Below are 60,237 nucleotides of genomic sequence, written 5' to 3'. Positions count from 1 at the left end.
TACCACTTTGACTGGGACAGGTAGGACTTTTTACTCACTGAGTCAACAGCACTTTGCCGTCTCCTCCCTCATCTCTCTTTTGTGCCTTACTTTGACTTGTGAGTGTAACTTCGTACTGAAACTGTGGTAATCACACAAGTTCTGTCACTTAATTATAGAGAATTAAATGAGACTTAGGAGGTAAAGTACTAATATTTTGTGTCCGGTCCTGTCTTACTTAAATCCACTTCTTGTCTCGACTTTTGCCGTGTTCAGAAATCTCTTCTCCGTTTCAAATTCATGTTTTCTAAGTTTTTTAAAGCTAGTATCAACCTTTCAAAAAAAAAAGTACACCTTAACATACATGAGTATTTTAAAAGGTGAACATTGGCATTCTTTTTTTTTTGTTAAACAAGGAAATCCTTTTCTCACATGTCTGTAAACATGACAAAGCTCTGTCGGGAACAAATTGCTCAACATGCTGAATATCTCCACCTCCCGTGCTCTGTCGGATAGGTGAATTTTGCAACAGTTTTGATTTTTGTAACAACTGCTTACAGTAAAATCATGCGTGCGGAAGTCTTCAGTTCCTGTATGTTCTGAACTTGGCAGTCTATCTGCAGAGTTGAAACAGGGCTCCTTCTTGCCCTGCTGCAGATGTGGTTTCAGAAGACTGGGCTGAAGGAAATCCCCCGCAGAAATGACTTTGTTCACTTGTGTGTTTATCCATCTCAATGATATAACATAACAGTGATGTAAAGATGTAACGAGAGGTGTTGATTTACAGTGTTATGCCAAGATGAAGCTGAGTATGAAGATCCAAACCCAGATGCTGGGGACAAAGGTGAGACATGAGTAATAAGATAAATTCCAGATATAATAATGAACAATGTGGCCAAAAGTAGTGGACAAAATGTTTCAATTAATTTAACTAAGTGAAATTCCTATTGAGATTTAAAATTGTTTTTAGGAGAGAAGCATAAAAAAAACCCCACACATAATACAATACAAAGATCACATATTGTACAAACTGTACAGCACTGCACACTAAAAATGTAGGCACTAAAAGTGAAGTGAGGACAATCATCTATCTAATTAATCTAATGAATAGTTTACGGTAAAATATAGAGTTCTTTGTTCTTCTTGTCGCTGAATATTGTTCTTTTTGACTCTGACTGTATGTTTGGGGTTTGGGTTTGGGGTTATGCTGCCAGACGGTGTAATGGATAAGAACCTAAATTTCGGAAGTGCCTAAAACCTTTGCACAGTGCAGTATGATTGCTGTTTGAATGAATTTCTCACACTTACGAATTTACCTCATGGCCGTTTTTAGAGCTTTTACTGAACATGTAGTGTCATTCACTCAGCAATCTTCAAATCAGCAATCACATTCAATTGGAAAATGTCTGATTTTCAATTAGAGACTCACATCCTTCTCTCAATTAGACCTGTTTTAAATCATTAGGTCTTTTTCCTACCTGATCTTTTTGTGTTTTGTTTTGTGGCCTTGTGGATGGTTTCATAAGTTTAGCGCTGTGCTCCTTAACTTTTTATAGAGACTGTAAACACTGTAAATCTACAAGTGCTGTCCTTTGAGGACTGTTCAACCTACTAAAAAATACAGAGGTCAGTTTACTATAATCAGTATCAGTTTAGCCAGGGACCGGCACAGGTCCATGGACCAGGGATTGAGAAACACCGGTCCAGGAAATACCCTGTGAAGGAGCTATAGTCATTTACCTGAGTAGTGGTGGTGGTGGGGTGAGATTCTTTTATTTATTGAATCCTTTATTTAACAGGTAGTCTTACTCAGACTTGTGTACTGGAATAAACACACTCTAAACATAGACAGGCACACAGATAATTCAGATTAGACATTATTTTGACATTAAGAAAAGTAATTATAAGTGGGACTGCAGATACATAAGTAAAGCCTTTTAAAATCTATAAGAGAAATTAAAGAGAGTAACCTCAGTTTTTTAAATTTTTGTTTATTTATTTGAACCCACTTCTTCTAAGTTTGGTGTGAACAAGATGTAAAGCTAATGATTTTTGTACTTCTGTTTCTCTAAAGGACACTGTTGCATCTTCATCCTGGTTTAAAAGTGTTGTTCTGGTTCACAAATTGAGCCTAAAGAGAGTTAACAACAAGTTTATACATTATGGGAACACTTCCAATGAGAGTGAAAGCTGTCGTAGTCACATATTGCTGCAATGCCTGCCACCACTTGCTGTATTTTTATTTATTTTTATTTAGCCTTTATTTAACCAGGTTAGTCCCATTAAGATCACAGATCTCTTTTACAGGGGAAACCTAGCCAAGATAGCAGCAATAAAGTTACAGTATAAAAAATAACATTTAAAATATTTAAAAATCAGACAACAAATAATTGGCCAAATAAAAACATACTTATATAAAACACTTGCATACATAGAGCCTGGGCTCCAGATTTTTCACCAGATCTTTAAAATCAGTCAAGGGTACTAGGTTTTGAAGGTGAAGTTCAGTTTGAAGATTGTTCCAACCAACAGGTGCTGAAAACCTAAATGCTTTCTTTCCTAATTCTGTTTTTACTTTTGGAACAACCAGTATGCTGTTTGCTGTATGCTGTAATGCTCGGATGAGTACATACTTCTGTTCTGGCCACGTATTGCACAAGTCATTGTACTTGTTCCTCACTGAATATGTTTGCAACATTATAACCTGCTACTTTGTGGGTTTCCAGAGGAACTCCCACCTGAATCTGAAGCCCCTCCGATATCAACCCCCTCTCCCACAGCCAGCAGTGACGGCCAAGGTACAGTGTTTTCCACATCGTTTTTTTTCTTTTTTTCTTCTACCCTCGAGAAGAGACTTTTTTTAATGTTCAGTTGTTGAGCATTTAATATCTTAATACTATTTGATGTCACTTCTTGGCTTCATACAGTGAAAAGAAGAAACAGAAGTAGTACAGTAGAGAATACTCACTGAAGCCTTTCTGTTAAAGTCATATCCTGTTTTTTTTCTTGGTGTTTCCAGTTGAAGACGACGCAGAAGGCTCTACAGGGGATCTCAGCCTTACCGACCCAGGTATATCAGATGTAATACTGCCTAACACAACAGGACATGATTTGTTTCTGGATTACGGTAAATTTAACAATTATCACTATAAAACTTGTAATGACCATTAGGCGTAATGAAAGCTAATGGCAACAAAACCCTGAACTGTAATCGGCTTAATTCAAACAGAAGCATTTTTGTATTTTCATAAATTTGCAGAAATGCAGCAGGACACATTTATCATAAAAATAACTAAATCATTAAACTGTTGACATTTCAGCGACGGGTACAGTGGATCCCAGCATCACCAGTACGGTACCTGTGGATGAATGTTTGAGTCCCATCATCATCCTGGTCCCTGTGGTGCTGGTGGTGGTTATCATTGGCATCATAGTTTGCTGTATTTTCCTCAAGCGAAGGTGGAAACAAAAAGCGGAGAGTCAAGGTGCGTCCAACACAGCAGGAAATAAAAGATCACTTCAGTCACAAAAAAAGAAAAGAAAAGAAAAACATATTATCCTACTCACGCTTGCTGGCTAATGCTGATGGTTTTGGTTTTATTTACAAAGGTTTACAAATGTGGGGTGAATGTAATTTTCTTTTTTGGTTCTTAAGGCATTGAACAATATTAGATTTGAAAACTTAATACTAGATATAATAGCATCTATCCACAGTGAGATCTGGGGATTATTTTATCAAATTACTGTATTATCTGACAGATAATACCTAATAACTAGGTACCAATATGGTGGGAAATATATATATATATTTTTACTTCAGGAAGCTCATTGGAAAGTCTAACTTAATTTTTGTATCATATTCAATTGATATTTAAAAAGTGATTAGTTGATTTAATAACTATATAACTCCAAGGTGAAAGATGAATGCTATTAATTTGTAGTATTTGGCATTTTATCATAATAAAGATGATTAAATCATGTTTTCTTTTCATAGATCTAAGAAAAGAAGATCCATATTTGGATGGGCCCGACACAGAGAAGGTGCCAATGTAAGTATTGTAAATAAATTATTTTGCAATTTATAACTTAACCTTTGGCAAACATAAAAAGTTGAAAGACATTTCACTAAGTGCTTAGTAAGATTTTACCCTCAAATTTTACCCTTGTTTCCTTTTTCAAAACCAAGTCCATGTAGGAAGAAAGTTTGAGTTACATAGCTATGCCTCAGAGTTAAATGTTGTATCACAAGTCATCTTGTGGTATTCTTTCGTTTATCTTGACATCAGCTGCATGACAACCATCAGTAAGTCTCGTAAGTCCTTTCACGTGATCAAACCGCTTTTGTACTCATCTGCACTTGCTGCACATGGAGTTGCACAGTTATGCAAAGACCTAAGTATATTTTCAATAACGGTTTGACAGCTGTTGGCCTTTAAAGTCTTAACTGCAAGCAATTGAGGAACTGTGACAGCAGCTTTTTATTACCTGAAACAGTACTAATTCACATAATAAGATCGGTCCATCATTTTTCTACCGTTTACTCTATGGAAGGGTCAAAAAGGAGCTGGAGCCAATCTCAGCTGACAATGGGCGAGAGGTGGGGTACACCGTGGACAGGTTCAATCACAAGGCTAACACATAGTGTAGACAAAGACAACCATCCCCCCCCCCCCCCCCCCACAGCATTTTATGGTCACCCCTTAACCTAACCTGCATATTTTTGGTCTGTGGGAGGAAGCCAAAATATCCGGAGAGAACCCACGCAGCCATGGTGGGGGAACTCCACATGAAAACAGAAACTAATTCAAAGATGGGAATTAAAAGATGAGACACGATTTTAAAAAAAAAAAGAGCTAGACTGAGAGTCTAGTCAAAAAATGAATAAGCACAGTAAACAGGAAACCGATTCATGAAAATGTCAAATTAGTCTAAGCTGCCCTTCATGATAAGAAGTAGTAAAAAACAGTAATTTATTCATTAAATAAAAGGCTAAAAGCAAAAAAAGTAAAATACATTACATAAAAAGTAGCCCAACAGTAAATTAACTTGTGATTCATTAGCAACATAAGTTACAGCTTACTTATGCTCATGGCTGGTTTGGTTAGCTGTAGCCTAAACTTGCAGAAAAATGTAATTAAAAAAAGCTCAAATAAACAGTCACACAACAGCTGTATTAAAAAACAGTATGCCACAACCATTTGTGAAGCAGATGAAATGTGCTTGTCAATATTTGTTTGAACACAAATGAGACAAAATGGCCAGCGATGGTTGCCAGAAGAACATAATGTCTGATGTTTTGGGGGTTTTTTTTAAATCTGGTTCTTGAATGTTATTTGTTTTCTTCAAACATTTTATGTCCTTTTAGGCCCATGTTTGAAGAGGATGTGCCCTCTGTAATGGAGTTAGAGATGGAAGAGTTGGACCAATGGATGAAAAAAGACGGTATAGTTCTGTAGAATAAAAGGCAAACAACATATGAAATCTGTCAAGAAGAATTTTAAAAGACTGAGTGTATAGGATTTAGTGACATCTAGTGGTGAAGTTGCAGATTGCAACCAAATAAATAGCCCTCCCCTCTCCCTCTTCTTCAAAGCATGTAGGAGAATCTTCTGTGGCCATGAAACTCACAAAAAACACAAAAGGTCCTCTCTAGAGTCAGTTTTTGGTTTGTCCTTTCTGAGCTGCTGTAGAAACATGACAATACAACATGGCGGGCTCCATGGAAACAAGCCCTCAGGAGGGCTTGTTTCCATATATATATATATATATATATATATATATATATATATATATATATATATATATATATATATATATATATATATACATATATATATTTATTTTTTTAGCATCACAACCCCTGTAAAATGACTTGTTTTACTCTCAGTTTGATCTATTTGGTCTGCACGATTCAATTATCAGTTATTATCAGTTAGCAGGATGGCTAAACCAGACATTAGTGGTGTCAGTCAAAAGTCTCCACTAAGCACAGCAGCTACATTGGCACATTGGGCCTGTAGAGCAGGTGCACTGTTTTCATCTGGGCAACTTTCATAGATATGAACGTGGTCCCACCTCCAACACTGTATCCAATTCTGTTTAATGTTTTCACTAATCAAAACATACTTATGAATATTATATTCCACTAGATGCTACTAAATTCTTCATACTGCACCTTTAACATGAGTTGGTGCAGTTTATCCAGCAGAGGTCAGAGTTGCTTCATGAGAGGTGAATGTACAGCACAGTGCCTAATGTCACTGTCTGTCTGCAGTTAATCAGAACATTCTGCATATTTATTATAACTTAATTACCTAGGAAAAAATTAGTTTGTAACTTTCATGACATGAATGATCACATTTATGAGGATTTTGTGTGTGCGTCTCACAGGTTGGTTGGTTTGTTCTAGGTGAAGCTGCAGAGGACTCCAAACAGGCTTAGGCCTCAGTCTATTTATGGTGAGCATATTTTATACTTGTTATATTTATGTCGACTCAATGCAAACTGTATTCAATTTCTCATAATTTATTCCTTATAATCAGTGATTTACATCATAAAACATTAAATCAGTTTACATTACTTTTAAACGAGCTAATATTTTGCCCTAAGCTTGGTGACTTGCCTAATTAATGAACTCTAAAGAAATGTTTTTAGATATTAAAACAAATATCAACACATTACAATGAAGAGGCAGTAGAGGAGACTGTAAAATGAAGCAAGGATAGGACCAGCAACATGCTCCAGCAGGTGTAAAGATAACCCACTTCTAATGAACTATCTGAACATAATTACACACATAAAAAAGTACATATCTGTGTGCCTGGTGGAGTACACAATATACCATCAGTGTTACCACCAACCTGTTACATACAGCTCGTTACACAACACAGATCAACAGTCAACTTGGGTAATAAGAAACCTTTCCAAACATTTCCTTTTTTTCTGCCAGCCTCTGTTTGTTGTGATGCACCAGCTGGTTTCAGTATAGCTGTGACTGATGAACTGTGACCCTTTTGTCATTACACATGGTACTGTTTGAAAGCACAAACACTCCTAACATCTGTTAGTGATTACAAAAGGCATGCATGGAAGTGTGGCGCAACTTAACTCAGGATAGTCTCCTTACTGGAAGGGCTGGGAAAGCGAGGTCAAGGTCCGCTCCACTAACTGTTGACCAACGTCATTTACACTCTGCTCTTTTTCTCAGGATTTTATTTCCAAAGCTGTGCAAGGGTTAGAGGGTACTTTCCTTCAACCCGGAGGCTCTCTGTACACATTTGGTTACACAAGAGATCTCCAAACAGAAGTAAATGTGATGTTACTGCAGTTGCACAATGTGATGCCATCTTCCGCGTTTCATTGTCTATATGCAGCAGCTACAAGCTGTTTGTCAGACAATATACGATGAAGCTGCTCTGAAATCCAGTTTTCAAACCTACTAATTACTTTGCATTGAAAGTCAAAGCATGAAACCACTCTCACAAAAGATGTTGGTAAAATATTTAGAAAATATGTTCAAATTAATAAAAATAAAATAAACAGACACTATTTGGGATAAAATTAAGTCAAAAGCTGACTGTTAATACACTGTTGACCAAATATTGTCTCATAAAGCTGTATTGGTGACGTGGTAGCAAACAGTTTTCTGTTTACAGAGTAAATTAGCATTTATTTGGCGTCGCTTCTGGACACTAGACCAGTGTTAGCCCAATATTCACTCTCTTTTTAGCTCTGTTTACATTTGCACCAACTCCTGAGGGAAATATTTGTCTCTCCAGTAGCTAAATTCCCATTATGTTCATTACTAACTTTCTGGCTGTGGGGTTTGGTGCTGAGCAAGTTGTGTACAGGATGATGTATCAGAGCTAAACAATAAAGTTGCTGGTTGGAAAACCAAAACAATGAACTAAAGGTGCTATATAGCCCCATAGAGCTGAGGAGAATTGCAGAGTCAGGTGATCATTTTCAGTGGATTCATCATTATGAGCAAACCTTTGCACTTCATGCACAATCTTTTATTATTATAATAAGTATAGATTAATAGTAGAGCAGTTTCAAGCCTTTTCCCAGCCAATAACACAATATATCCCAATATCCACAGGAAAACATGAAGAATATTTGCCTCCCAGAGAGTACAGTGGAAACCACACAAAGCAGCATTACTGATTTAACTCAATGTTGTGATGAAATAATCAACATAACAAATAATGAAGTTTAGTTTTCAAATTCTGCTAAAACATGTTGAACCACAGTCAAATATTGGTCATAAGTGAGTTAACTTCTTGGATTTGTGGTGTGCAGAGTTGAATTCACACTTGGCTTACGATGATTGCAAGTGAAAGTTTGCAGGTTGAGGTGTGGTTAGTTTTGCTGTTGGAGCTTGTTGTGAGTTTATTACGACGTGGTGATTCTTCCTTGACACTTATGTGTGAACACCCTTATGTGCGTGTGGAGGCTGATGACGATAGGAGTCAGGCTATTCATGGAGTGTACAATACACAGTGTGAATGGTGTTGATTGTACATGTCTTCACTGCAGTAAAGATCAAATAAAACTGTTTCAATTATAGTGAATTAACAGGTTCAAAATGACATGTTTTCTTTGGTTTTATGGACTAAAACAATCAAAAAAGTAATTTTACAAATTAAATCACAATATAAATGTAATCAAGGTATTAGTAAGATACTATAATATGAAGTGTGAAGCTATTTCCTTAACATCTGACTGTTAAGTCCGCCACCCCTTGTGACTAATGTCACCAGAGTTCAGATATTACAGAGGAATGACCTCTCTCACCCTGACATTGTCACCCCTTTCTCTCATGATTCCTTTACTGCAGGTTAACAAAGGACGCTCTCCCGGTATGCAAGGACAGGCAGTCAACAATGCATCGCTGCCAACACTGAAGTTTTGACATTTCTACAATAATCTCACAACATCCAAACAATGTCATTGACCACACAGTCCGAAAACACCGTCACACCTCTTAAATGATGCGTACAGATGTCTTACAAATAGTTTTCTAAAGGCTACACCTCTTTGCTATCTTCAGTGGACTTAAACATGTTAAATAGTTTTTCTGCTGTTTTGTTACGATGAGCATGTGCTCTGCTTTATGACAATGATCAGTGTTGTTCCTTTCATTTTTCATGCTTTGCCTGTTTTTATTGTGTACTGAAATGCCAATGTGCAGTATTTTCTGTCTCCATGAACCAGCCAGACTGAAAGGTATTTAGTTTAACCTAAAAAAACGCCCAAAAAACCCACACACACTCCTCTAGCTACCAATCACTCCCTTGTTCTGCAGATTCATGCAGTTGTAGAGTGTGTGGTCAACACAAAGCGCATTAGGTCAATACCCTTCTCCACCCCTCACAGATATGACTGCTCATAGTTTCTGCTGATGGCTTCTCTTCAGCTCAAAGCTTCTTTGTTGTATCACACTATGTGACTCTCTCCAGCTGCAGGTTTTAATACGGAAATATCCTGTTGAGGATTGTAGGCATGCATGACAGAGAAGACTGCTCCTTTTCATTCCTGTGCAGAGCTGGTTAAGACTTATGGGGAAAGTGTTTTTATTCCGACGCTGTTTGAAATCCCAGAGCGTGAAATCAGCAGCATTATGTTCCTGAGTCTTTTGATAAATTATTGCCCTGTTGCTGAAACAGCTTTCTAAAAGCTGCTACTGATAAGATTTTCATCTCACTGTAGATAATAACCCACTGACTGAATAGTTAATTTCTACAGATATAGTTTAGATGTTTTATTCCTGATTATAGCTTAAAAGTGTTGAATCTAAGCAGTCGTGACACTGATATAAATGAGAGGACTACTTTCTGAATTTTCAGTCAGTATTTTGCAGTATGTTGCACTGTAAATATGAGAATACAGTATACCAATAGATGTTATTTTCAAGAAATGCCTTTTGTAAATATTTCATATAAGGCTGTAGTGCTGTTGTTTAGCCAATGTTTTTAATAAAAGTTCAATAAATAAAATATATTATGGGGTTGATTTTGGGTTTTGAATGAAATGTCTCGACAATTATTTGATGGATTGCCTTCATATTCAGATTAAGCATTCAAGTTCCTCAGAGGATGAATCCTGATGACTTTTCTTAAGTTTTCACTTATTGAAAGGAATATCTTAACATCTACTCAATGGATTGGCATAACATTTTGTAGAGATATTCATGGTTTCCAGCATGGTGGAAAGTAACTAAATACATTTACTCAAGTACTGTACTTTAGTACAAGTTTGCGATACTTGTATTTCACTTGAGCTTTTCCATCAGATGAAGATTGGACACAATTAATAATTTGACGAGCTTTTAAAATAAAACACATTGTTAAAGATGAAATCAGTGGTTTCCGAACTTTTTGGCTTTTGATGTCTTACAGAAAAGCAGTGTGTAGTCGGGGTCACATTTCAGATGTCTATGAGTTGTTAACAGCTCCACCAAATAGTGATTTCTCCCTCTAAACGTCTCACATGGATTCATTTCAATAAATGTTCAAATGATCCAATATTTCCCCGAAGATCAAAGATTAGAGAGGGAAAAAAAAAGCTGAAAACAGATTTGTGTATCAGAACTTTGTTTTTTCTTCTTTCCGCTCCCATTAATCATCTCACGACCCCTCAGATTTATCTGCTGACCCTTTGGAGGGGCCTGACGCTATGTTGGGAACCACTGGACAAAACTAGCTCACTTTACATAAAGTACTGTAAACTAGCTCAACGTCCAACAGCTACAACAGTATGCACATGTAAGCACATGCTGCTTACACACTGATGCTTCAGTATTAGAAATGGGTGAAACAAGTACATTTACTTCAATACTGATGTACTTTTACTTTTAAATAGGTTTTTTATACAGGACTTTAACTTGTAATGGAGTATTTTTTACATTACTGTATTGGTACTCACCACTGGATCCCAGACCATTAATCTTAATGACTTTGGTGACTCCCAGACTTCTTCTGAAGCGCTACCATGAAGCTGACATTTTCATTTCAGCTACTGAATGGAAAAATACGAAATTTGATTCACACATTCATATCACCTTCAGGATGATTTCCTATAACTTTGGTGATCGTCTGACTTTTCATGCTGAATTACCATCATATAAAAAATTCATTTTTTACAATCCTTTGGTTTATGATGACAGAAAACCTCAGCCTCAGCTGTAGTTTATTTAATTGCTTATTAGCACATTTTTAGCGAGATTACCTAAACTAAGATGGTCAGTATATGTGCTATACAGCAGTATGTTAACATTGTCATTGTAAGCACGTTAGCACACACAGCTGCTAGCATGGCTGCAGACTTTTTGTTTTGTTGACAAAGTAAAACAATTGTCTACAAAAATGTATTAGATTCATTGCATATTACATTTATGCAAATATCATTTTTATACTACAGTAAAATGATTGTGTGATGTTTCTGACTCAAGTCAGTTGATATGACATCCATATTTACATCAGTTTAAAACTTTTAGTCCTCTAAATACAGCACTGCAAGTTTTTTGTGTGGTTCATGTGTCCAACATGTGTTTCTGCTGTGTGCACTCTTCAGCTCTTATGGCTGCTGCTGTAAATCCACTCATCAGTCTGGCCTATTTTTCTCTTTGAGCTCTGTATGTCTGATGGACATGAATGAAAAGCTGATGAAATTCACACCAGACGGAGATCTGTGGGAGCAAGGACAGATGATCGATGCAAAATAATAGATACAAATAAAGAAATCAGACATCGCTCAATGAACACTGACATTTTTATAATCGATTTTTATAACCTGCATGATTTTCTGTTTACGCAGATAAATCAGCCCTCTTGGCTGAAAATTCAGTGTTTGATAGCATGTTAAGTTTTGAGACTCATACACCAAAGGCTTGTCCAATCATTTTTATCATCTTAGATACTTTTTAGAGAACCAGACACAATCTTACATGACTTCATCTTCTAACCCCTTGATTCTTGCAACAACCTCTTCACTTATCTGAAACATAACTACAGACTTCAACAAACTCTGTAATGAAGCCTCTTTACACTGGCTCCAGTTAAGGTTCAGGACTGTTTTTATAATTTAATCATCTTATTTATTTAGGTTGGGGTATTCCAGTGATTTTACATGTCAAAGTGAGTTTACTCGTCGTGAGAAGAACTACTCAGCCTGTGAAGACAGTTGTGTAATGTCTCCTGTGACTCTGCAGGAGCTTTTTCAAGTCTGACATCAGACATCAGACATCACGCAGGTTTATTGGCTCGGGCTTGGTGACAGAAACCCTGTTATTACAAACAGAGAGTGTGGAGTTTGAAATATGTGGGTGCTTTTCCAGTCTCAAGCAAGGCTCAAGCAAAAGATGTTATTGACTTGTATTATAGAATAAAATATTTTTGGAGCTTTTTGGGGACTTAAAAAAAAGTCCCTTAGAATCTATAGAAGTGCAATGCTAAATCACTACACTGCTCTTTCAAGGCTTGTATGGCCTTGTTTTCAGCAATAGTTTTGACCTTTTTGGTCAATATGAACCTCTATGTTGGTTTAGATCCTTGAGCTTACATCTTTTGTCTGTTTTAGAGTCCTGGCCCGAAATCTAGAGGGGTCAAAGCATTTAAAGTCAGGGCTCCAAGGCTCTGTGACAGTTTGCTTCAAGAAATAAGGCTGGTTGAGATCAATATCATCTTTTGAATCTCTTCTTAAAACATATGTTCATCTGAGAGTTTATCCAGTTTATGTTTGAGTGTATTTAATTAATATAACCTTTTTATTAAACATGATGTTTCTTGAGTTATCTTCTTTTATGTTGTGTAACTGTTTGTGTTTTTATTCTGGTGCAGTTTAATATCTTTGTTGTCTCATAAATTGTGTTTCAATCTCTTAATTCATTGGTTGGTTTTAAATCTATTAGTTTCTTAATCAACTAGTCAATCAACAGAAGTTAATGAGTAACCAAACATGTAAAATGTTCCCTTGTTCCAGCGTCTGAGATGTGAGGATTTGATGCTTTTCTTTGTCTTATATTGAAACATTTATTTGTAGATTAAAAAACTGATCATGAAAAACTTTTAATTGCAGTTTTTATTTGTTGCTTTGTGTTAAGCAGTAATGGTTTTGCTTTAGAAAAATTAGAATATAATTATTATTATAGATAATAATATATAATAATGATAAGATGTATCTTACTGTAAAGGTAAAAGTAAAGATTTACTCCACTTGGCTCAAGTAAAACTTTCTGAGATGCACCAAAACAGGTTTTTCTTACTGCTTGCAGAGGCAGCGCCACTTGCAAACATAGTTGGCCTCTCTGGATTCTGGTTAAACTGGTTAACATGTAAATAAAACACCAATTACTCTCACCAAATATGACTATGGTGAACAATATTTAATAGGTAAACCTCACTCTATAACATGAGACACCTTCAGCTGACTACAGCTTAACCGAGTCTCACAGCAGGAACGGTATCTGTACTACTGGCATGTGGGAGGACTGGTGTAATTTTGATTAAAGGCAACTTTCACAGTGTATATAAATGTGATGTAATCCCCTGGATGACACATTCATAACATCATATATCCAGTGACCCGTCTCTCTGAAAGCTTTGTGGGCTGAATCACTGTCTACCCAGCAGGTACTGTTGCTGCCTGTCACACTCCATCAGCTCCATTTCACAGCCACACCAGCAGCCGTGTGCCTTCAAGAGCTGCGATATTACAGAGCATCTTCCGTCTGTCGCAATCATCACATTCAGTCATTCTTGGGCAATCTTTGAGTGGAAAACACACAGCGTACACTGGGGAATCTGGGTGTGTGTGTTCTTGTCATTATATTTCGTCTTTTGTAGTGTCATCATGACCAACAATTTCATCCATGTGAACCCTTCCTCTGCTTCCCACCAAATATTGCCTCTTGCACCATTTGGACACATTTCATAAAACTGAAAAAAGAAAAGTCAACTGGAAAGGCTTGAAGTACAACACTGGGGTCATGTCTTTGGTATTTGGGGGAATTTCAAGATCTGAAGTGTAGTTTGTATTTTATAATCTAATAATTTACGTTTGGTAGGATTCTGGCTGATACCACTTTTTTTAGGACTTGGTGCCTATGATTTCGACTATTTTAAACCAAGAAAACTCAGAAATACATAAAAGAAATGCTTTTTTTTATTTACTAGAATTGAATTTCTGTGGGAAGAACTGTTTCTGGACCATCATGTAGAGAAACTCTGAGGCATTCAATTGTTTTTCAATCAATAAAAAGGCAAACAAACAAACAAACAAACAAAGATTAGTTTAATTTATTGAGCATGCAAAAAACCTAAAAGATAATCATCTATTTTCTGGTATTTTTACAAAAATTTAGAGCAAGGGTATTTGGATATATGACCTCAGTAAAATCAACACTTACAACACTCTGACAAACTGAAAAATCACATTTTTTGTCATTTGGCAGACACTTTTATACAAAGCAACTTAAAAGTGAGGTCAGACAATGAAGCTTTAGAGAACGGTGACTCAGAAAGAGTCTCAAGTGCAATGAGAAAAGCGCTAGACAATTTTTATTTTTTAATTCTTTTAGAAATGATTAAACTAGGAAATAACTGGAAATAGCTGCTAATAGAAAACTTTAAACAGGAGGTGAGGAGTTACGGTAAAAGCACACAGCTACAGCAGCTTTCCCATATGAGTATATTTAGTAACCAAGTGAGGATATTTACAGTCGTTTGCTTTGTTTCCATTGTGTGCTTTTCAGTGTTTCTTGACCAGATGCCAGTCTCAATTCCACACTTCTCAGGATCCCATGTTTGATGCTTGGTGATATCTCAGGGTTTCAGACTGTCCCTGGAGGATTCAGATACAGGGCATGAAAATGACCATGAGCCAAAGCTAACCATGGCTGGCAATGCAGGGCTGACTTGAGCAGCAGCAGCAGCACACTAATCCACGGTAGCTTGTTTTTGTGCCTATGAATAAATGAGGCTCAAATATGCTGAAAAGAATTAGGTCTAGGTTTTCATCCAGCATGAGTTCTTCACACCGTGCAAATTAGGATTGGAGTCTCACCCCTACCCTAGCTGTTTTTTATTTTTTTCCCAACCAAACTTTATTGGTCAAAATATATTTCCATTTTACAATTGCCATAACAAAAGGATTAAGCAACACATGTGGAAGGTTCAATCAGAGCTTAAGCTTAAATGTGCAGAAATAATAAGATAGATGACAAGATGACAGATTGTGTTTTCAAAAATGTACAGCCAATATTTAATTTTGTTGATAATCTTTTTGTTTTTTATGTATAATGTATAAAGGAAGATAGTAAACATGGGCTTTCTATGAGCTCACCACAAAAGGTTCAACCTACACCAACGTCTTTCTTGAATTTCTGCAAATTAAGATTTTTTCTTATATATATTTTTCCCCCTTTTGTTTAAAAAAGAGAAAGATTTCTTTGTCTTTGTATTGCTGTCAACTGATTGTTTGATCTTTCTGCTCATTTTTGTGCTTCTTGTTGTGATTTATTTTTTGTTGTATTTTCCTAAATTATGTTGGCCTAGTTGTTTTTCTTTTTTTCCTCTTATTTTGAGATAATAAATCATTATTTTGAGATAGTTTCTCATTATTATGAGGTAGTAACTCATTATTATGAGATAGTTTCTCATTATTTTGAAATAGTATCTCATTATTTTTTAGATAGTTTCCCATTATTTTTAGATAGTTTCCTATTATTTTGAGAAAGTTTATCATTATTTAGAGATAGTTTCTTATTATTATGAGGTAGCATCGCAATATTTTTAGATAGTTTCCCATTATTTTTAGACAGTTTCTCATTATTTTTAGATAGTATCTCATTACATTGACTTACAGAATCTTTTCTTTTTTTGGGGGAAATGTGCTTCGATATTATTATTGTCTATTTTCTCCCGAAACAATTTAGTAAATTGTAATGAATGTGTCATTGTAAAAATAAAGTTTTGAACAAAAAAAAAAGAAAAAAAAAAGGTGCCATCATCAGGTTGCGACAGCCTTTCTCTCCAGTCGGTGGAGACGAACAAACCTGGCGGTTGTTGAGGAGGCTGTAGACGGATAAATCTCTCAGCTCTCTCACGCTATTGCCTCTCAGTGGATGTGTTTCACCCCCCTCTCTTATAATGCTCACATGTCCTCCCCGATAAATGTAACGGAGTTAAACGGGGGTCGACCAGCAGTCTCCTCGGTGTGACAGAGCAGCTAGCCCGCTAACAGCTCCAGGTTTGTAGAGGCTAAGTTAGCTGCTAGCTGCTGGTGGCTCAAACACTGACTGACTGCTGGAGACCAACACACGGAGAGAGGGAGCCTTTACCTGCACGGAGGGGCCTGCTGCTGCCTTCAACCATCTTCACATTTTCTGAGGTAAACACAGTGTTAAAATTATAATAACTAGCTGGAGATTATTTGCAGTAAAGCACCACAGTAGTGTGTGAAGTGGGCCCTAGCATTGGCTAAGCTAAACACTTAGCTCGTCGGCTAGCCGTGTTAGCATCAGCTAACGCACTTTTCTCTGTTGATGTGGAGCTTGTTAGCGACCTGGACAAGAAGTTAAAAGGTGGTAGATTTAGCTCTCTGTGTAGCTTTTGTTGTGAAGTAGCCAGGATGAGTTTGTTAGCTGTGTTCCTCACTCGGGTTTGCTCACTTGTGTCTTTTTTTCTTTTTAAAACATACAAACTCAAGTCAAAAGCTGCAGAAAAAGTGCAGAGAGTTGAGTCCGCATTCAACATGTTAGTTATAAGAAGTGTGGGAAATGTTATGGGAAAATTTAGTAGCTGAAGTGTTTGCTGTTTCCTCTGCTATTTTGGGGGTGTTTAATGCTAGCCGACTCCCTGCAAAGTTGTCTCCGGCTGTGCAGCTCTGGCGCCGGGTGGCTGAAGTGTTTATATGTTGGTAAAGGATTGGAGGACACTAGTTCTTCTGTAAAAAAAAATAAGACTGTAACATCGGGTTATCTGTCTCCTATCTGCACACAGTAGCCAGTTTGTTAGGTGTATACATAGCTGGAGCTGATGCAGACTACTATAGTAAATCAGACCTGCAGTAAATCCTTCCTTCATGGAGGATAAGGGAGGTCTTGATTGAACTCTGTGGTCATATTAGAGGCTGTAGTGGTGCTTTTTAATTATATTGTGTGTTATACTAAGGAGGTTTTTATTTGATCTTTACATTAATTGATAAGAATTGATAGAAACAAGTTTCTTTGAAAGAAGTTTCTTTGACTCTTCTGTAAACTAAACATCTTTGTGTTATGGGCTGTGTGAGGTTGTTTCTTTGGCTTTGGGAAACAGTGATCAACATTTTTAAATCATTTTCTGACATTTTATAGACCAAACAACTAATAATCAACAGATGAATTGATGATGAAAATAATCGTTAGTTGCAGCTGTGCTATATCTGAGTGTTTATTTAGTCATTTTATGTTTAGTATGTTTACATCCTGTTTTCTTCAGGATATGATGTTAACACAAAACAAATTGAACCTCTTTATTCAAATATTATATACACGATTCTTGTCTCTGATCGTCTGTTCTGGTGCAGACATATCTGTGACTCATACACATCTTGCCGATATCTAATTTCTGTATTGACTGAGTTACCTCGGCGGTAGAAGATGGGCAACAGTTTGGCTTTTTGGCTGCTTTGGACTTTGTTACATTTTCCACTGTAGGATTTCCGTGTAATCATCTGTAAAGGAAGACCAAAACAACCTAATTTATCGCCTGCATTACTCGTGTCAGATCTTTTTTTAGACCATCATTACATAGTTTTTATCATATTTTTTTATTTTACCCACTATGATGTAACCCAAATTGAATATGCACCTGCTCACAAGACAAAAAATAATGCCTGTCTTCGATAATGTATATATTAAACTTATATAAGATCTCTTCTCAGTGTGTCCAATAGCTGAGTATTATGTTTACATGTGCTACACATAACCGCATCACTACTTCAACACACTCCGCCCTCTTAACCTGAGTTTGACCTCATTCTTTCATGTCTAAGGTAAGACAAAGCTGTGGGCAAGTTTTTCACACAGACTCAAGTTTTTAGCTGTTCATCACACACCACTGCTAAAAATTTTTTTACATTATATAAATTGCAAATAAAGTTGCTGTTTCACTTCAATCCACACTTCAGTTTCCTTTTTATATGGTGGCTTTCTCATATCTGTATTTATCTAGTCTAAAAGTCTGTTAAATTTCTCTAACTTTACAAATATACAACCACCCCTAATAGATCACAAAAGTAGTGTTCAAGTCACGTTCGGCTCATTGTGGAGGCTTGTCAGGTGACATATGTTGACAGATTAGGATGCACAGCCAGCACAGGTTTATCCTACATCACCGTGTGTGTTTCAAGAGGGCTCTTCTATTTCCTCTCCATCCTGCCCCGCTAGTTAACTGCATTCACTCGACCTCTCAGCTCTGAGTCTGTCCCCGGTGAGATGAGTGGAGCAGGAACTGATTATTTAACGTAGTCCAACAACAAGTGAGTGAGCGAGTCTTTCCATGTGTGTTTGGTTGACATGAGCCTTGAACCCACGATAACAACCCCACGATGTACAGGAAAACACTCCCAATAACTCTGCTCAGTCAGAAGATGAGAAATGAGCCTGAACCGTCTTTGAATCACGTTTCGAAAATCTGTTACTTGTAAACATTTTATGACAATATGCAGGAGTTGAAATAGTTTGTTGTGTTCAGGTGTTGTTCACAATATTTTTCATGCCTCTTCAGGGCCTAATTAACAGAGCTTTCGTTTACCTGCAGCTGTGATCAGAACCCGTGATGTGGGTGCAAACGTGTTTCCCATTTAACAGGAACAGTCAGGTAAAAGATGATGATAGATTGAATAAAAAATGAAAAAAAACTGCAGCACAACTGCTGAAATATTAAAAAGTACAAAGTTTCAGGCTGTCTGACTATAATCAGGTATATCTTCATCATATACTTGATGAAGGTTGGACAGATTAATTATTCCAGCTGTAAGTGAGATGGAGTTTGTCTCATTTTTATTCCAAGTTGTGCTTCTCTCTAAATCTCCTGTCACATATTCAAGTTTGCAGAAATATTAAAAAAAACATGTAGCTTTCAATGATGAGAACGCTCCTCTGTCTGTTTCCCAGTTTTTAGCTTCCAGTTTTTAACTTCCTGTCAGCGGCTGCTATTTGGACGCTACCTAATCTCGAAATAGCACGTTAGGTGGTTTTGTGGCAAGTTGAGAAGCTGAAAGTTCAGCAAAACAAAAGTTGAACTGAATTAAAAAAAAAAAAAAAAAAGTGACATAATTGTGAGGCGGTTAACGATATTTGGAACTTTTAAACATCTAACAAAACTATTTTGAGTATATATTTATTATATATTGTCTGAAGTGAGTAAAACTTAATTAAGTTACACTGAAATTGTCCTTTAAGTCTGTCGGAATCAGCAGAAATAAAAAGATGTGCCGTGAATGGAAGAGATTACTGTGTTTGTCATCATGTTCAATATGAAAAGAAGGGAAAGAAATGTAACAAATCACGCCTTTTCTGTCAGTTGTCGTTTATATTTGGGGCAGTGTCTCTTAAGCACTGTGTCAACTAAGATTTATGTCTTGTACACAAAATCCTTAGGGTGAGAACTTGTAGAAACATTTTATATCTCGTGGATTACAAGAGTGAAACTTGCAGTGGGGCTTTTCTTCATGCACAAGATCCACGTAATGCAGAAAAGCCTTACCGCAGAATCCGACTGTTTACACACAGTCAAAAGACACATACGTCACTATTTACTTGTCAAATTAAATCTTTAAGCGCTTTAATAGGACTTTTCTATGTAAAGAATTTAAATAAATCCATATAATGTTGTTTTTAAAACAAGTTTAACACTAATGACAGGCTTTAAAACTACTATAGAGTTTAATCAATACCTCTCTGACACAATATCAACAAACCCACAAACAATGAAACTCTTATAAAGGCAGGGTTGTGTATTAGATAGCTGATTTCATAATACTGTACAGGGGATCATTATTATATTTTGGTATTTTAGTGTAAATACTGGCACCATGGTGTTAAAAAAGAGAGGGGGTGCTTTGGCTGCATTAATTGGCACGGCCTGTAACATTTACTCGTTTCTAGATTACTCAAGTTTGGGATTGTGGTTTCTTCTCAGGTCTGAAAACCCAACATGCTCGTTTAAAGATAAGAAAGGTTTTGGCTGGTCATCAAATGGGATGAATAAAGACTCTAACTATGTCTTAACGTGTCATGTACTGTATGTGTGCATGCTCATTGAGGACAACATGTTAGTCACAGTCACTGAAGTTTAGTCTATTTGATTTAAAGCCAACAGAAAAGAAACTTTGTTTTTCTGCAGTTCAGCCGGTTCAGTTTCACCTTTGACTTCAACGGTAATGTATTGATAGCTTATTTGAAAAGTGGCTTAAAGCACTGATCGTACTTACTGCTCATGAATAGTGTGTTTAAGTTACAATAACTGTGATAAAGTTTACTTCAGAAAGCATAAATGCACTGGGGGAGTTTGTGTAGCTGGTTTTATTTTATATATTCATATTTTAATACCTGTTGACTCATTGCATGCACGCTTATTTCATTACTTGATACTACTAGTCCAGTAATTGTTGACAGATTTCCTTTTTTAAAACAATATTTTAAAGAAGAACTGGTTGATATATGCTTCAGCTGAAACCCACGATGTTGCAGTTATTAAAAAGTCAGACTGTGAACAGACAGCTACAGTGTTTTTTTCCTCCACATTTGCAGAGCTTACATCATCTTCCACAACTTTCTCGTTTTCTCATTTCAGACAAAATGTCCAACAAAATATCGCTTTTAAAATACTTATTTGCTGACAGTCAAAGCATTGTACTATATGTGTATGCCTGAGGCCGTGTGAATTGGAGAAGTGAGGGGGAATATAAGTGAGAAATTATAAAGATAAGCAGACGGTATCTAGACAGGAACGGCATACTTTCATTTCACATGGATCTGTGTGACTTAATCTTATTTTGTGGCAGCAGTCGTTGCTCCGGGGGCCTCAGAGACCAAGAGATGAGGGGTATCCTCGACTTTGTTTGCAGAAAGCTTCACATTCCCACACTCCTCTGACTGTTGCTGTGTTACTGACCCCAGGGCTTTCCTAAAACCATTCTCATATGGACAGTGAGATTTCCTGGCTTTGAAGCTCGTATTGACGAAACATGAAGGAGGGATTGAGTATGAAGGCTGTAATGTAGTGGGCAACGTTTGAAGAAGGTGACACATATTCTTAAAGACGAGACTGGTATCAGTAGCTCTGTGGTGAACGTTGTGTTATCAAAATCACCGTTTTTTACTCTTTACCCTCGTATGTTTAGGTAAGACAAGTTAACGCTGATCAGGACTTTATATTTAACTTATTTTGTGAGGCTTTGCTTACGAGATATTTCCTGTTGGCAACCGCAGGTCCCTCTGAATGTTAACCCAGTTATGAAAGCAATCATGTAATCTTGTGTTATTGGGAAAATGGGGAAACTCTAACTGTGTAAATGTTTTTTAAAATATCCTTTTGGTTTCTCCAGATTTAAGTTTGTTTTGTACTGTGATCCTCGTTACTGCCGGCTATACTACAGCTACAAAGAATAGCTGATACATTGATTGACAACCATTTTGATTATTAATTAATTGCTTTAGCCTCTTTTTTAACCAAAAATGCAAAAAATAGCAGTTTTAGACCTCTCAAATCTGATAATTTTTTTTGTCAAACATGATATAAAAATTAATATCTTTGGTTTTGGACTGTTGGTTAGACAAAACAAGATGTTACATTTGACTCTTGAGAAATTGTTAAGGCCATTTTTCACTATTTTCTGTCATATCGTACACCAAACAATTAACCATTTAATCAAGAAAATAACTGTCAGATGAATCGATAAGGAAAATAATAGTAGTAGGGTTTTTTTTTGGTGCATTTTAGCCTTTACTGACCATAGACAACAACTGTGCTACCTCGGTGTCACATGAAGCTTGCAAATGAGGTTCATGCTATCACCCCAAATTCTGCCCCAGTAGGTGAGTTACTGGTGCAGCTGGAGCACCATACCAAAAACTGGAGGTGCAGCTACTGGAAATCAAGACCCTCAGTCTGACACTGCAGTGGTGGAGGGGTAATAAACAAGCTCATTTTCCCAATGGCGTGCCACTCATGCACCACCCTCGAATGTTTTAATCCAAATTAATACCTTTTTAATCTTTGTATTCTGAGTAGTTTTCATGTAAACACGCCACATAATAACACTGGGACTAACCCAGGTCAACGAGGATGGCGAGGACCATCTGGTTGACGTGGTCGGATGCAGCGTAGCACTACAAGGATGAGGACTGACGAGAGAGAACCTTCTGTGTTGGCCTGAAGAGCTTTAGTGGTTTGAGTGAAGTGAGGAATTGATGGTGATGATGATAGTTTGATAGCATCCGCAGTCCAGAGAGGAGCAGCAGATTTCCAAGTGGTAGAAGTACATTCATAGTTGGGAGGTGTCGCTTAATTAAAACATTTCTGATAAACCTGTTGTGGCTGAGAAAAGATGGAAAAGTCTAGATGAGATACAGGAAAGAGACAGCAGCAGTGAGCAAGATGAGAAAAGATGTGTGTGTGTGTGATATGCTGGGATGTATTTAGAGGTGTGAGCGGACAGGGAAATGGAGCTGGAAATAAAAACGGTGCGTACAAGCATGAGGAGGAGAAGCAGGAGCGGGCTCTGAAGTCCAGCCTGCTGTCGTGTGTGTGTGTGTGTGTGTGTGTGTGTGTGTGTGGACAGAGGCACTTGAGAGAAAGTGAGATCAAGCAAAGAGGAAATTAAAGGGCTTTTCTGTGGGGAGGTACTGTAAGTCACCTTGAAGAAAAGAGATCTCCCTTCCTGGGAAATCTGAGGAGCTCTGTTTAAGACAAACAACAGGTTGGACTTTGGGGGCAGCAATGGACAACAACATCAAGGGCAGTAGGGTAAAAGACTAAAGAAAAGTTAAGCTCCCAAGTCATCCTTTTATCTCCTCCTCCTCCTTGAAGAAACTATAAAGCACTCTCAAACTCTGATTTGTTTTTCACTCATCTTAACCAGCTAGTCAGCCAGCTAGACTGACTATCTACTTTAGTTTAAAATCAGTATATTGTCGTTTTAAAGAATGCAGTTCAAGGCAATTACAGCAAAATAGCCGATAAAGGTTATGTAATTGAGCTTGAATCATATTGTTTAATGTGGCCTGGAAGCTATAATTCCCATGACCTTGTTCCGGTCTGCAGCCTGGGGGGTTTTAGGATTTGGCTGTTGTTGGCTATGGTTTGGATAGGATTTGTTATTGATGCTAAAGAGCAAAAGTAGCTATTTGTTACTAAATATAGGAACTTAACAGGGTTGGAAAGGTTACTTTGGAAATGTAAAAGGTCACAGATTACTAGTTACTCTATTGAAAATGTAACAAGTAATGCAATGATATCAATTACTTAATCAAAGTAAGTAAATGTATTACATTTGATTACTTTTTTTTTTTTTTTTTTTACTTCTAACTAATGTCTTCAACTGTTAGGGTAAGTGTACCCATTGAGCCCACCAAAATCTAAGTTCCGGTGTTTTTCATGGATACTGACATGATTTATATGGCATGGACTTAATTGGTACTGTGACACCATTTAAGCCCTTGTGTGCTCCAAATAAGACCATGTCATGATTTATTTACATAATATAAAAAATACTGTTTTCAAAGATTAAAAACAGCAACATATGTATTCAACATGTTAAATATTTAAAAAATGAGGAAAAAACCCTTCTGAGCAAAATCTTTTAGGTCTGACTTCAGCTGTAAAGTCTTTTTGTAATCATCAACATTTTCATTAGTAACTATAATTTAATTACACATGTTTTATTTCAGTAACTGTAACGGTATACAGTTACATTCATTTTGTAATGATATTATGTGTAACTAGCTCCCCCCCAACACTGGAACTTAATAGTTACAACTTTGAATGTGAGTAATACTTGTCTGGTTAGCTTGAATTTAGCATTTAGTGGGTAATCCACAATAAGAATAATCTTGGGTTGGATATGTTAGAAAATAATATGGACGTCAATGTTGTTCCCCAATTAATCAGATAATGTTCTGTAGCATTTAGCCTGTGTAAACATCTCAGCTGAAGTAATGTTTAGCTCTGATTAGTGGCCATAATCAGAATTTATAAAAGGTTGTTAATGTCATAGTGTGAAGTCATCAGTGTTTGAATACATCTTAAATCAGGGCTGCAAATAATTATTTTATTCATAATTTTTATATTCTTGATTTAATTGTTTAGTCTATGAAGAGTCTCCTCACATCTTCAAACATTCATTTTCCCTTTGATAACTTCCTGCAACCTCTCATTTAGTCACTTACTCATGCCCCGCTCTTTTCCAGCTCTCTCATATTTCTCTCTTTTTTTTAATCTCATTCAGGCACATGCTCTCTTATAACTGAAAGATTTAACCTCCATATGTTTGAAATTAGATTTTTTTTTGGTTTATTAAAAGCTTTCATCGTCCTGTTAAGGCCATCATTGATCATCTGATGGCGCCTTCTGTTCTTTACTTCCTCAATAAAACCTTAATAAGTGTGAATTGACTGAGGATTTAGTGGAGATTTACAAGCAAATACAGCCGAGCGTGGGTGTCTTTTCTTTTTTATTTCTGCATTTGTGAATGGCCCCTCCGCTCTGTATCTGTGAGGCAACAAGGAGCGTGTTAATAATTCAGTGCTGTGCCGTGTAGCTCCGAGTTGGTTAATGAACACAGGGAGGAATCTCCCAGGCTTATTGCTTTGATGTGGGCTATAATATGAGTACAGTGTGATACATGGCAGCAGGGACAAGAGGAAGCGCTGGTTTTGAGACTGTACTTCAAAAATGAATCCAAAAATTCGCTGCGACAGACGATCTTGTTCTTGCTCTCAAAGACAAACTTTAAATATAGAAAGGCGAGTGGAGGAGAATCCCATTTTGTCTTACTCAGTTTTAACTCTTTTCCACGACGGGAATTCGGTGACCCCCCTAACCTGGAACGATGAGATGACTTGTTTCCCATAGATGAACTTGTAAGAGTGTCATTGAAAGTACATTTTTAAAAACCCGGGGATCGTTTTTGAGGAGCTGGAGCATATATTTTACGACAATCTGTTGCTCATACTCAACTTTCACTGTTATATTTCATAGTTTAAAGCTAAACCGGCTCCACTTGGTTCATTTCCTGCACAAGCCTCGCAAGGAAGGCTTTGCTCTCGCACTAGAGCTGCAACAATTAGTTTAATAGTCAATCGAATGAAAGTTAATCAGCAATAACCAACAAATAGTTTTAGTCAGCGCTCACCACATGCCCTCAACATCCCTGTTTTGAGCCTGGGAAGGAACCTTTGTTGCACGTCATACCCATTTCTCTCTCTCTCCTTGTTTCCTGTCGGCCTCTCTCCCACTTACTGTCTAATTAAAGCAAACAAATGCCCAAAAGCTAAATATTTGCTGGTATTAACTATTTATCGAACATATTAATATATGTAACTAAAATTACTTAGTTAAGAAGGTCGTAATGATGGTTTTGGTAACTTTTCCATTAATTACCCAGCCCTAATGTATCAAATAAATTTGCAGTCCTGATGCTTTTCAAATCGATCTTAAACAGTTTTTCCTGTGTCACTGTGTCATCTGTAAGGGATATAAGTGAGTTCCTGGCAAACAGGGCCATCTCTTAGCTTTGGTGTGATTTCCTATTAGAGACCGCAGAGGCTCTGAGGCTTTCAGCTCAGACCTCTTCCATCTCGCCTTAACACAATTGCATCTCTCTGTCTGCCCTTCCACCCACCACTCACTCACTCCTTCTTCTAAAATGCCCACCAGTCCTTCTCCGAGAGTGCAGCAGCCAGCCAGCAGAGGTGCGGGAGGAAAAAAACGCCTTTGAAAGGAGGCCTCTCCCAGCAGAGGTCCCGTTGGCATGGAAACGGCTCTCTTTGTGAATGGAGGCTTCTCTTACACGCCTGGTCAGAGGTCTCCCACTGTCTCGTGGTCCAAGAGGAACCTGTTAGACCTCTCCATAAGCTAATCTTTACAGGTTCACTAAATCTGGATCTCTTATCTGGTTTTTGGTACTTTTTTTTTGGTAATTTATCTTTGTGGTTTTCTGTAATTTTGTAAGATTGCTGCAGCTGTGTTACTGCAAGTCTTGTGCCTTGTTTATCTGCCGTGGACTGCCATAGATACATCTGACAGAAGTATCCAGGCAGCATTCAGACCGACATTAGCTCTCCATGAAAAAACACAGCCCTCTCATTCATTTAAATTGGGGCAGTGCGTTGATGCAGAGGGCTCGACGAGACACCGTGAGATCATCTGGGTAAAGAAAAAGTTTTATCTGGCTGTAACGTAACATGACTTCATCGGATGAGGTGCTGCATCGGCTAATCAAAAGCAAGCACACATTCCTGGTGGATTACTTTGTGACATGAATGCCGTAAGCGCAACTGTTAAGATGAAAGATAAAACGGTTCCACCATTAAAACTTTCCAAAGTTGTAAAATCATTGTGTCTGTTAGTGTTACTAACAGTCAATATGTCTTCACATATTTTACCAAATACTGTTGGATGCAGAGTTTATGCTAGACCTTTTTTTTGACGGCCATACAGAACAACTATCGGACATGTTTAATACAGTACTGCCGGCCAATTACACTTTATACCGGCCAAAAAACGACATATACCAGCTAATGTAAACTCTGGTTGGACATGTATGCTTTCAGCTATCTACACACACATTTTCTGTGCAGTTTTTCACAAGAACTGTTGGCCCTCAGCCTCTCTAGTCCCGAAACATCAGACCGCACCATAACACAGTTTATGACCCATTGATTACATGGTGTAAATATTGGCCACTTGAGGATTATTCTCATTTATTTGAAGTATGAAATAATGACAAAACAAGAATTGTAGTCACACAACACAACAGCACTTGGCTTCTACAATCACAATCACTTGATTATTTAATATATGAGCCCTTTTTTCCACTTCAGTTTCAAGTATTGGATATCTACAGATGGATAATTAGCAAGGAAAGGAGTCAGAATGGATAAACCTGCTATTGATGGAGGTAAATCAGTAGCAGCCTGGAAGTAGCACACATAACGATGGTTTATATCCAGCAAGCGTGTTAATGTGTCCACTCTGCATTAGTTACAAGTCTAAATTAGTCCATGAAAAGACATCTTGAAGTCTCCGATGCACCAGAAAAGAACCGGTGACCTAATTATTCTCCAAATTCAGTTAAATCACAAAAAAACAGTTAAAGTCACAGCAGCGTCCTGTCCTTGTCTTGTCCCCGCTTCACATGTGTCTACAGTCGGCAGAACTTGGCACACTCATCATCACTGTCTGCCGTTCATACTGTTAACAAATACTCTCCCGCCAGAAATTGGAATTAAAAAGTGTGATTTCATGGTTTGGGGAAAAATAATTATATATATTTTTACTCGATCTCAGATGTGCAAAGTTATGATATATTCAGGTTTAAAACCAACCCAACCCAGCATGTGTGGCAGTGAAGTCTAAAACATGTATCTGTTTTGGGATTTAATACATTTTATTAACTGAAATGTCTTTCAGAAAAGTTTTTCTTTATTACAACACACAAACATGCTAGACATTTTTAAGTTAGAAATTATGTAGATCCTGAGCCTGACTGACATATCAATCAGTCAATATTATCAGCTGTATGTTGTCCAATATGGATGCGTATGATATATATTTTTATCATTTTTTATATGGGCAGTATTTTATGTATATTTAATCATTTTTCTTAATTCTTAATCCTCTATCGGTTGCGCCGTCATGTAGCTCACAGTTTGATGGACCCCATTCTCCTCTTTATTTACTGTTTATTAAAATTAAAGTGGGTAGCGTGTCTGTAGCTCTAATATATATTGTGTGTGTTTGTGTGTGTGTGTGAACTGATCAGAAGCTGACGGCTTTAAGCAGGTCGTATTCTTCAGGCTCAACATGAAGACATTTCTATTTTTTCCTGTTTTTGTTTGGATTAAAGCTCAGTAGTGAGTATGACTAAGAGTAAAAACAGATTATGTTAGTGTGATGAAGAATTTGAAGCACTATCGGAATGTGTTGCATTGTCATGTTAGGATATCCTCCTTCAGACCTGACCTGGGTGGCTTTCCGCCAGGGACGCAGACAGCTGGCAGCTCAGTTAAAGTGCCTTTAAGTCTATTAAAGAGGATAATCCTTGAGGGAGAGTTGCAGTGAACACAGTGAGCAAGCAAAACAGTCTGTCAATTCACTTTCCTCACTTTTGCCATCCGATTATGTCCCGTGTACCGCCCTCCTCCTCCACCTATGCAGCTAGTCGTCCTCCAACACATGGCCACCATATGCTTTCTTCATTACTCCCCTAAAAGGAAAGATGGCCTCCCTAAACAAGACATAAACATGGAGCAGGCATAGGTTTTGTGTGTGTGACCTCACAGTTTGAGCTCTAACAGAACCACAGTCACGTAAATGGTCTCTGAGGTACATTCTTTTGACATTACGAGGGAAAAAAAAAATTTAAGAGGCGTGTATGTTTTGTTAATTCTCTGCTGTTTCTTTATCTTTTTGTACCTCACAGTTGTTTCTCACCTTTTGTTTCTTTCTTTCTCTCCTTTCTCTCCAGCCTCCTGCCTTCCACCCTCATTGCCCCGTGGCTCAGTTGGTGTCTCAGCAACACTTCAAAGGGGGGAAGGTCTGCGGCGCTGCAGATAACGCGCTGTACCCCCAAGCACCAGCGAGCTCTTCCAGAGCCCCTACGCAGTTCCTCAACTGACAGGTTTGGCCCCTTCTATGTCTTGTAGAAAACAGTTCCTGCTTCTCTCGTTTCTTTAGTGATGTTTTAAGTGGATTTTCTGTTATTCAGCAAGTCTCTGACCACACTCGCCGTTGTTCTGAAGGGCCCCGTGCCTGAATGTACACTTGAATTACATCGTCCCCCCTTTGCATCATTTGTATGCTGTCGAGGAACCGGTTAAGATGAAAAGGAGTTACTTGTTGATATTTTGTTAGGAGTTTTATGGCCTGCTATTGTATCCTTTTCAGACAGGAGGAGTTTTTATCGTATTTCTGTGAAAAATAGGGACACTGTGGTCTGGACTTTAACACCTGATCTTTACTTCCTGTTTAAAAATCCAAACCAGAGAATTTTGTTGAATGGGATGTACAAGTGTTTCAAGTTTTTAACATGTGGTTTTGAATACCGTAAGTAATTATCATTCACAATATCTATCAAACAGGCCTGACATGGGTTGTGTATTTGTCCTGAACTGTTCGGTACAGGATGTTTAGTTTGGTACACAACTTTCCTCGGTTCTTGATTCTCTCTGAGCCTAACGGTTTCTGTCAAAATGGTTGAATAATCCACTTAATCTGATTTTATTCTGGAGTGGGAAGACCGAAATGTTATTTTCTACCCTTCTATTTTTCCTGTTGTACCAAAGACATATCAAACCATGACCCCAAAACCAAGGTACATACAGAACTTTAAATTTTGTGCACCGTTACACCCCTGCTATCAATATATTTGGGACTAGTGGCAGAATATTCATTCTGATGTTGAGATCTCTATTTTTTTGGATTAGAAATGACCGATCTGATAGTTCCTGTTTTGAACACTTGTGCATTAAATCTGGCCGAAAGCACCAATTTCGACTGGACTTACACATTGAAATATTTCTCTATACTGGTAGTGACTTAATATTGAGACCATAATTGAGATATTCTTTGTAGTTTGAGATCAATCATCTTGTAATGACAATGCTTAACCCCCACAAACACACTGCATAATAGATAACCATCAGTAAAGTCTATGTTGAACTACTGAAGTATTTCTCTAATACTCAAAGTCATGGTGTCATCTGTTGTCTTATCAGAGTTTCCATGGTAGCAGCACAGGTTCCTCATGATTTCCTCTGGGATGAAACACCTTTCAAACTGCTCTCCAAAACCATCTCAGTCTGCCTGTGGATTTCTGGGCCACAGCCTGTTTCTGGTGACACAAGACTACTGCACCACAATGTTTTCTATCCTGTCAAATCGACAAACAATATGTAAAATACAATATAGTAGTATTTGTGCCCCTTAATAGAGAAAACAAGAATTGTAAAATAATGTATGCAACGGTCTGTGAAATTCCTACCGTGCAAATCATTCATCCTATAATATTACAAAAATAGGAATGATTACCTTTTTAGACCTTCTAATTATCTTGCTTTGTGTCATTTTGTTATACGGCTGCAGCAAAGTTTTATTTATTTGATCTGCAGATTTATATTTTTGACCAGAAAACAAAAATTTACATCACAATTTCCCAGATTTCAGTCACTTTATCAAATGTCTTGTTTTGACCGACCCAATACCCAAAACCTCAAACTATTGAACTGATAAAGGTAGGACTGCAACTAATGATTATTTTTGTTATCAATTTAATCTTTTGGTTATTGTCTTGATTAAACGATTAGTTGTTTGGTCTAAAAAAATATCCGGAAATGGAGAAAAATGTTTGTTTTTTCCTGTCCGACAGTCCACAACCCAAAGATATTCAGTTAACTATCACAGATGATTAAAGAAACTAGAAAATACTCACATTTCAGAAGCAGGAGTCAGAGAAATTCAACATTTGTTCAAAGAATTACTCCAAATGATTAATCGATTAAAATTAGGTAGCGATGAATTTAAAAGTTGAGAACTAATCAATTGTATACTAATCGTTGCAGCTCTAGATAAAGATATAATCCAAGTAAAGCTGCAACAAATACTTGATTAATCACTCAACAGAAAATGAATCTATTCATCATTGTCAATTTTGATAATCCAATGATCATTTTAGCCATTTTTATGGTAAAACACCAAACATTTGGTGGTTGCAGTTTCTCAAATATGAGGATTTGAAACCTGTGTCATAGATGATAGTAAAATTTGATCTTTGGATTTTGGACTATTGATCAGACAGAACAAGACATTTAAAGATATCACAACAGGCTTTAAAACATTATAACTGTCATTTTGTCAACAAAATGATTAATCAGGAAACTAATTGGCAGACTAATTGATAAAAATGCTTTAAAATGACCTGGATGATGAATCTATCATCAAATTAGTTGCCAATTAATTTTCTGTTGATTGATTCGTCGACTTAACTTATCGATTACTTGCAATTATATGCAGTTAAATGTTTCCAATAAACTAGCAGCATTTGTAAGCTATGCTAACTGGTAAAGTTCACAGCACATCTAACTAAAGCTGAGGTCATATTTATGATTACAAATGGAGAATTTCTACTTTTAAGACGTTCATTTGGATCATTACTTTGCCCTTAAAATGTCAAAATGATCGACCGACTGCTACCCAGCTAAAAGATCTCAACTAAGTCTGTCTTCAAAACTTAAGTAAGTGGAGGTTCACTCCAACTCTATCTGCCAAAGCTTCCAATGATTGTTTCTATAATCATAATAAACTCAGAATTAACAGCCTAATCCAGACATGCAAGCTCATTAGTTTCGGTTTTGTTTTTATACACTTCTCTCATCTGAAATGTGAGCATGTTTGCTGCGGCGGGGTGGGGGGCGCGGGGGAAATCATTCCTTTAACAGACACACAGCTGCAGACTGTGTCATGATTGTGATGGTCAGGTCTCGGTTGTGTGGTGTAAGAAAAGCTCCTGAACTTGGAGGAAGAAGCTGTTGAGAAGGTGGGGTTGGAAAGGAAATGAGGCTGCATTCCTGCAGTGATTTATGAAGTGTCTTTCATTCTCTTTGTACTGCTGGCTAGTTCACAGCTGCTGTAGACAGTACACTGACTTCAGTGAGAGCTATACCCATCTCTTAGCCTAAATATTAAAAGGAAGTCATTAGTTGGTATATGAGCACATTTGATACTGTGTGGCAGGTTGTCAATGGTGCAACTTTTATGATTCACCTGCGGCTTTGGCTTGTGTGTGTTTCTTTTTGGCATCTCACTAATACATCATCCACTTCTTGCCCCTGCGTAGCTTTTCCACAGAATGAAGCTAACAGATTTTCCCCCCTTGGCATCCCCGAGTTTCAGACTGTGGTTTTCACTCACCAAGGAAATATCCTGAGTCAAGCGCTCATGTGGATCACACAGTGCTTCAAACTAAACACTGACAAACTACAGACTGACTCACGTCTTAAGTCTGCGCCCCATGTGACTAGACGAGGCCTGTTTTATTATTAATCTGAATGAGACTCTTAGCTTCCATCTGTTCTGGCTGGCGTTGCCGTGTGAAAACATGTCAACCAGACTGGGCTTGAAGTTCACACCTGCAGCAGGAATTAAAGACATTCTCACAACAACTCTCAGGGTTGTCTGACTGTGTTGGAGCAGCAGTGTGCAGTCAAAAGTGCCAAATAGAATAATTACATAAAATGTACAAGCAACAAGATGAATCATAGATTCTGCAAAGATTGCAGTAGGAATATTTTTGTGACCCACATTTAGATTTGCCACTCCAAAATGTGGTTGAAAAAATGTTGTTAAAAGGCTGTTTTACCTGGAGAGGAGTTTTAAAATCTCATATTTAATTGTTCATCCTTCCAAAAAACACAAAAGTAAATACAGTTATTTATGCTGTCATTTTGTGCTCTAGCATATTATGAAGGACATTTTCACTGTTTTCTGATTATTTATGTTAAAATATTTGGCAGATTAATCAATAAATAAAACAATAAATAAAAACGATGCTGGGGAAAGCCCATTGGAATAACCAAGCGTGCTGATACGCTGGCATAGATTTTAATATTTCATGGTTCTTTTGACTCAGCGTCAGCTTATTTTGGTCATGTGCTATATGTCATTAATTTGTTATGTAATAACAATTATATGTATTTCTGTTATGTAAGAGAATTAAACATCAGACTATTGAAAAAAAGAGGTCATTTCCTCTCTGAGATAATTCATGTATGAAGACAAGTGGAGAAACTCACAATGTGCATTATTAACCCTTTTTACTGGCTAAAAGAGGGCAAAATCTAAATGAGCACAATGATTTTGTTCACTGAAGACAGTTGCATAACTCTGTTTCTCTGCTTCTCTCTCATATTTTGAGCAGAGTTACTCAAACTTGAAACACAACAGTTTCATTCTAGCATGTTGATTCACTTGAAATTTTGCACAACCGGACACAGTTGACCCAGACTGAAGGTGCAAGCATCCATAACCTCTGCACTAGCCTCACCCAAATGCCTCTGAGACACACTCACAACTTTTCCTAGAAAGCTGTGGGTTTTACCCCCCCTGACAACGGAGTTAAAGAGTCACTTATTTTGTTTCTGAGTTGGTCAACATGCAGCTTGACGAAAGGCTGAGACAGATGCAGCGCCTTTTTAGAGACTTGTGGGCCCGTTCCAGTGTATCCATATAAAGAAGAGGTTTTCAGACAGCAGGCTCTCCAGTGTAGCCCTCAGTATCATGAATAAATGTATACTTGTTGGAACACTGATTCTGGCTGGGTACTAAATCTTTTTTTAATATTGTAAGTGGACTTTGATATACAGGAGACCTTCTATGTGCATCTTGCCTCAGTCCCTGGTGTGTTTCATTTATAGCTAAACCAGCAGAGTGTAATAATGTTTCATGTGTTGTCTGTTTCTGTATGAGGAGCAGTGTTTTTGTTTGGTATTTCGGTTTCTTTTCTTCTTATTATATCTTAAATGATTTGTTTTATTTAGTTTATAGCTGCTGTGTTCTATCTTTAGAAGTCTGTTTAAAAAAAAAAAAAAGGTAAATGGATGTTGAGAAAAATAATTGAGCAATTTACACTTTATCTTGTTGTTCATTTGATGCTTATTTAAACAAACACACAAACTATTCTGTTTACCATCTTTTGCAGTCTGGTAACACTTCACTCATCACATCTGGAAAAATCCAATCCGTTCTTTTTGAGCAGCCTCGTTATGTACAAGCCTCTTTGCAACTTCATTCCTGCAAATAAAGTTTATATGGGTCAGATTTTTGAATTGTCAGGCTTTTCCGTCTGTCAACCGTCCTTCTGTCTCACGGTTATCAAATGTCAAACAGCTGGATAGCCTGTTTGGGCATCTGTTCACTTCCCAGAACTCGATGTCCATATCCAGTTTTGTTTACGTCAACTTAGAAATCCTATTCTCTCTACACGAGCCAGCTCCTTGGCGCTGCAGGGGAGTCTTGTGGGCCTAATTATGTTTGCAAGCAGCTGGTCAAAACCAACAGCTCAATTTCTCACATTAAAACACCTTAATCTGAGTTTTGACTCAGTTCTCGAGCAAATTACACCCAAGGGTACAGAAAACAAGCTAATCACTATTGGAGGATTTGTGCCCATGTTGATTCAAGTTTGGGAATTTGAACACTTGAGCATATGGTTCGGGTTAGATGGATCACAAGGAGTCTTAACACAGAGGTGCTGGTACCTCTGCTGGTGTAGACAAGCTCATTAATGCTCAGAAACAGATCTTATCCAGAGGTGAAAGGTGTCTTCAGTTTAAAGGTGAGAGTTGAGATTAAAATTCATTTTTTTATTATCAACATTGTAATTGCCAAAAACAAGAAATGTAAGATTTATTTTTTTCTGCAGTGACGTTAGTGTTCTTTATTGGATGGATTTTTGATGCCACTGACAATGTTGCGATAGTTATGTGATTGATTGGATTTTCTAAAAGTAGTTGGTTTAATCAGTTCAGTACCAACAGGCAGATAAGCAGCTGTGGAGCTGTCGTTCTTAACCATCGCTCAGTCCCATCTGTGATTTGAGCACTCTGTAGTAGTGCTGCAATGACCTGATGATTAATCAATCAAACTACTTTTTAATCCATTAATTGCCATTTTTAAAGGGAAAAGGGCTAAATGATCTGGTTGTAGCCTCTGAAATCATAATACTATAATACAAATAGTTATTTTCTGGTTTCTTGCGTCTTCCACGATTGTAAACTGAATATCTTTGGACATTTGAGGATGTCTCAGTGATATTTTACACCATTTTCGGAAATTTTACAGAACAAATGACTAATTGATCAATTAGGAAAATAATTTCTTAATGAAGATATTTTAGTAGCAGCCTTTGAGATACTCCGTGTGTTACTCTGTGATTTAAATCACAGGGTAACCTGCAGAGTTCTTATGTTAAAGGAATATGTATTACTCCAAGTTTTTACAGTCTGGTCATTTGTCATCAACACAGCTGGACACGTGTTACGGCCTGTCTAAACAAATAAAGACTCAACTGGAAGCATATAAAGGGACTCAAAAGACCTCTTAGTTGCCGAGAAAACAAGCTTTATTTTGTAAATAATAAATCATATTTAAAGTGCAAAGAAAACAAACAGATAAGGTGGAGACCCCCCCCCCCCATATCTACCAAAAGAAAAAAATCGAAACTAAACTGAACCAAAACAAAACCTGATAACTGGACTATCAGTGATCTCCAACCCAAACTAAAATAACAAAACCCAACACTCTGAAACATGCGGGGGGAAAAATTCCTCAAAAGCTGTGCTGCAGGGTGTCGGGCGTGTCTGTGTCTCACCACACGCTGCTCCTCAGGTCCCGCTTCTTCTCTCTGATGGTTTAATTGAGTTCAGGTGCACTCATACAGAAGAAGGCAGGTAGAGCAAAGAGAGATCATGAGAGAGAGGCTCATGCAGGGCCACACGTAACACTGTGAACGACAGACATCTCACACCTTAAATTTGTCCTTTTTTTGTGTTGAATAAATCACTGAGTGTGCTGGCCCTGCCGATTACTCAACCAGTGTTCAAATAACAAGAAGGAAAAGTAAACTTTAGTGGGAATTAGTGCTAATATTAGCAAGCTAGGCTAACTAGCCTTCACTTTTAGAGTGTAATACAAACTTAACAGCACAATAGTTCTTCCCAGGTGTTGTAATCACCAACTGTTGATAATCAATGGTATGTGAAAAGGGTCATGACATGCTACAGTTAGTAGAGCACCACAGATGTTTACAGCAGGTCTCCTAGCAACGCCCAAACCTGCAGTGACTTTTCAATAAATGTGTCCAACAGTAGTTTTGTCTTATATGAACAAACATGCCCAGCAGCTGCAGTTTTAGCTGTATTTAACACACCAAAACGGTGAGAATTTTACATTTCAGTAAAACAGCAACATCATGTTAACACTGTGTTTGGTGCACTGGTTTTGGAAGTAGCCCCCCCCCCCCCCAGTAGGTTTCCCCTCAGATGAGAAGAAGAACTGACACATCTGTGGCAGTGACTCACTCGTACGTGCTGATGCAGGTGTTGTATGTTGTGCCAGGTTGATGAATTGTTGGGTTGTAGAATAGTTGGCGAGCCTATTGAAAAATCGGCGTGTTCTGTCAGGGTTTTGGAGGATGAACTGTGAAATCCCTCCATTCTTATCTCACTACTATACTACTCCGGCCCTGCTGCTTTCTCTCCTTTCTCGAATTCCAGGCGGCCCCACGGCTTCTTAACCCTTCGATGACCTCCGGGAGTGCTGCGCTGATGGCTTTTTTCTCACTCTTTGTCCACAGGAAGAATCAACCCTTAGAGTGGGATCTGGAGTGGAGAAGACCAATTGTGGCCTGAACAAAGACAGACAGAGAGAACTGTAAGTAAACACTGCGACTGTGTGAACTTGTCAGGGGTCAGGAAGTTTGTGTGTATGAAGCTTGTGCTTATCGCATAGGTTTACACACGTACACACACACGTACACACACACACACACACACACACACACACACACACACACACACACACACACACACACACACACACACACACACACACACACACAGAGGTCTGGTGAGAGTTGTGGTTGTTTTGAACAGGTGAGAATGCACTGAGAATGTATTGTTTGTAAATGACAAAGAAGCTGTCTGAATTGCTCCTGGGTGTATCATAACCTATCTGAATCTTTGTTTGCACGTTTGGTCAAAGCCCCCTCCTCAATTCTGCTTTGTTTCAGTCGTATATTTTGGATCGCCACCTGCTCATGAACAGCATTTCGTTGATGAGCTGCGTTTTCAGAAAATGAAACCTGCAAGACGGTGAACAAAGTAAACATGGATATTGTGAAATGGATAATAACTAGTATGAAAAGTAGCTTGGCAGACCTCCAAGTGGAGCACTTTTTTTGTCAACATACAGGTTTCATACAGTCACAAACATCATTCATGGGCTTAAGTTTAAATGTTTATTAGTTTTTGTCAACAGCAGATAGGATATGACCCAATTGTTTCCTAGCAACACATTTATACATTTACCACAACGTCAACCAACAAACAAAAAGTTCTCAACCTGCAGGAAACAGTGGTTTGAAAAAAAAAACTATACTGAATAGTTAGTCAGCTACCAAACAGCAGATCTCACAAAGTGCTTCACAGGAAGGGATCAATACAATAGCAGATGATACAATGAAAGGAAATATTAGAAGTGAATATGACAAAAATAAATAAATGTACAATTAAGATCTTGTGAGCAGAAGATTTAAGGTGGACACAGTCAAAATAATTACATGAAAACACATCTATTGAGTGTCTCAAACTGTGTTTTTCATAACTTCAGAACAGTAGGGGTCTGGTGGTGTGTGCTGAATCGGTTTCTTTTGTTCCTTTTTATTATGACAATGATGAAAAAAACAAACCTAAAATCCACATGCACAGCCACATGTTGCTGTTGATTAGAAGCAGAAACCGCGATTAACTTCAGAGCTACTAACGATAAATTTGATGTATTTCAGAGCTGTTCACGTCTTCTGTAACTCTCATGCAACATCAATCTCAATCTTGATGTGATTATTCCTTCCCAATTTTTGCTTCACTATGAAATGTGAAACGTGTGGTCGAAAGTTAAAGAGCTGGAAGAGAAAAAAAACGATACTGTAACAAAAGCCTTGATTGTACAATGTGTTTCACATTAGAGGGCTTAATGGCATGCCGTCTCCCTCCTTTGAGGATGTGCAAGCCATGTGTCATCCAGTGGGCTGAGGGGAGGGGGAAAAAAAGTGCCACAGAGATAAGAGAGGACAAGAAAACGATTGCCTGAGTGGATGTACGGAAGGCCCCATCCTGTGTTTTATTGTCAGCATCGCAGGATAGGATGCAGAGCTTTCACACGAGTGTACGAGACACAGTGGAAGTTGTTGGAGGAGTTATGAATGAACAGGAGGAGAATTCATTCAGAGACATTATTAGTGTGTGTCAGTCATTTGTAGGAAAGTGTGTGCGCAAACAGGGAAATGAAAAAACGAGGTCATTACTGAAAAAGTTCCTGAAAAAGTTTGTATTCCAGCTTTATTTCTATACTCGGGACATTTGCATTGATAATTTTATCTTTTGGAAAGGAAATCTTGCATGGTATAAAAGCAAAGTAATCAAACTTGCCCAATATTTACATACAGATTATTGTGTAATGTTAAAAGTTACTCCAGGGCCAGGGACAAATAGGTTATTTCAAAAAATGTGTTAACTATGTATTCACTGCTCAGACCTGTAAGTGGGATTCTTCATCAAAGCCAAGACTGTGGTGCAAGTCTTCAATTATTCATCCCAGGCACGCACCCGTGAATTAAAGGTAAAGTGATAGCACACAGCAGCCCCTTGCTTTGGCTCGCTGCTGCATTTTTAAAGTGTGGACAGACACTCAAATGTCAAAATCTTAACATTGTCTTCCTCCTAAAATGGTCACCCATGTCCAAGAGACCGGATAAAGGAAATTTGATATGGAGTTTGAATAATTCAGGCTGATGGTGTGGGATTGAATTCGGCTTCCCTGTTTGTATCCCAGTGCAGGTTCCTTGTGGTCAAGATATTCCTTCCTACCCTGGCAAAAAAAGGACTGTAAAAGGATAAAATGAAAAAAAAAATAAGTCATTTATTGCGGATCCGTATCCCCCCACTGCTTCTCAGTAAACATCAAGCTACACAAAGCAGCTGCACTGGTGTCATTTAACATGTGATTATTCAGTGGATTTTGCGGTCTGCATGTAGCAGCAATAATCTGGTAATATGAATTCTTCCTATGAATGATGAATTTGTCTGTTAAAGGGAAGAATATCCTCTGCCAACAACAGACACATGACAAATATCCTCTCTGAAAAATAATCTTGAAACCAAATAACTTTTATATTTGCCCTGTCATTGAACTGTGCATGTTTCTGCTTGTTATTTTCTTTGGAAGAGATGTGAGCTCTTGAGTTTGAAATTATTCCTATGAAAAGGTGACTGTATACTGCAGAATTCCCGTAGGAAGAATCACACCACTGACATTTCCTGAAAAGGTCCTTTTAAAATTTAAATTTGACACTGCTTTCTAAGCAGACTATTGAAAGGCACTGAGATTTACTTTAGCTGTCCTCTGTGTCACTCCCTAATCAGTCCCACACCTCTCACCCACTCATTCTCTGTAAATAATTCAGAACAACCTTTTGCCTGCACTAGAGAAGAGCACACACACAATTGATAATGGACGACTGGGGACAGTAAGAATCGCTGCTAATGCACATTTTAGAGGTCCAGAAATGTTCACTACAATTAGACTATTGTATTAAAATGTTCAGCTAGTAAATTCCCACATGCGAAAATTAATCATTGCTGAAGTAAACTGAGTCTGACGGATATAAAACTGAAGGTACATAAGGCGCTTTGTGTATTTTCTTTAAACAAATAGTGAAGCTGTATTCACTGAACAGTTTTGTCTGTGTGTGTGGTGTAAGCATACTGTAAATATGAGTCATGACCTCCTGTCAGTAGAGACAGTAGTCAGCCCTGAAAATGAGGTTAGACAGTCCTGTGTAATTTTGTGGACTAAAACTGCAGTTTTTTAATGTTTTTAATGTGATGGTAGACACAGAATATGAATTGAGGTAACAGACCTCCAGCTTGTACCTTTTTAATTCTTTTCTCTTATGATTTTTGTGGTTGAAGCTTTTAGCTCACCACTTATTAGGGGGTCTATAATTAAAATCAGTGTTCTTGTTTTTACCTTTTTGTTGTCTTAATCCACTCTTGCTGTGGTGTATTGGTATATGTTTTTTTTAATCTTGCTATTGGTTTTAATTACTCTTACACCTCTTGTCTTTTTACTGTCTTTTTATTGTCTGCTTTATTACTTATTACATTGAGCTGCTGGAAACCTAAATGACCCATTGGGATCAATAAAGTGACTATCTTATCTTATCTTATTGTAAAATTAGAGGCGCAACATCAACAACAGATGGGTGTTGACGTGCAGATCTGTTTCATCCGTTTAAGGGGTGTGGTTGACACTCTCTCAATCACTCATGCTTCGAAGACCCTGTTGAAAACAGGAAATCCCAAACAAACTCCACCAACGTTGTGTACCAATGTTGTACCTCTGTTGGGAGGGAAGGAAGTTTGCTGGACCTCTTTTTTTGTTTTTTGTTTTTTTGCTTTGCTGTGTGTGCTGAATTTAGTTGATATTTGTAATGTTTTTTATATATTAAATATGTTTATTTTTATGAACAGTCACAGCTTTCAACCTCATCACATCCCAAATTTGGCCTTTTGAGAGAGAAAGAAAACACAGTAGACAGATGTTAGTTTCAGTCCTGCTTGAGTTTTCAGTCTTTGCCCACTAGAGTGCAGCCTACTCAGAGAAAACTGACAGCCGCCTCATATCATGTAGTCACGCTGAGGACACACACACACACACACACACACACACACACACACACACACACACACACACACACACACACACACACACACACACACACACACACACACACACACACACACACACATACACACACACACACACACACACACACATTAGTTATGTGTTTTAAATTGTAAACAGATGCTGGATATATGCTGTGTCATATTATAGGATACAAACTCAACACAAACACTGAGGATCTACATTTCCACACTATATCTGTATCAGTGCTCGTCCTTTAAGTATGTCAAAAGTTTAGAGCTTCAGTATAATTGAGGACCTAATTTGCAAGCCCACTTAAACGTATCAACCACTAATTGGTTTGAAGAGATTAATGGCACCATGTTAATTATCACCCATTTGCCACTTGATTAACCACTGGAATAATTTGTCAACAAGTCCAAAATCTTCATGCTTTTTTTTTTTTTCTTTTTTAAAAAAGTGCATCATTCTCCATTTAGGGATTTAAACACTGCAGAAAGGAGCCAATGTTTGGCGAATGTTTTACTTTAGTGGAGTTCTGTTTCTTTGTTCTGAGTTAAAGATTTTGTTAACTTGTTTGGGTAATTTATAGATTCTTACTTTGTCCATTTGACACTGAGAGTCTACCTTAATCAGGGAACAACATAACTGATGGTCCGATGGTCTGCGGCCAGATCTGCCCAGTAACTGCCAATCAGAAAATATATACAGTTTAGGACAAGGGGGGAAAAAGAGAGAAGGAGAGTGTGGGCGATAGAGAGAGCAGTGATGGTATAAACAATAAAACGCTGAATGAGAGAAATGAAACGTTATTTTCCGATTGTTTCACAGCAGTTATGTTCACAATTAAATAAGCAAACACTCAACAGATGATTTACTGTGGAGACAGACACTTAGTTTCTTTTTCTGTTACTCCTCTGCAATTCTCCTTTTCATTCATTCACCACAGTTCAAGTCCATGTCTGCGGCGGACAGGTGGCTTGTTGAAGCAGATGGAAAGAGCTTGGTGTGAACACGGCACCCGCAAATAAATGCTATTATGCTCTTTTTCTCACTGCTCTACTTTAACGAGTACATTTCTGCAGATCTCTCAGCATCTGAAGTTTATTATCAAAGTCGTCCACACTCGCTGATATTATATTATAATAAATATTCTCTTCTTCCTATGCACTCCATTCTCTGGCTTTAACACAAAATATGGAGAAACGTACATTTATACACCATTTATTTACTGATGCAATATGTGCCTAATTATATGTTTTGCATATTTGTGTAATATCAACATTTTATATCCATCACTAAACACCAAATCTAAATAGAGATGAGATGAGGGACAAATTAAAGAAGAAACCCCAACATAAAGTATCTTAATAAGGTGTTGGACCACCACGTGCTGTCAAATCAGCTTCAGTCTGTCTTGGCATTTGGCGCTTTTCCACTACACAGTTTCAGCACGACTCGGCTCGCCTCGACTCGGCACGGTTCCTTTTCCATTACAAAAAAGTACCTACTCAACGTGGGCGGGGTCGTCATAGCACGGCTCCGCGAAACTGCCGTGACACAAAACACATAAACAATGGAGGACATTGAGGCAGTGGTGTACTTGCTGCTGTATGAGGCTTTCTGTCACACACAAAGCAAGAAAATTGAGCCGTATGGCTGTAACTATGGTTGTAACGCTGCTGCCGGTATTTAAAAATGCCGGGTTTGATTCTTGTGTGGGACGGCTCATGACGCTTCCAGCGACAACTACCAATCAGCGGCCAGTAGTGTGTCAACGTCACATTTTAGTACCGGCTTGGCTCGCTTGGAACCTCACCAGAGCAGGTACTAAAAAAGGACCAGGTACCAGGTACTTTCCTTAGTGGAAACGCAAAAAGAACCGAGGCGAGTCGAGGCGAGTCGTGCTGGAACGGTGTAGTGGAAAAGCGCCAATTGATTCAACAAGTCTTTGAACTCTACTGGAGGGTTGAACACCATTCTTCCAAAAGATATTCCCTTATTTGGTGTTTTTATGATGGTAGTGAAGACACGCTGTCCAACATGTCAGTCCATCTCCCATCAGTATCAAGTTGGATTGAGATCTGGTGACTGTGAAGGCAGCAGCATAGGGTTCACATAATTTTCATACTCATCAAATCAATCAGTGAGCCCTCCTGGTTCTCTACGGATGGAAAGAGACCACTCCCATCAGGATAGAAATGTTTCATCACAGGATAAAGGTGATGACTAAGAACAACTTTGTGTTGATTTGTAGCGACTCTTCCCTCTAAGGGGACAAGTGGACCCAAACCATGCCACCAAAATGCCCCCCACAGCATTAGCCCCCCAGATCCCTTCACTGTAGGTGTCAAGCATTCAGACTTGTACCCCTCCGCTAGTTTATGCCACACATGCCCTCACCCACTTGTCAAGAATATGGTGAAGGATGACTCATCTGACCATATCACTTTTTTTTCTCCACATCTCTCTAGACCAGTGCCTATCGTTTTGCACCACTGAACTCTCAGATGTGCATTCATCTTTGTAATGAGAGGTTTATGCACTGCAGCTCTACTATAATATCCCTCTCTATGTATTTGTCGACTGACTTTTCTTACAGACAGTCTGATCACGTCCTGCATTCACATTCTCAGTCACCTGAAGAAGAGTTGATCTTCTGGTTTTCCTTATATATCACACTAATGCACGAACATCACAGTCATCAAATATGTGCTGTCAAAGACCATTTCCGACCGTCTTCATTGAAGATCTAAATGCAGACATCACTTAAGTCACTGTTCCTATTGAAGCAGCAGACAGTCAAGCAGTCTTTGTAACTGAAGCTCCTGCCATCCATGCCCCAGCTATGCTAGAACCCTCTTTAAACTAATTTCTTCTTGCCATCAAATCAAAATCAACTTGGCCTGCTCAGCATTTTTATACACACCACAGAGCATGATTAGATGTTAATTGTTTGACTGTACCATGCAGTGCACCTTTGTGGAAGCGTCTACAGTCATTTCTCTATACATTTCTTCAAGTTTTTCCTTTTAAAATTGTCCCCTGTCTGTATGTATACACTGGATTATAAAACAAAGAGTTCTTTTATTTTTTTTAAGCTTTTTTAATCATTGTTTTGCTAATGAACTCTATAGTGTCTGAGGCAGTTAATTATGAAGGGATTGTTTGTAGTGATGCTGCTTTTTAGTGGACAATGGAAAATGAGACAACAATGACACAGCTTTCTGTGTGTGCAGCAGTTTGCTTGCTTGTCTGTGGTAAAATGAGCTCAGTGTTCATGCAGGGCACGAGTTGACTTGGTTTGTCTTTGTAGTTGAATTTAAAATGAAAAAGGCTGCAATTGGTCTTCAGGCTATTGTTTTGTTTTACATCATCTGCTGAGATTCATATATTGATTCCTCAAACTAATTTTGTTGCGTTTATCTTGAATGTAATCTTGTAAGGGTGCCTCTTGCAGCTCAGAGGGTTATCATCCATTCTTAACCTTCTTATACACATAGTGATTTTTTCTAGTTAATAGTACTGGTGAAGAAGGCAATACATTTTTGAAATAAGTTTTAACTTTAAAAACTTAACACTTTTTGTGAACTCTAAACAGCTTTGTCCAATCACTGAGTCTTCTTATTGACTGAAAGAAAAAACACAGATCATTATAGAGTACAGTATTGATCAGCTTTTGTTCAGTTAGAGCTGTACTGAATATTGCTTGTGTTAGTACCCTGTAGTATGTAGCATTTATATAGTTTAGGTTGTCATTTTTTTGTTATAAGATGAATAGTAATACCATCATGTCATATGCAAGTTTAGCCGGCCCTCAGGTCCCTGGTAGCTGCTTCATATAAAAGCTTTTTGTTGTAATGTCTTCCTCTGAAACCCTCTGCTATGGTGCAGTGAGTCTCCTCTTTATGGATCAATATGAAGCAGTGAGCTGACACAGTGAAAAGCAATATTCATAAATAATGAACGGGGCACCCTTTCACCCTGCCCCGTCATTCAGTCTTGGTCAAGAAAAGAACAAAATGGTAAATGCGCTGCTCATTTTTGCTTACGGTACATTCTGATTTTAAGATGTAGACACTGCGCCTCCCTAATGTGTGGCTTCAGCTCTCAACAAGCTACTGCATATATTAAATGAAGGCTGGACTTTATTAATGCGACCGTCTGTCCTTGTTCAGTTGGACATACTAGATTGTTTCTGATGGAGTCTGTGTGCATGCCATGTGCTGTTTGTTCCAGAGGAGATGGCAACCTGGTGTTTGAGGAAATCTGTGTTGCAGTGAATCACAGTAAGGTGTCACCTTTTAGTAGCAACTCCTATCAGCGGCACAAAGATGTGCCAGTGAGCGAGCACGGAGGACAGCTTTTAAGTGTTTTGTTATTACCCTTTCCAGCACCTTTTTTATGTCTGTTACAGCCGCACACTAAGGCATGATGCACTTTACCCAAATAAATGGATGCAGCAATAACATTTCTTGTCACTTTGGCAATATCCACCTGAAAAGAGACTAATAGCAGTTGATTTTAGAGTGGATATCTTTGCAGCGTTAAACCAGAGCCTGTACGCTGAATACTGAACAGTATGGACAGCCCAGGTGCAAAGTCCTCTCTGAAGACTTTAATTGTCCTCTTGAAAGTGTATTGAAGCTGAACACAGTATGGTTCCATATAAACTCAGTGTAAAGACATGAATAGATGTAAATTCACTCTGGGTGACTAGAATTAAGATGAGGCATCTGTGCGAGTTTAACAGCAGAAAGAAAGATTTAAAGCTGTTGAAACGATCACATTAACACGTATATGTCAAAGTCAGTCAGTTCATACATCACTAACTAGTTACAAATAATAATGCCAGTTCTATAAACTCTATACACTCAGAACGTGGACTGTTTGGGCCAAGTAAACACCAACTGCAAAATGGTGAATACAAGAAGTTTTAACGCTAACTATTCTTTGGCGTTTAGGGAAAAATTGTTTCAATTACAACTGTTGTTCATTTTTAGATTCACTTGTAGGATAGAGGAGGAGGATTTTGATGGTGATGATGCACATCTATGTCATGCATGCCAGCACACACATAACTTCAAACAAAACATTGTGATTATTTAGTATTTCACAGTTTAAAAAAAAAAGCCCCGAAACTACACAAAAAAACAGACATGTCTTTTAACCTGGCAACACTGTAATAGTAATAATAACAATAATAATTTTATTTTTAAAGCACTTTACATTTGAGAAAAACAAAACTCCAAACTGTGTTGCTACCTGTATCTGAATTCAGCTCTGATTATTTAGTAATTTATTTGGAGATCCCAGCTGATTCTTGTCAGTAGTGAGTACATGAGATATACTAAGAATTGGTATCTGTGTTGGTTTTATGTGCACTCTGCGAGTTGGTGTTTGCGCTCAGCCAACAGTCATTTTTTTAGGGAAGAAACTTCACTGTGTAACACTGAAAAACACACATTTTGTGATAGGTCTTGCACAGTAAAAGGATCAAACTGATGGCATAAGTTAAGTGTCAAGAGTCTCATTCTTCAACTGATGGCATAAGTTAAGTGTCAAGAGTCTCATTCTTCAACTGATGGCATAAGTTAAGTGTCAAGAGTCTCATTCTTCTAGTTACACTTTAATTGATATGATAGGAATACTTCGAGCTTATGACGTCAATAGTTTTGAACCAGGACCTCCAGTATTTGGATCATGTAGCTTGTGAAAAATAACGTGCCAAATTGAGTCGGGCACAGCTGTAGTTTGAATGTGCCAGATGCATGTTTAACAACTTTGCTAGCCTTTTGTTGCTTTGTATATAATTATTTTTACAATAAATACTTAAATATCATTGCCACAAAATTCTTTCTGTGTGAATTAAATTCTGTCATAAATCATTTTCATGTTGTAGCCTAAATATCTACTTGGCATCTGTACTATTTAGGTAATAAGCAGATTATTAAAGAACTTCAGGGCAACATTTTTTTGCGACATCCTCAATCAATACATTCTTGTTATGTGACACTATTTTATAAAACTCAGCATCCTCTTGTAGCCAGTCATGGTTAGTTTTAATGTTTTTGCAGCAATCATTTACCATTTCCTTTCATATTGGCGGTGTTAGGAGACACTGGTTTCAAAGAGTCATCAATTTTGTTGTGTGTGTGTGTGCTATTAATAGCAAGCTGCTGCTCCCTGAACAGAAGGACCCATTCTCAGTTTTTTGTCAACCTATCTTTTCCTTGCTATTAACACCAACTCTCTACCCCTCCCTCCCAAGGCCTCCCGGCTTCATCAGCTCTGCTAACATACAGCTTCATGTTGTTTGTCCTTGAGCATCACTGATTTATCTGTTTAAACATGTTAAATGTGCAGTCTCACTAAACCTGGGACGCGAATAGAGGCAAGAGAATAAAAATGAATGCACTTTGCACTGCAAATATTTGAGCCGTCTCTAATCTCACACATTATACTAAAGCACCATATAATATTGTGTTAGACCAAGATAGTATAATGAAAATGTAATAACTGTAAATTACTGCAATAAAAGCTAAGTAACTGCAGCTTTGATATTTTTAGTGTCACATTGTAAGGATTTTTCAGCCTTTAAAGTGACAGTTCTTTATTTCCTTTATTATTACAGCAGTCATCAGCGGCATCGTGGCCGCAGTGACTGATTATTACCATAATAATCCTGTCTGCTCTGTTATTGTCTCCCTAAATGCTTACCCTGGACCCCTCCCCCACTGCATCCTGACTATACCCTGCTTATCACTCCTTCTGGTGCATGCAAAGTGGCTCTGATTTCTTCTAATAATCTGTCCACTGCCTCCTCAATTAACGGAACAAGCAGAAGCTCGGATGTCATATGAGGGACGCACTTTTATCGGCAAGTTGGAGGAGCTCAGTCTGAGTGGTTTGCCGCTGGAGCTGGAGGTGGTGGTGGTGGTGGGGTGTGTGTGTGTACAGTGGTGGTGGCAGCAGCGTTGACGGGGATAGCATCCTCACTGCACAGCCACCGAAGGCAGTGGAGGGAGTGGAAAGAAACAGATGGAGATTGTGGGAAGAAGAAGGGAGTAGGGGCACACATTGCAGCCTGTGTGTGATTTCCAATATCAGGTGAAGGTGTTTTTTTTTTATTGGATGGGAGTGAGTTTGGCAAAAGAGAGAGGAGCTACAGCAGGAGGTGTGTGTCTGCTCAGAGATAGAAGTGGAGTAAGTGGGAAGCAATCACGAGGGAAATGGACCGAAAAACTGTACTTACCAACTCAAGTGCCTTCAGTTTGGATTAAGGTGAGCGTCGGCGTCTGTATTACATTGACTGTAGATAACACCAACCTGATCTCAGTGACGGAGTACCTGTGGATCAGCACCATGTGGAATACATCACAGAAAAAGCATCAGCTTTAAGGAAAACTGAGGGGATTTGGCGAAGACCAGGAAGTGACTGCAGCTTGTAGCTCCCCCCCCCCCTTTTTAATTTCCCTCTCCACATAGCTTCTAACCCCAGAACAGCCAGGCTACTAATGAGCAAGTCGATGTGTGGCTGTGGCTGCAGCATCATCTCTTCTCTGATGAAGAGACTGGGCCGCACAGCTTGCTGCTCAGATCTCCTCTCCTGCAGCCATACTTCAGAACAGCTGCAGCGGCTGGCAACTGGCTGCCCTCCTCAACCAAAGGTAACAGTGCATCAGCGTCCACTGGCACAGTCACATCTGGTTCTCCCTGCCTTCCTGAGCAGATAGCGTTATGCTATTTGCTTATTATCACCTGTGTGCAATGCAGGAAAACATATGGGGCCTGACCACATATTGCAAATAGCAGAGTGTCTGACGTACAGTGTCCTTGTTTATCTCTTTTGGTTGTCCAAAACCATTTCTCAGGTATAATAACTGTGCTGCCAGGGAGAGCAGCGCAGTAATTGATTATTTAATGGAACCAGGTGATTTAATGGCTGTCTTGCTGCCTTGACAACAGTGGACTTGGCTTTCAGCTGGCATAGTCATTTAAATGGATGCCTTCAGACTGCCTGCGGTTTACAGTGATTGCTGCCCTTCCTCATTTGTGGAAAAAGCCTTTTCTAATGGAACAAATAAAAGCCAAACAAGATTGTGTGTGTCTGAGTGCTTGTGTGCACTTGGCCGTGAGTGTGTGTGTGTGTGTGTGAATGACTTTGCTTTAACGCAGGCTTCAATCTCATGGCTGTAGAGTCTTGGGTTCCCCCCCCTGCTTGTTATGCACACGATTGTTTTAATAGTTGGCTGGCACTGACTGGGATTTTAAGTCCCTACCACAGTCCGTCTGGCTGCCGGCCATTTTCACAGCAGAGAAGATTGATTCTCTTAGTGTCCAAGAAGATTTATGCTCTCACAAGTAATGATAGAAATCCACAAAGGAAAACGTTGTATTATTGGGCTGTTGCATGGCAACAACTCCAATGAAAGAGAGAGATGAGTTTTAGAGGATGCTATAGACAAAACCTTAATGTCACTTTTATGCTGAATAGAAGTCGTTTGTTTATTTTTTTTGTTTTCTTCTTAAAGTATTGTCACAAAATGAAATACTTCAGTGTGGAGTGAATGTGGAGAAATGTTGCCCCTCTGTCAATCAGCTCCAGGTTCTAGGTTTCACTTTCTTCCTCTGAGACATCACAGGGCACCAGCTCTAAATAGACTCATCGATTAATAGCCTCTCTGTTGAACTGGAGACAGAGGTTTCAACAAACATAAGGTGTATTTATAGGATTATTACACTCTGTGGGGATCCTGGAAAATTCATCCCTTTTAAAACCCTCATTACTCTTTACTAGTTTAAATGTCACATGTTGAAATGTCAAGGAAGCAGTTATTATACAGTAGGGTTTGTCCTTCAGCTGCGAGACACTGTTTTTGATTTGCTCTTTTTTCACTGTTGTCCCACAGTTCATATTTGAAAGCTTAAGTGGAGCTCGCTGCAGTTTACATCTGCTGCTGGATCTATATCTGTTACTATGTGCTTTGTGAACAGCCAATATTTTCTCCACTCTCTCCCACTGTTCTATTAAGGTCACATTGATGTGATTTATCGTTGCTATTTGGGGATGTTCAGCTCACTCCTCTAATTTTTTTTTCTTACTTTTTATTCTCAACAAGGTTTAGCTGTATCTAGTAACCTTGAAATGATATTCGCCCAAAGCAAGGAAAAATTGTCACACTTTAGCCCACCCAGGATCTCAGTTTGATTGATTCATCATTAATCACAGAATCTCATCTCAGCATATTAATCATTAACTTAAATGATTTGAAGCAGTTGCATTTTTTAAATTTTTTTATTTAGTATGAAATCAGTAACATTATCTAGGCCAAAATTGTTCCAGTGTACCACATGACCTCAGTTACTGAAATAGCATGAGATTCTTGACCATGACGCCATTCTTTATTATCTAAAAGGCTTTAATGTTCTGCACTGTGGTGCATTTTCAAAAGGTTGTAATATTTTGCTTTTGGCACAAATTTGAAAACTAATTACACTTCTGACTAAACTCTTCTGATGGGAGAAAAAGATGTTACCTTTTTAACTGTGCTTTCTCAATCTCCTAGAATCTCTTACCGGCAGCCAGTTTATGACAGGGAAAATTAATGATCATAAAGGTTATAAAGTGCTGTCATCTTTAATGCAAACTATTATCTATATTTAAGAATTTTAAATTGACAGACATTTTTTCCTAAAAACACAACATAGACAAACATTTTCTGATAAAGATGACCAATATATTGTGCAGAATGAGACATTTTGATGGAAAATAAACATTAAAACCTACAACAACTTTTCCGGGACACCTTTAGAAATCACTTTCTCCAGCCAGTTTTTATATAGCTTACTCTAGGCACAAAACATTACAGCCATGATTAGATTGTATCTCATACTGCCTTTAGGTTTAGTTTGAATCAGCAGTGATGGAGCACTGCAACTGTCTAAATAATGCTGCACACTGTCAGGAAAAACACTAAAGTTGTTGTAATGTAGCTCATAAACAAAGTTTCAGTGACTCACGGCTCAGGTTTAGTTCTGCACTGATGCCAGCTGTGTGGTCGGCCGGGCAGGTTAGCTGCTACAGGGTTTTTTCTTGGCCATAAAATCAGGTAGAGGTGGTAACTCATGGTTTTAAAATGATTTGTGTGCACGTGTGTGTGCCGTCTTCTGGCCGTGGTGCAACACAGTTGTTGTACATCGTTAAGGATATATATATAGTGTGTATATAAGAGAAATATATTCTGATACTGATAGTTAATTTGAAAATATGATGCCAGTGTAAGTCTTGCCCTTGAAACTATAAAAGTCTAATCATAGCCAACATAACATCTGTTGGGTTTGGGGGGCGGGGGGGTTATACAACTGTTATTCTCACTATGTTTGAGATGACATTAGAGTGTTTCCCACAGAATCAGTTTCTATTTGTGGTGGTTACTGACCGGGGGTGGTGGGGAGGAGGTGGGTTGATTTTGAGTTCGCCGATGACAATTTGATAAGATTGTGTGGTCGTAAAATGTGCCTTTGTAGAAATTAATGGGAAATTATTATGATTTTAGTATCTAATTATTAAAAATGCTGCAGTGAAACATGGAAAATCATCAGATAACTAGAGACTCCTACAAGAATACGTGGGGGTTTGCTGATAACAGCTGCTGCTAACAATTTGATTTATGTAATTTTAAAGATTTGAATCTGTGTTTTTTTGTTTTGCCATATCTTGATCAAAAATATTGCAGTGAAAGAACAAGAAATTAATGACAGATGTTTGTATTTCTACAAAGGAAAATAAGAAAACGATCCCTGTTTTAAACAACCTTTGTGGCCATTCAAGTATAGATTTCTGAGTTTACAAGTTGCACTTGAATGCACCGGGATTTTTTTTTTAAATTTTTTTTTTATATACAGTCTACAGTCGGTGCTTTAAAAAGCAATGTAGACACACAATCGATCTTTAAGTGTTGGGTTTTTAAGTGGAGATAGTGCAAGTGTAGATGGCGTGACAAGACTGCAGGGTAAAAGCTCAGAGAGGGTGCTGCGGGGGCGAACAAGTCACAGTGCAGGTGCATCCACGCCTGTTTGGGAGTCTATCAGACAGAGAGAGAGAGTGGGGTGTGCAGCTACAAAAATAGAAAATCAATTTGTGGCTGGCAAAGTTTTATTGTGGCTGGCCGCCACCAATAAATGAATGTATGGGAAATGCTGCATTAAATGGTACAATGAATATAATAAGATGGTTATGGCTGAATATGAACAGAGCTGCTGAAATAGTGGAAGAGTGCAAGCACATCCCTATAGGCATACATGGTTGACAATATAGTGGCACTAGAGGTCTAAATGGTATGATGAGTTAACATAAGACAGATATGAAAAAAGCAGTCGGAAAAGTGGAGAGGTGCAACCAGTAACAACCTCCTTTACAAAGGCCTACTTATGTTTTTGCCCCTTGAAATCTTCATAGAGTAACTTACAATCACAGTGAAAGCATAAGTCTGAGAGCATTTTTAAATGTTTTGATGGGATTTTCCTTTATAACGCTTTAGATCACAGTCATTTATGATTAGAACATCTGTCAATCACATTTCTATAAAACCATGAAGTGCTATACCTCATTTTGTTCAGAGGGAGGTCTTTCCAGTCAATTTAGTCTGATAAGTAAGTAGAATTTTCTGAAAGCAGACAGCTGAATAGTCATTGTGTTTTGTACATAACGCAATTCAGTGCTTCCCCTGTTAAAAATAACGATACTTTGGACCTTGAATTGAAAGACTTTTTAAGGACCCATGGGGTCCCTGATTTTGACTGAGTTGGCTTAGAAGTTGAAATTCTCTCAGTAGGAAAAACCCTGTGCTGGTCCGACACTGTCCATTGAAAGTTAATTTGTACCTGTTGCCCACCCATCACAACATACAGGGAACTCTGTCCAGATCCACCCAAGAGAAGCATGCTCTTGCTGAAGTGCCCCATGTTGAGTCTGTGCACAAGGCTGAAATCCTGTCTGTGTGTGTGCCACAGCTGTGGCTTTATTTGTGAAGTGCCAGCTTGGCAGAGCACACTGAAGAAATCCCAACCCGCCTTCCCCTTCAGCAGCTGCACCAGGGGCTGCCTGCATGTATGTTGCCCTGCCAGACGGCCGGGCATACACTACCAGGCTGGTCTATATACATCTTAATATTGTTTTAGGAAAAGCAGAAATTCTTTTGGCGAGTATGCATTTAAAATAATATGCTTAAAGGCACAATTAAAAAGATGCTGATTAAGTTGGCGTGTCACAAACTGATTGTCAAAATTGAGCCAATTTCATTTATTTCAGTGACACAGAAGCTTTGTAGGAAGTGAAGCTTCATTCATTGTTCTTTGTGGATAAAGCTTTAAACACAATATTGAGATATTAATTATTTTATAATTAGCTGCTAATGGCTTAATGTTGCACTATGTTCACCAGTGAAGCTCCAACTTTGTTTGGTGCTGGACGGGAAAGCGTTCAGCGGGTTGATCAAAGCTTTCTTAATGGAAAACAGCTGTTTGCTGTGGTTAGAAATAAGATTGAGAGTGGAGTTGTGGACTGAGAAACCAAAACTATGAGCTGAAAAGTGCTAAAATGCTCTGTAGAGCTGAGGGGAACCTCTCTAAGAGCGATTCACATTCACTCCAAAGGAAGTTTGGCTCATGTTGCTCAATTAAACTGAACTGAGCATGCCCCTTCTTGATCTTTAAAACCATTAATTGGAGGGAAAAGCAGCTTGATGTTTGATCTAATTTTATGTGTTTGCTCTCAGAGGCTCTCAGTCTCTCGGCTGCCTGTGACACAGATTCACACCTGCCCTCCCCGGCTTCCCAAAGCAGTTTGTACACTTCGCTGCTCTTGTCGGACTAAAAAGAGTGATGAATGAAATTTGTGTTGTTTAAGTAAATGCCATAATGACAATTTGTATTTGGTTTTATTCACAATTCCTTATTCTTAGTGTGAGAATAATCATTCTTTGTGGTGGATGCACCAAAATACAAAATCAACCACTATATAAGCCTGAAAAAGAAGAATGCTTGTGTAACTCCTCTTATTGTTTTCTTCTCAGGGCATTTGATTCAGTTTCTATCAATAAATGTTAAATATTGAATGATATCAACATAGTTTTTAAGTTGTAATTGCCATTTTTAAAATCAACAACACTGTCACAATGATTAAGAACTGTGTTACGTTTCTCTGCATTTCATCAGTGTCACGTTTTTATTGTACGTCAGTCTCTCTCTCTCCTCCTGTTTACACTGGTAACAATTGTTTGAACAACAATAACAACAAACAAATTTCATGCCGTGTTTAGGAAACGAATTACGGAACCTTCCAGTAAAAGGCAGGGACAACTTCAGCTATTCATAGTTTTTCCTCTTCTGAGCTCGTAGCAATGGACTGGCAGTCCCGAGGGGGGCTGTGCAATCCGAGATAGGTCTAATGCTTCCCACCACAGCGCTGGGACTATACAGCAAATGCGAGAAGAAGATCTTACAAAGGGACCGGTGATATTTTCCTCAAGGTCAAAGCAGTTGGGTTTTCACTGAGACACATTAAGTATGTGAGCCCACTAAAAGTATTTTCTTATCTCTTATTTAGTGCATTGAGGAGATTTAGATCTGCAAGGCTGCAAAGCTTTGTCAACTTTATCACAGTAAAGATTAAACCAGATAAGCTGGAGATCTCATGTGGGCATCGAAAAAACCCATTGGCACCTATTTAGCTACATTAGCCAAGATTATGTAAGAATCAGTAGACAGAAATAAACTTCTCGCGTAGTGTACGACCAGTAGTAGAGCTTTGACCTCATGTGCCCAGTAGTGAACTGTCAAGTGTAAGAAGTCCTCAAGAGAACAAAAGCATAAAACTAGAAATAAAAATGAAATGTTAGGCTGAAAAATCATTGCCAGCCGGCCTTCCTGTGCTCTTCTTTCTTTATTCACATTAAAACATTTTGGAAAACATCATTTTTCTTTAGTGTTGAGAAATTTATGCGACAGCACCCCCTAATTTATGTGTGTAAATCACAATAGACAGATATATGTGACATAAAGTGTGTGATTTACTATAATGATGTTGTGACACACTGTAAAGCGATCTTTAGTTTATATGCTTTTTTATGACTTACAGAATGTGAGACATGGCTTTAATTTGGTCTTATAATTGTAAAATACAGTACTTCATTGCTGCTGATGGGTTTTTTTTTAATAAAGATGGTTTGCATCTTTCTTTCAGCTGCTCTTGTTAAAACCATTGGTACTAAAAAAACGTGAAGAACTGCTTTTCATGCTACCTACTCAGCTTCCTCCCTCCTGGAGCAGACAAGGCCACGAGTCACACCTCCTACTTACTGTACCTTTTTATTTATCCAAACCTTTTATGCCACTTAAATGTTGAGTCATTACAGTACATTTTTGTGTAGGCTTATCAAGTTAAATTTCTTTTGAGAACTTATAATTGTCCATGTCTTATTCTTTCACAGAATTTCCCTATTTTACAGGACAATTTTAGAGCAGGGGTGTCGAACTCATTTTAGTTCAAGGGCCACATAAAGCCCAAGTCAATCTCAAGTGGGCCAGACCAGTAAAACCATTGCATGATAACCTATAAATAATATATATGTTTTATAACTTTACTATAATAAACCATCTACAATATTTACAAAACGGATAAACAGCCTGAGATATCGTAAGAAAAATGATTTCAACAATATTATGTCAGTTTTTTCAGATTATTTTGCACAGAAGCTGCTGATTAAAAACATTTTGCACAATGTTCAATATGAATGATTTACATATGTATTTAATATGTATTCATTCTTTTTCCAGTGGATTGTATTCTGGTCATGGTGTAAAAACCTCGGAAGCAGCAGCAAAATAGCAATTTTCATGTCTTATTTTCACAGAATTTCTATATTTTAGAGAACCATTTTGACCATTTAGAGCGTACAACAAAAAATCTTGCAAATCCTTTGTAAATGTCCACCTTTTGCTTTTTTTTTTTTTTTTTACAACACTGAATTGTAGTGCATATTGTGCTGCTTTTACTCAACTGAAAAGCTGAACATATGATGCTCTGATTCAAAAATGTATCTGTGAAAAGGGAGCCTTTGTTTAGAAAAGTTGTTTAGAGTGTTAGGGCCAAACGCAGCATTCAAAAGATACTTTGTGCTTAAAAAAGTGAAACCTGACTGGAAAATTCAATACGTGTACTCCACAAGCTGAATTTGCCTGAAACCTATCGTGTGTAAATAAAATCTTTTGTTCAAGTGCTGGTAAAACTTCCATCTGTTTAAAGAGGGATTATCTTTGGTGCCAGTATTTTCTTTCGGGAGAAATGAATCACGTTTTACAATCTTTCTCCGTTATCGGTTGTGCGACTAGATAAACAGACTGTGACGGGGCCGTCGATGCAAGAATTAAGTCATTTCAATGAAATCATGTTTTTTATGGCTTTGCAGCTGTTTTAAATCCATGGTGATTGTTAGTGACGTTGGTAACTGAGATCTTGTCTCCTGTCTGGTAGCTTTGCCAGATGTCTGAAAGGGTCGAGTCAGTTATATTTGTAGCTTCATATCACAAGCCTGCCTCAGAGAGCATACTGAGAAATACTCTTTATAAAATACTGTAATACCATTTGACTTTTCAAATTACCCTGTGATCGTGTAGGGAGGCATGCATGGGATAGAGACCTATCTACAATTTGTATGATAAAAGGGTTTAATTGTTTATTTTTATAAGGGCGTAATGGAATAAAACTAAATGTAATAAATCACAGCTCCCAGTAGAATGGCTCATTAGTTTTTTAATTGCCAGCTCAAAATTTAGAAGAGTTGATTTAATATTTTGGAGTAAAACCCAATTTAGAAAATGAAATAGAGAAACACTTTGACGTGAGGCATCAGTTGTGTATTGTGTCAGACATGAGTCCAACTTACAACAACTGTGATAATAGCGCAGTTGACAGCGTTGTTACACTATTACACTTAACACACAGAACATTGATTTAGTTATTTTGCTCATTTACTTTCTTACTTAGAGTTGGATGAAAAGATCAGCATCTGTCTCACGGGCGGGGGGGTGGCTGGCTGGCTGGCTGGCTGGCTGGCTGGCTGGCTGGCTGGCTGGTCTTAATGGCCTCTGAGTTGTCATAGACTACTGGGAGTTCCCTGAAATCCCTGATATATTTGTATCTTATCAATTAATAAAGTGGAAGTGCCTGAAAACCAACAAAACATGGTCATCTAATTTTAGCCAAAGTGTGTTGAAACCCAAGTTTAATGGATATAATGTGATTTTGCAAATGCATAGTATTTGAAACCCTCATACAACCAGCACAGTTATCATACAATCCTCCTGAGGTTGTCAGATGATGTTAGGAAGTTTGCCAGTCAAATCTTTCCGATCATTCCCATCCATCTGACATAGCATGAACTCTGTATAAACAGTGTTTTTCATTCATTATATAGAATGTGGTTGCCCACCATAGTCTAATTTGTGCCACCACAGTTTCATAGTGAGCCAAACATGTCCAAATCTTCTGCCTTCTTTGTTTCAGAGGTGAAATGTGGGCATTAGTCTTTTTTTGATGGTTTATTTGGAACATTTATGAACTGGTAAAAATGTCTTTCCCATGCTATATGGGTATGTCATCACCATTCATACCTATACAACCAGTAGTTAAATTACTAAAACACAAAATGTTTAGAGCACAATTTTATTTTATTCTTATAGATATTACCTCTTGATTTTGCTCTCAGAGTGCACCAGAATGATGCATTTGACTTAAAAATGTGCCCCTGGTTGCCCTTGGAGGGTCAGACTGAGGTCCAACCATCATAGTCTCTCAAAATTTTGTGGGAAACACTGATACATTTTATTTACTTAACTTTAGATGTGCTGGTAAGCAGATTTCTTCTACCTTTTGGATAAAGGGTCTTCTGCTTCCAGTGTTAAGGATATCCACCTGTTGAATGTAGCTTTACATTGAGTGTACAGATTAGTGGTATTAGTCCTCACTCAAACTCTTGGCAAGAAAGCTAATAAATGTATTCCAAAACAGCTCCCTTTAAAAAAAGATCTGCTATGTGCCCAATCCACATTAAATACGGTTTCTCAGATTTTATTCTTGCAAAATTGCTCCATTGTAATTCTGTATTAATTCTACAAGAATATAGTTAAAATGTGCACAGGGCTAAAGACAGTGTATGAGCATCTCCACTCACAGTTCATAAATGATGTGAACAGAAGTCTCAACCCCCCAGTTTGGAGAAGCAGATGTGGAAGCTATGTACAGCTGTGAACGGGACCAGCAGAAAAATATATTTCAGCCACCTTAAAAAAAAAAAATCTATCAGTATAAGTGTAGACTATATTTAGAATATTTTCATAGCTTAACATTTTCTTAACATAGAATGTCAATATTTCTACACATGCTGCATATCAGCTGTCTGGGTCAGAAAGTGCTAAACAGATTTTTTTATTAATTTTTTTAGGTGAGCTTCTATTTAGCTGACTAAATATGTTTTGCTGCTGGCTACACCAGTACAGCACCTAGCTTCCTTGCCGTTATCTCTTCCAAAGTGGCAGGTTGCGGACTACAGTCTAGTACCAACTCTGGACAAATACCTCATACAACCCCATTCAAAAAAATGCGAACTGGGGAGAAACTGTCTCATTGTAGATAAAAGCTCTGGAGCTTATCCTTGAATTCTGCATATATTTTGATACATCTCAGAAGCTATGTGTGTGTTCAATAAATGGATTTCTGGTAAATGCATAGCAACACAGTGGATTTAGAAGATAAACCAGATGTCCTTCATTTTTCCAAAGCTTTCAGGCTACACAGATCTAAAGGACAATTGTTGGACCAGCCTCTAGTACATTTAAGCCATGTTTTGCTTTTGTATTTGACAGATTGTACTTTGTTTATTGGCTTTTGTTGTAGATTGGAACACAAGTAGCTCTCAAGGCTATTCTGCCCATCCATCCTCATGTGAGGCAGAGCATTCAATGCTGTGTGATCTGAAGCCAAACATAATCACTCCCACCTTTTTTTTTCTTGTGCTGCTGAGCTGCATAGTGTGGCTCCAAAAGCAAATGTTTATTGTCCATTATTGTCCATTATTCAGAAGCAAGTATAGCATATGAAGAAGGGATCTTTACACTCTTTCTTTGGGTGGAAGTAAACAATTAAGCATGCCTTTGTGTGTACAAATTGATTTCCAATCAGTCTCATTCTTGCTCTTCTTCAGCAGTTGTTTGATTTTTGCCATAAAACCAGACCAGACGGCGGAAATCATGAACATTTTCTTATCGCCTGTGTCCTCTCTCTTTTTTTGTGTCTCTGCAGCATGTCAAGCCCTTCCCCTCTTCAGACAGCCTAGCGAAGGTCCAGGAGGTAGCAAGCTGGCTTTTGGAAATGAACCAGGATCTGCTGTCGGGGGGCAGCAGCAGCAGGCGGAGTCGGGGGCCGGGGGGTCCGGCAGTGCGAGGTAACGCCTCCTCCACGGCCCGGGCACCCCAGCAGGCAGCAGAGGAGGGTGATGAAGATGAGCACATGAACCGGGTAGTAGAGGAGGACGAGCAGCTGCAGCAAAGGGTAACGCCAACTCACACTGAACAAATTGCATTCTAGTGATAAAGTAGCATATTAAAGGTCTAAAATGTGATGAAGAGCTTGTAACCAAGCAGGAAGTTTTATGCAGGTATAACTGCAGCAGATTGAATTTTCCTCTAGATCATTCCTCAGAGGCATCTCATTGTTTTTGTCTGTCTCTTTGCAGCCTGAGGCATCGCAGGTTGACGATGAGAGAGAACAACCATGGGCGCCCAGCGAGTCAGGAGCCAGCAACGGCCCCCGGGGAGACGAGGAAGGGGAAGAGGACGCAGAGGGCCCGCCAAACGAAGTGAACGGAGGAGAGAAGGGAGCCCGATGGGTGTGGGGGGCAGAGCAGAGGCGGCTGCAAGGCCAGCAGTTGGGCGAAGAAGACGAGGAGGAAGAAGAAGAGGAGGAGAACAACAACAGCAGCAGCCACCAGGAGGAGGAGGAGGCGGAGGAGAGGACAGAGGGAGGGGAGGAGCAGGGGAGGGAGGATGAGGAGAGGGAAGAGGGCGAGGAGGAAGAGGAGGAGGAGGAGGATGAGGAGGAGATGGACCAAGACAGTGATGACTTTGAACATTCGGCGGAGAGTGGGAGGGAGGAGGAAGAAGAGGAGGAAGGAGAAGGGGAGGAAGGGTTGCGGTCTCCCTCTCTCAGGAACAATGTGTCTGCCCCCAATAACAACCTGGACTCGGGTTGTACACACCAAAGCTCTTCCAACAAGAAGGTAAGCACAGCTGACTTTTGTTTTCATCAGTTCCAGTTTCTACTGAAGACCCCACGTGAACTTTGTTCTTGTTCATGTTGAGTTCTGCAGATCAGACACAGCAACAAGGATGCTGAGTAGTAATTTTTTTTTAATGCTATGAGCTTCAAAAACTAAATTCTTTTCACTCAAATTGT

The 60,237-nt window shown here is 38.4% G+C and overlaps 2 protein-coding genes across 3 annotated transcripts in view; both read left to right on the top strand.

Moving 5' to 3' along the window:
* The window catches only part of tmem154 (transmembrane protein 154), a 10,098-nt gene extending 119 nt beyond the window's left edge, over positions 1–9,979 (top strand). Inside the window, exons 1-9 of one of the 2 annotated variants that reach the window (XM_062435221.1) lie at positions 1–20; positions 767–823; positions 2,706–2,777; positions 2,999–3,049; positions 3,300–3,464; positions 3,974–4,028; positions 5,345–5,421; positions 6,389–6,437; positions 8,819–9,979. The exon at positions 1–20 is cut by the window's left edge and continues 119 nt beyond it. In XM_062435221.1, coding sequence (XP_062291205.1) covers positions 1–20; positions 767–823; positions 2,706–2,777; positions 2,999–3,049; positions 3,300–3,464; positions 3,974–4,028; positions 5,345–5,421; positions 6,389–6,420 — 529 coding nt within the window. In that variant the 3' untranslated portion in view covers positions 6,421–6,437; positions 8,819–9,979. Of the gene's footprint in view, positions 21–766; positions 824–2,705; positions 2,778–2,998; positions 3,107–3,299; positions 3,465–3,973; positions 4,029–5,344; positions 5,422–6,388; positions 6,438–8,818 lie in introns of both variants that reach the window. The other variant, XM_062435213.1, reaches the window with a different exon arrangement.
* A 6,055-nt stretch (positions 9,980–16,034) lies between these two features.
* LOC133994010 (F-box/WD repeat-containing protein 7-like) lies at positions 16,035–59,767 on the top strand (the record flags this gene model as incomplete). Its single annotated transcript, XM_062433179.1, has 5 exons — positions 16,035–16,368; positions 28,714–28,866; positions 36,595–36,671; positions 59,086–59,334; positions 59,519–59,767. Coding segments are annotated over exons 4-5 (429 nt in total), but the record flags the coding sequence as incomplete, so codon positions are not given.
* Between the last annotated feature and the right edge of the window lie 470 nt (positions 59,768–60,237).

This window comes from Scomber scombrus, chromosome 2, assembly GCF_963691925.1.
Source record: "Scomber scombrus chromosome 2, fScoSco1.1, whole genome shotgun sequence".
NCBI lineage: Eukaryota > Metazoa > Chordata > Actinopteri > Scombriformes > Scombridae > Scomber > Scomber scombrus.
This window is presented reverse-complemented; position numbering and strand designations above follow the sequence as displayed.